The following is a 71,109-nucleotide window of genomic DNA, read 5'->3' as shown; positions in this document are numbered from 1 at the left end:
ATTTGTGGTCAGAATAGTGATCCTAACAAAATAAAAGCTGCACCTGAGACATGGGAATGGCTCCATGTAGCTGGGCTGAGGCACCTAGAGGATACATCTCTGTCTAGACAGACCAGTTTCTCCAGCTTTCTGGCAGCGTGGGAAATAAAAGGTTTTGCAGTGTGCCACCTACAGTCACTCTCCTTAGTATTGAGTAAACAAAGAGCTGCTTCAGTTCCAGCACTAGCTCTTCTGCCTGCCAGCCTTGTTATGGAGTTTCTGCTCTTCAGAATCTATGTCAGTGCTTGTCATTTGATCTGTCCAGCTTCTCATCTTTGCTGGAGAACCTGAGTCACAGACACCCATAGACTCAGAGACAAGTTAGGACTATTAGGATTTAGAATGTTATGGGAAACCAACTTCAGTGGGGAAGCTGGGAATATTGCTTAGTGGTAGACTGTTTGCTTTATGCATCCCCAATCCCACAAAAATGAACTTTCGAGGGGTTGTGTGTATGTGAGTGCATGCGCACATGCCTATGTGGGAGAGACGAGAACCTCGGATATTTTTCACAGATACTGTATACTTTTTTTTGAGACAGAGTCTGTCACTAGCCTGGAGCTCCCCATGTAGGCTTGGCGGTCTAGCAGGAGAGCCCTATGGATCTCCATCTGTCTCAGCCTCCCCAGTGATAGGATTTTAAGTGTGCATCACTACTACTTCTATGCCTGGCTTAATAAATTTTAAGGAAACCTTCCTATGACTATTCCTTTTTAAAGTTTTTAGCCAGGTATAGTGGTTCATGCCTTTAGTCTCAGCACTCAGGAGGCAGAAGTAGACCACAGCTAGCTTGGTCTACGTAGTAAGACTCTATCTCATGTAACATAGGTTAGCCTCAAATTCTCTGTGTAGCTGAGGATAACCTTGTATTTCTGATCTTACTGCCACTTCCTGAGTGCTGGGATGACAAATGTACCACCCAGTTTTACTCAGGGCTTGTATGTGTGCTAGACAAGCACTCTGCCCTGAGTATCTTTTGAACCTCTGGCCTTAATGCAAATGTACACATGCACATGTAACCATACAGTCATGTACATATACATAAAAAAGCTTTTCTTTTTAAACTATGTATGCCACAGCTTGTATGTGGAGATCAGAGGAAAATTTGGGGGAATTGGTTCTCTCAACCATGTGGATTTGGGGGATAGAACTCAGGTCACTAGGCTTAATGGCAAGCATCTTTATCTGATGGGCCCCTTTGCTAGCCCTGAAAAAGTTTTAATAGAATAATTTATCATCTAAGAGACTTTAGTTAAAACCTTCATAGAGTTACTCAAGGACTTGGTCATTTTCCCGGGAATGACCTTGAATATATAATAGACCATTGTCATATCCTTGCTACCTGATGGATGGTGCTGAGTCTTTGAGCCTATACAGCTCACATACTTAGAGTCAGCCACATGCACTACACTTAGCCTTTTTCTTATGTTCCCAGACAGGACTGCAATACCAGCCTGGTACGGGCCTGCTGGAATGAGCTCTTCACTCTTGGCCTGGCCCAGTGCGCCCAGGTCATGAGTCTCTCCACCATCCTGGCAGCCATTGTCAACCACCTGCAGAACAGCATCCAGGAAGGTAGGTCCTAGAGATATGGGAGTAGAGTGTATTGATGCAATTTGTGCCTTGATGACAAAGTCCAGCCTGTGTCAGAGTTGACCTAGCTGTTCTTGGTAAATGGACAACTCTCTAGTCAGAGCTGCAGTGGCAATTTAATATTTGATAGTCAAGTGGAATAGCAGCTTTGGCAGTAGAAAATTCATTATGGCCCTGCAGAGGCTAGACTGTATGAATTGATTATTGTGATCCACTGTGTGGTGCTGGGAACTGAAACCAAGTCTTTCATCTGGAAATGCAGTTCTTGACCAGCTTGAAATGACTTGGTTCTCTTTAGAAAGTGAACATAACCTCCATTTGTCTTTGTGGCTCCTTAAAAGATTGGTCTTGTTCTTAGCAGTTTTCCTCAGGGGCTCTGTGGTATTTGTTTCTAGATAAGCTTTCTGGTGACCGGATAAAGCAAGTCATGGAGCACATCTGGAAGCTGCAGGAGTTCTGTAACAGCATGGCGAAACTGGATATAGACGGCTATGAGTACGCATACCTTAAAGCTATAGTTCTCTTTAGTCCCGGTAAGATATGCGGAGGGGACTTGTGACACTTTGCCCCGTGTCTACTGATGTTTCTGCACACAGCCATGTTGTCATCAGTTGTGTAGGAGAACCCTTCCGTATTTTACATAACAGTGTGTTCATAATGAGTGCTTTGCTATCTAGCTAACATCAATACAACATTTATTGCACCCTTGCCTCTTAGCCCTGAAGAAATGTGCCTGGGGATTCATGTTCTGAATAGATTCAATCTGTACCCTAACCAAGCCATTGGCCAAATAAGACCACAGTCCAGTGGCCCTTTTTATTTGGGCTCTGTCAGTTTCCAGGTTCTTTGAGCATATATAATCCAGGCAGATTGAAACTCAGCTTTACTATCTCTGTGGATACTAATAGCTACTAAAAGGCCCAACTCTAGCAGCTGAAGAGGCAGAATTATTCCTGGTGGAAAGCAGAAAATGCTGGACTGGCCTCACATTCTTCATCTCTATAGCTTTTCTCATAGCCTCTGGAGGTCAGTTGGGCTGATCCTTGACCTCAACAGCAAGGGCTGATAGGTTCCACCTAGGAGTCACACCCTCTCCTGGGTATCTTAGCCTTGGAAAAATACAGAGACAAAGCCAGTGTTCTGACAACTTCCCAATTCACTGAGCCAGGCTTCAGAGCTCATTTGCTTATATTTGATAAGTTTATGAAGTTAAGAATAAAAAGAGATTAAAATGTCTATGACACTTTCTAAATACAAAGAGAAACTTGGGGTTACTTTTCTGTTTAGATCATCCAGGTTTGACAGGCACAAGCCAGATTGAGAAATTTCAGGAGAAGGCACAGATGGAGCTACAGGACTATGTGCAGAAAACCTACTCAGAAGACACATACAGGTGAGGCACAGGGCCCTGCCCAACACAGAAGGGGCAGGGCAGAGGGGTGTGGGGGTGTGGCTGGGTCAGATTCTAGCAACCTGGCAGAGCTTCCATTTGACCACTGACATCTCCAGGTATAGAGGTAAGAATGTGCAATTATAAGGGAACTATAAGGGAATGCTAGGCAGGAAGTTTGAGACTACTGGTGATAGCCAGAAAGGGAGTGCTTTTCTGGAACGAACTCCTTGAGGCTCAGTTCTCACACTTGACAGAGGTACTCAGCACCCATGGGGAGAGGCAGCAATAGAGTTCTTGACAAAAATGAAATCTGGCTCCGATAAAAAGGAGTGAGTTACATAAGGTAGTTTGCCCTTAGATAAAACTGATGGGGAAAAAGTCCTTTTATATGGATGAGAATTAATTAGCAGTATTTTAACAATAAGGTGTGTGTATTGGCCTAATACAGATTTAGACAGTATTATAGTTGAACTGCCAAAAAAAAAGCATGGCAAGCTTTTCCAGGTCAAATTTTGTAACTCTCCCTTTCCTCCCAAAGTAAACAAAAGCAACAGTCCAGAAAGACATTCATTCAGCCTGCTTTTCCCAGACTTGTATCCTCTGTGTGGAATTCCACTGTCACCAGGACTTCCTCTTCTTGCTCAGTGCTTCTCAAAGGAAATGCTGTTGTACCAGTGGCTCTGGTGGATTTTCTGTGTAAAGTCAAAACAGTTTTGTAGACATCTCCTTTGCCCACATGCAAGTCCCCCAAACCAACTTCTACTGGGACCACTGAAGACTGGAGTACATAGAGAATAAGATTGTCTGCTTATGCACCCATACCCACAATTCCAGTCTGGTCCTGTGTGCAAGGAGGTTGTTCTTTTAGGAGGCGACAGTGCTCCCATAGTTCTTGTGATCAGTAGATGGTTCAGGAGACTTTAGGAAGAGCTCCTCACTCTAAAACCAAAATTCTGCAACATTAGAAAGCAGGTGTACCATTCCTGGCCCAGTCAGAGACCAGGGAAAGAGGACAGAGATGAAGACACTATGGGATTCAGGGCCAAAAATGAGGAAAGCTTTCCTATAGAAATCAGAAACCCACTTAGGTATTTCCTCAGGGGAGGACTTTAGTATATATAGCAGATCTTGTTGTAATTTTTTTTTTTTTTTGCAGACTTTCTAGGAGTGAGTGTGTGTGTGTGTGTGTGTGTGTGTGTGTGTGTGTGTGTTTGTAACACATAAATGTGTGGGCACATGTAACTAGATGCCTCTTTGGAGGTCAGAGAAGTATTCTCCCTTCATTCTGGGCTTGAACACATGGTCAGGTTCTTTGGCATACTCCTTTACCTACTGAGCCATCTCACAGCCCCTGCAAACTCACTTTTCAGGCTTTCCCATTTTTTGGCCTTTTTTCATATTGTTTCCCCTGAAGTACCCTGGCTTGCTGCCTCATTTAGCTTCTGATGCCCAGCTCCAGGAAGACCAGCCTGATTTCCTGGGACCACTTGATATGTTTATAGCTCCTTAGATCTTATGTGGTGTCTTTAAACCTTTGCCCTCAGGATTGAAGCATAGAGACTGAAAGTGGCTGAATGGATGGGTAGTACCTCAGGAATATGCTTATAGAAAGTATATATCTTAAGAAAAAAATTTATGACAGGGTCTCACTGTGCAGCCTTGGCTGACCTGGAACTTACTATGTAGACCAGGCTGGCCTCACACTCACAGAGATCCACCTGCCTCTGCCTCCCAAGTGCTGGGATTAAAGGCATCTACCACCATGCATGGGACCTACTTCCTTTTTGTGTATCTATGTTGGTGCACACATTCTGTGGGGCATGTGTTAGAAGTAAAAGGATAACTTACAGGTCTGGGAATCAAATTCAGATCAAAATCAAGGTTGGCAGCCTGTACCTTTACCCACTGAGCCATCTTGCTAGCTCTCTACTCCCTTTTTAAGTACAAGGGGCTAGTGCAGTGGTTCTCAACCTTCCTAATGTTGTGACCTTTTAATATAGTTCATGTTGTGGTGACCCCCAGCCATAGAGGCAGAGAGGCAGGCGGATCTCTGGGAGTTCAAAGCCAGCCTGGTCTACAGAGCTAGTTCCAGAACATCCAAGGCTACACAAAGAAACCCTGTCTTGAAAAGCAAAATAAAACAAAATTCGTTGCTGTTTCATAACTGTAGTTTTGCTCTTATGAATTGTAATTATCTGTGTTTTTTGATGGTCTTAGGCAACCCCTGTGAAAGGGTTGTTCAACCCCCACCCCCAAGGAGTCTCAACCCACAGGTTGAGAACCACTGGGCTGGAAAGATGGCTCAACAGAGCACTTACTGTTCTTCCCAGAACCCACATGGTGGCTTATACCTGTCTGTAACTCAGTATCCAAGGATCAAACATCCTCTTCTGACCTCTGCAGGCACCTGGCATTCATGTGATACACAAACACATATGCAGGTAAAATATTCATGCACATAAATCTAAAAAAAATTTTTTTAATAAACAACTTAGGCACTATAGTAAACTTGGAACATTCTAGAAAGCAAGAGGAAAAGAATTACTTGATCAACCAAGGATACCTACTATTAATATGTTCATATTTACTTTCAAAACGTGTTTAGTTTATATGTAATTGGGATCATAAATTCCAGAAGGGTTTTAACCTTTTTTCACTTGGCTACTGACATACTTTGCCTACCTTCCCATGGCTAACATGCCATGAGTTGTTGACCATAAGCATGTGGTAAGCATCCTTCTAAATGCTTCCTTTACATACACATGTGCATGCAACACACAGCTGTGCTCCTTCTAAATATGCACTGAGCAATATGGATCTCTTTGCTTACCAATAACTATAGATTGTTAGGTCTCACTGTATAGCACAAGCTAGCCTTCCTCCAACTTTGACCTCTCTTGCCTCAGCTTCCTGAGTGCTATGGTTGCAGATAGACATCACCACCTTTAATGGGTTTGTAGTTCATTATAGGAATATTCCATATGTTAACCTATTGTCTATTGGTGAATTCCACTTTGTGTACAGGTGGGAAGAGTAGCTTTAAACAGCACAAGAACTTCATACTGACTGTTAAACTCGTCTCGCACTTATGTCGTGTCTGGGCATGCATGTGTGCACTAACTTGTAGGGGTGGTTTTCCTTCCACCATATGGAAACTCAGATTGTCAGGCACTGCAGCCAGTGCCTTTATCCACTGAGCCATCTCACCAATCCTGTACATACATTTTTGTACTTTTTTCTTCTTCATGTTAGACTTTTTTTGTTTTTTTTTTTTTTCTTTTTAAATCTCAACAACAAAAGAGGCAGGTCAATGTAGGTCTGTTTGGTTTAGTTCTGTGTGGTTCCAAAAGGACCTCTAGGAGCTGTCCTGGGCTGGGACACAGGCAGCCAGACACCCCATTTCTCTAATGCCTACTCTTCTCTTCCAGATTGGCCAGGATCCTTGTCCGCCTGCCAGCACTCAGGCTCATGAGCTCCAACATAACAGAAGAACTTTTTTTTACTGGTCTCATTGGCAATGTTTCAATAGACAGCATAATTCCCTACATCCTCAAGATGGAGACAGCAGAATATAATGGCCAGATCACCGGAGCCAGTCTATAGTGCACAGCTGGCAGCTGCCAACAGTGGGATGCCTCCTAGGACTGTGCAGGTGCAAGGGAAGGGAAATAGCAGTGTCTTGGTGTGTGCAGGTGTCTCCAGTGTGTTAGCCACTTCCTCCTGTTCATCCCAGACAATAACAACTAAAGACAGTAGAACGCTTCCCTGCCCTAGGAAATGTTTTAATGCCTTTTGGTGAAGCAGATTTTGGAACAATCTTTTAATTCAATTTGTATTTAGAATTTCTCAAAGGGCAAAAAACAATGCTGAAGTTTTATAATGTCAGAGACTAGTATTAAAAGAACCTAAGAACAGTATGTAAATACATTTAAAGAGGAAAAAAAAAAAAAGAGTCCTTGGAATTAATAGCTACTAATTACCAAGGTAATGTTAGCACTTTCTAAGCACTTCTTATCAGCTCTGCAATGTTAACATCTTGCCCATGGACAGGGCAAATGGAAAACTGTGTGTCTCTTTTGTCAAAATGCTAATGATTTCTGTGAAAACTCACTGGGATACAGGAGACAATCGTTCACATTTAAAAGAGAGCATCACTTCTGTCTTTGTGCAGTGGTGGTGCTAAGCTAAATTCCTGTGAGGGAAATGTGGATTACTGGCATTGTATATAGGTGACACAACTGGCATTGACCCACTAAGAGCTGCTGTGCCAGCCAGAGATGTGTATCTGCAGACTCTTCCAGAACCTGGGCTTTACTGATTTTCAGAATTCGATTGCAGCTTGTCAGAGTTCATGTGATGAGAGTAGTTCTCCAGGAGAGTAGTTCTCCAGTGTATGCCCAGCTCCCTCTACCTTTGACCAGAAAGTGCAAGGTGGATGATCTGCACCCTTTGACAACACTTCATGAGTATGGGGGCAGTAAGGATTCTATTGCTAGCGTGCCTGGAAAGGAGCCAGGATCTGTGATCATTAAGAACCTTCAGCTGAATGGTGGCTGTGTACCCTTGCTGCCTGGTGAGGGAGTGAGCCTTAGATAGCTGCACAAAAGGCATCAAGATAAATTCTTTCTGATCTTAAAAGTATTAGTGGTTTTCGGTGTACTGGGACCCCATGCTATTCAGTTCCCCCAGGTGTGTACTAGTCCACCAAAGCTCTCCAGGATGTTTGAAATAATAGAAGCAAACCACCCTCTCTTTCAAAAGAGGATCTAAAAGCAATCTTCAGACAGGGCACATAGTGCAGGCCTGTAACCTTAGCACTTGAGAGGCTGAGGTGGGAGAATTGTAGATTCAGGGCCAACCTGAGCAACTTAATGAGTAAACTCCTTTTGAGTTTTAAAGGGGTCTAGGGGGGTGGGGTGGGGTGGTGACTTAGTGGTAGAGCACTTGCCTAGCATGCACTAGGTCCTGGGTTCCATCCCCAGTACCCAAATCAAAAAGAAAAAGCAAAAATAGTTATAATGACCATAATTTCCAACAAGAGTGCAGAATTCAGTTCCAAGGAAGTTAGACCTGACCAAAAGCTCTGCATTCCCATGGTTATAAGTCTGCAGCAGCTGGAAAAAAGTGGAAGGTTGGGACAGGTGCTTGGTATTTACTTTTTGATTAGCAGAAATTAAGAAAATTACCTCCTATAAGGTTAAGTTCGTACCTGTTAGTGGACAGGTACAGCTATGGGGCTCAAGGCTAGACAGGCTGTTTTCTTTTGAGGAGTTAAGGACACTTTATTCACTGTTAGTGGGACTTAAGTGCAGATAGTATCTCTAGCTTCTAAATTCTCTGCTAGATTTTGAAGCCAGTGTTGGAAATAGTAAGGATGGCCAGTATAAAATGATGGAAAGGACTTAATTTTGCCAGCCCAAAGTTTTCTTTTTATGTGTATATTTAAAATTAAGACAAAATGACTGAGCATGAGTACAGTATAGTAGGTCTATTTCATCTCTTTAGAAGGGTTCCTACAGTACATCTGTACATCTTATGGTTGCTGGCTTTGCTTCTCTTAGGATTTTACAGTGTGAACATGCCAGTCATTTCTAGGTCACTCAGACAGGGCCTGGGCATCTCCCATCAGGCTATTTAGACCATTGTTGGATAAGAAGTGCCAACCCTGGATGGCACTGGATGGGGCAAGGAAAGATTTTGCTTGGAAAAAAGTTGGTAATTCTAACCTGCCTGGTCCTTTGTAAATCCTGTCATTGGTAATGGCCAATTTACAGGGCCACTTTGGGCGAGACTTCTTCACTGGTTGTCCAGATCTTTGTGGCCTTACCTTTAACGCTTGTATCCACACAATGTCCTCATCAATTTGAAATCATTTGAAACTTTGAGTGCTTCTCCATTCCATCTTGTCAGTTAGATGTAGGAAGGTCAGCCCAGTCGTTTCTTAAGAGAGCCCAATCCACAGTCAGTGTCAGGGCTCCAGTTTTCAAGGTTATCTACCCGAACAAGTCTGTGATAACTCCAAGGCTAATGAAACAGGACAGGCCTGTCTAGCTACTCCTCTCTCAGGTAGGTAGATAGACACACACTGACGTGGCTACTCTCAAGTAACATCAAGATAGTTTCAGGTTGAAATTTGGGATAAAATAGGCCAGTAGATGTAGACAAAAACCAAATTCCCTAAGCAAGTCACCCAAGTTACTCCTCAAGGTGTTCAATACAGTGTGTCACCATCCTTCCAGTTTGCAGTGTGTGTTGAAGGGGCTCATTTACTACCTTGTCTCTTCCTGAGGCTGCAGTGGGGGTTGTGCTGTCTGGGTTTCTGTATTGAAGTTCAGATGGAGTCACTTATGCCCTTGGGATGACTCTGTAGTTTGTCAGTGTCAGTATTAGATGTGGGCAGTATTCTGAGGTAGTCACTACATCAACCAGGGTGGCCAGTGTGCTCCCAAGTGGAGCAGCATGTATACTACACACACTTGTTTCTTGAAGGGTAGCCCTGCTCATGCACTTCCCCTCATTAACATCCCTGACAGAGGGATCTATCTTCTGGGACCTGGTGTCAGGTGGGGTCTGGAAGCCTGTTGCTGCTTTCCAGTGGCTGTGTGTGCAGTGGGGCTGTTGGTACTGCTGAAAAGCACCATCCAACTGCTGCTTTTCTCCAGGGGGAGGATCTTGGGAACATCCCACACTGGCAGAACAGGTGCCCCACCTCTTTATTTGCCTAACTTCCAGTCTCTAGATTATGTGGCTCTTTGCAAAAGTCTTAACTCTGATGTCAATTTCTAAAGCCAACTCTAAAATGAGATGGGGTTGGCCTAGGTGTTTTGTACAAGGTTCTGGACTTCCTCATTGAGTGCCTCCCATCAGTGTGCACTTTCTGTGCACAACCTGTCCCTTCAGCCGCACTGTGCATGTTCAGAGTTAAAGGCCTAGATGACTGAATGAATGTACATGTGTTCATATTATCTTTGTACAGTGTATATAATGTGTGTATATAGATGTACATTATGTATACAGACATGTAGCCACGTATCCAAACTTCTATGTTGTCAAGAGTTGATGCTAGCGTTGCTAATGTGAATGGATGTGGATATTGCAAGGTTCCCTTGACAGGGATGTACTGGTGAATTTCTTACCAACTTCATTTTTCTGGGACAAGGAGCTGCTGGAAAGGGCCAGGTATCATTCACTCCTGCACAAGGAAGCCTCAAGCCAGAAAGGTCCTGACAGGAGGGCAATTCTCTAGGTTTAGAACGGCTCAGAAGCTAGCGGAAGAGATGTTAGCCTAATATCCAAGACTAAGTGGTAACCATAAACCTGCTTTTCACAAATCAGTTTAGCCTAACTGAAAAGAACTTAGTACCTGCGAGAGGCACTTCGTATTCAAGGGGCTGAAGCAGTCTCCCTTGTTTACACTGTGCTCTGTCAGCAAGACTTGGGTACTGTCTGGTGGTAAAGATAACCAGCCTACTACCAAACATTCTTTAAAAACAATGGCTGAGTTGTGGCATATAAACCACAAATAGTAAACTGTCCTTTTAACTTTTAAGAAGCAAGTAGGGGGTTATCTTGACTTAACTACATTCTATAAAAGTTTTAGTTAATAGTAAGAAAGCTGAGGCTGGCATATTTTCCTCATCCACCACGTCTATTCTGATGAAATTTGTCTCCTATGATTGGGATTTTAGGCTGAGATGGGACTTGGGAGCCAGGGCCCAGCCTGGTAGAGCTGCTAGTGGCCATAGTGTGCAAGCGCCTGGCTTGGAGGAAGCCAAGTGCAAAGATCTTGCCTGACCCACGGATGTTGTTGCTCTTTGTGTTTGAAGAAGTAATTGTTAAGACTGTAGTCCTCAGTGCCTTTGGTGAGACATGGGTCATTTGGCTTCAGCTTCCCACTTGTATCCCTGGCCTCACCCCTCGTGGTTGTTCAATCTTGCCTGTGTCATTGCCTGTTGTGACAATCACACTATTCAAAGTGGCTTTCCAAGGAAAACACAGGGAAGCTTGGCGGTCTCCAAATGAATCCTTCCATTTTCTTTGGGGGCTATTGTCTTGGCAGCAACCTAAGTGAGTTTAAAAGTGGCTTAGGAAGGAGAACACCAGACATTTCTAATGCTCAGCAATACGCACTTTCAGTTAATTTTCAATAATTTTGGTATTTACACATGGAACGAAGGGGAAATTCTCAACATTATGTCACTGTTAAGTTTTAGTGTTTGGGTGACATTTGGTGTAGAGTGCACATTACACACGGCCTTTCTTCGGGAAAGTGCCATCGTCAGCTGTCATCCCAACAGCCCGCGCATTCACGGATGCCGACGCACACACAGCTCAAGTGCTGGAATATTTTCTAGTCTGTTTTCCCAATTAACTTGTAAATCAGTGTTCTACTAGTTTTGTAACTGAAAAGCTGCACATTTTTCATAGTACCAACTAGTTTGTACCTGTAGTTTGGATTTCTCTGTTAAGATACAGTGCATTATCTGCCTCCCCCTCCTCCCCTTTTTAAAGGAAAGTCTAGTGTGGAATTTTCTTGGGACTGGTTGTATAACTTCTGCCCTTCACACTATAGAAAACACCATGGATGCCATTACCTTTTGATTCCAGGTTTAAAACCTGCGGAGAGCTGCCATTTTGTACAGCTTTTCTCCCTGTGTAAATGAGCTATGTGATGGCATTTAAAACCCGCATGTTCTTTTTAAATTGAATTTTCTATCTAATCAATGTCTTCAGTCCTGAAGGAGAATCTGCATCGTCGTCTGTGTAGAGAGTTGCTGTGCATGGTTATGAGCGCCTTTTACTAAATGCTGTTCAATGTGGCTTTGTTGTTGTGGCTTAATACTACCTACATGAGGTTTATACTATTAAAGTAAATTAAAGACTAGGATGTGTACTGCTCATCATTTTTTTCCCACAAAATAGTAATGTGTGGCCTGAGCCCATTCTCTGCCTTCCATCAACACCTTAACCTTGGCCAAGGTGACCTCCATCAGTTGGAATGAAGTTTGGTTGAAAAACTCAGACTCAATTCTCCATGGCCATCCAGCATGAAGTTAAGGACCCTACATAGACATTTCCAGACCATGGTGGGTCTTTACATATAGGTATGCAGTCAGGTGTCAGACCCCCATACTAGGTATTTGCTGTGGAGTAAAAAAATATGTCCTCAGATTCAATAGTTGAATGAACTGCTCTTAGGTCTTCTGGCCTTTATAGTTGAGGGTTCAGAGGTCACATCAGATCCTGACAGAGCTCACAGCTGACAGTGACACCTTAATATGAAAACTATCACTTCAGACGACCATCATGTCAACTCAAGTCCTTGTGTGGTCAGTTAAGTTTCATGTGTGTAAAAACCTGTCATTCCTGTATAGGGAAAAAAAAAACAGATTTAAAGAGATGATTTTTTTTTCCCAGTGCCATTTGTTTCCTCACAGAAGTCCGAGCCATCAGTAACTGTGGTTCTGTAGAAGTTAGCAGCTGCCCATATGTTCCTGTACCCTTGCCACAACTTTGGCAGGTGCCAGGGTCAGGACTAAAATCAAGCATTCCTGTCCCTTATACATTAGAGCCACAAGCACCTGTTCACTGCAGCCCCTTCAAGCCACCTGAACACACAGGTCTGCTGCAAAATCACAAACCAGAGCAGAAGGCAGAAAGGCACGATTCTGTAAATCTAAGCATGCCAGCTTCAGAAGCTGAGCTGAGGTGAGGACCCAAAGAGTGGGAGTGACCTGGGTCTGAGTAGAGAAGGGCAATGGCCCTGCTCTGTTGTGTCTAAAGGGCCTTGGGCAGTTTTAAACAGCCACTGCTTTGCTATGCCCCATAAATTCATACCTATATGTCTAAATGCCAAGGGGTCTGTGGTAAACATTAAAATGACCTTGGAAGGCTCTGTTGCCCACTGAAGGATGGAGCTGGCATAGCCAAAATGGCAATGACAGCTAGGGAAAATAAGTAGGAAGGCACTTTGTAAGAAGTCTCACACATACTTTTTTAATCTAGTAAGCAAGGGTTGAGAATCAAGTCAGCTGGGCTCCATAAGTTACCACCTAGGTGGTATCTTCACTCTCAAGGCCAGAAAGATCCCTGCTACAGCCAACAGAGCACCACTGGCACCCCTCCACCCACAGATGTGGACTCCTTAGGAAGCAAGGATTACTGGGCCTTGTACTGTTAAGTCCAAAAGAACCTACATGGAAGAACACTCGCTCTGCCAGCTCCAGGCTAACCGGATAAAGTAGCCCTCAAGAGCTTCCAGAGTGGGGACTGGAGGAAGAGACTAAATGTAAGAATCAGGGGACAGTCATAGGACTATTACTGACAAACTGCCTTGTACCCTCAGCCCAAAGCTTTTTGCTACATATGGTTTTTGTGACAGCAGGATCAGGCTTACCATGTACAGGAAGACTAAATCTTTTATTGACATCTGTTCAGCAGCTGACAACTCTGGCCTTCTCCCCATGTCCTTTAAATGGGTGTGCAAACAGGCTTTTCCATTTCAGAGAGTTCCGTCAGTCCATCCCAAATGACCTTGCTCAGACCTAAGTGCTGGCTTTCAGAGCAGCTTTGTACTTCCCTGTCATCTCCTTGGGTAAGGGCACCAGGCCAGGGCAGGGCACCTGACCTTCCACTTCACACATGCACTCCCGCAAGCAGTACTTCCGGGGGCCAAAGTTGGCTGGATGAGATTGACGCTGCTTCTCCAGTTCCTCTTCCCTGAGGGTCTCCCTGCCAAGGAACACACAGTAGCAAAGCATGACCAAACAGGCAGCCTCTTCCATGTGAGAGGAAAGGCACTGGGAAGCATTCCACTGGAGCATCCCACAGGGGCAGGGCAAAGGAGCCTGAGTCTTCAGAAACTTTCTTGGTTTCACTTTCTTCCTGTCCTTCCTCATTCAAAGAGCAGGATCTTAGCTTCCTTTTAGCTGCATACATGTCAGGTCAGGGACTACCTTTGTCCACTATCACAGCAAGGGAGTGAACAAAAGATTCAGTGACTTCAGCTTGCATCTGCTAAGCAGAAAGACCTGGCCTGAATTGATCCTGCCACCCAAGGTGTTGTAGTAACTGGGACTAGAGAACCTTTTCTCTCCACACCCTCCCTGTACATCCCCTTCACCCTCACAGTGTTGGGGCTGAGGTTTGCTCCTGTCAGGTCAACCCAGTAACTCACTCTTTCTTGCCCAAAATTTTCTTTATGTGCTCCATGATCTCCTTATTACTCTTGGCCTCCACGTCTACCAGCACTTGCTCCCCAGAATCTGTAAACAAGAGGCACAGGAGAGGAGAGTTGACTCAGGCATACTTCTCAGTCTCAACAGGCTGGCACTGCCAAGTGTGACAAACTGGTAGCCTTATCAGGTAGGACAATTAGCAAATCAAGACCAGCTTGATCTCCAATTTGCTTTTTGCAGTAGAATTCAATTTTTTTAATTTAAATTATGTATGTATGTGCATCTGCACATGAAAGTACAGGTGCCAGGAGTCCAGAAGAGAGGGTCAGACTCCCAAGAGCTGGAGTTATAGGCAACTGTGAGTCAACTGACTCGGGTCCTCTGGAAGAGCACCTTAATTGCTCTTAATTGTAAGTGCTCTTACTTGCTGAGCCATCACCCCAGTCCAGTAACTTTTGCATAACTGATGATACCCTCCTGCTTTCCATTTTTAAAAACATGAACAGAAAAATGCCTCTATAGATCACTGCAGTTGCCCCTCCCTACACAGTGCAATTTTTGTTTCCAGACAGGGTTTCTCTGTGTAGCCCTGGCTGTCCTAAAACTTTATGAAAACCAGGCTAGCCTTTAACTCAGACATCTGCCTATCTCTACAATGCCGTTTTTGTGGATGCTTAATAAAATGAGTCTACAATTCATATGAAAATGAAAACTACAAGTCTGAAATGAAAGGAAATGGGAAAGCTGGGGGTACAGCTCAAAGTAGATAAGGGGGTGTCTGCTTCCCAAGTTCTATAGCTAAAGGTACTGTAACCAAGACAGAGACATGCCCAACAGCATGCCACTTTCCCTGCTATCCTCAAATCTTTTTCAAGGTCTCAGTGCTTTAACCTCACGCAGAGCTCATCAATAGCTGACTGGATGAGACTGACATCAGGGAAAATACACTGCAACAAATCAACAGAAGCTGGGGTCCTCCAGCTGGAAGTCCCAGCACTAAGGAAGCTGAAGCAGGAGCTTGATGTCAGCTTGGCAATATAACAAGACCCTGTCTCTGAAAGGGTGGGATGTGGCTGCATGGTAGAGCACATGCTTAGCACTTAAAAGACCCTGGGTTCTACCCTAAGATGATTATCAAAAGCAATGTATGCAAAAGGTAATTGCAAAAGAAAATGTACCAGGCTCCTCCCAGCCTTCCTTGCATTGGGTTACGGTTCCTAGGGACGGAGATATAGCCCTGTGGTATAGTTAGCCTTTCCCACAGGGCACATGGCAGGCAAAGGGACTACCAGCACAAGCAGATGGCCTTGCTATGTTATGGGCAGAGTTTTGAGGGCAACTCCACATCCTAGTACAGCTCCTAGCCAGGGATGGGTTTTTTCTCCCACTGACACTACCATCCAGAAATGGAAAAGAAATTTTCCCAAGAGATTCTTGTCCACATGAGATTCAGAAGCAAAGCAGGAAGGCTTATAGTAGACATATCTAACCCCAGCATTTGAAAGGCTCAGTCACAAGTTTGAGGCCAGTCTGGGCTACATAATCCTATCTCAAACAAAAAGTCCTAACCTACTGCCCCTGTAGAAAGGGACATATCCTGGCTCTCATTATAGACCCATCCTGTCATGCAGTGGCTTCATCCCTTATCCAGGACTGGCTGTGACTCCAAGCTGCAACACTTGCCCAGAAAGCACACGAAGGCCCTAAGAACACAAAATCCTCTGGCTGATTGTCTTCCTTCACCACAGGACTAGTCAACCTTCTTGCTGGTTTCCTGTGTATGCTGTCTTCCCCCATACACACAACACCTTCACACACATGGCAAAGGTTTTTGCCCATGGACTCTGACTACCCAGCATCTGGCTCCAAGCTGCCCCTCAGCAACACTCCTTATGTACAGCATATACAGATGCATAATGGTCCTTGTTCCTGTGGTACTTTCTACTCATTATCCAAGAACCTGGAATGGGCTGCTAGTACCCGGCATCAGGACAAGCAAGCAGGCCCCCACAAGACACCTGGTAGGACCAGAAAGGAGACTGTGGTCAGCACTGAGGGGTACTAAGGTGCCTGAGGGCCAAATCGAGGCTTAAAGAATATTTGGTTTTGAAGTTCTGCAGTGTAGTGCACTCTACCATTGGAGCTAAGGACATACATCCCCAGCCAAGGATATCTGCTTTCATTCTTTTGTTTTTGTTTTGTTTTTTAAAGACAGGGTTTCTCTGTGTAGCTTTGCGCCTTTCCTGGAACTCGCTTTGGAGACCAGGCTGGCCTTGAACTCACAGAGAGATAAGCTGGAGAGAGACAGGTGAGGGAGCTGGGTCCAGATCTCAGCAGCTATTGGGTACCTGGAAAGGGAAGCCAAAGGCCATAGTGCTATTTAGATAGCTCAACTGTTACCTTCACAGAGGACTGGAAAAGGGCAGGTGATCTTCTATGCCTCACTCACCTAGATAGAACCGCAGGAAGGGCGATGGTGTCATGTTCTTAAACAGCATGATCTGCACCCAAGGGTTCTTATACTGGATCTGAGGGATGTTGAAAAACACAAATTTCCTGCAAAAGGCAAGAAATGAACCCATGTAATAAATAGCCTTCTAGAAATGAACCCATGTGCATCTCCATGTCTGGTGTCAGAGCACTCCAGATCTCCAACTCCTTTCAGCTTTGTTGACACTTAGTTCTCTTAGGCTGGTTCCACTCCCTGCCAGCAGCCTTCTACATCTTGGGGTCTACAATGCAACCCAGGCTTCACATTCACAGCTTCGTACAACGGGCTCTCAGGAACTCCATGTAGGAACTGCCCTGCATTTGGCCTGGCTTCCACAGTTTTCTTTAACCTTCCATAACTCCTTCCTGATTCCTGCTTGACTAAATCCAGAACTACATGGGCAAAGCTGTCAAGTTCTTGTTGCCTGGGCTGAAGCCTGGCCCCTCTAAGATTGCATTTGCATAAGCCTTGACTGGTTGGTGGGTTCCTTTTTTTACACCCCTTTGGTTTTCCGAGACAGGGTTTCTCTGTGTGGTCCTGGCTATCTTAGAACTCACTCTGTAGACCAGGCTGGCCTTGAACTCAGAAACCCACCTGCCTCTGCCTCCTGAGTGCTGAGATTAAAGGTGTGCACCACCACCACCCAGCTTGGTTAGTGGTTCCTAAACAGAGAAATCCATCAGGCTTATTCTTTTCACAGGAACTGTTGCAGGATTAGCAGAGTAGTGTCTTGCCCTGAGGTCACCACTCCCTTAATTCCATTTAGCATTGGGCTTTTCTTTAAACTTTTTATTTTCTTGAACACAGGATGTGGCTCCATCATTATATATCCTGGTGCTCTTCTCCTCAAAGTGTACATTTTATATTTTTCTTTGCCTTACTTGTTCTTTTTCATTGTAGATCTGCATAACCACTTGATACAGTCAATACTATGTCTTGAAATCTCCTCTGCCAACACCATCAATCCAAATCTCAAGTTAGCCTCTGGAAGATTTTTTGGACAAGGACAAAAAGCAGCCACATTCTTTGCCAAAATATCACAATGCTCTCTAGGCCAACTGCTATTTCCCCTCTGAATCCTCTTGAGCTGGGCCCCCACAGTTCATAGTGCCCTCCTCACCACTTTCTTTCATGTTTCTGCTATGGTGGCTCATTGAGCATCACTTCAAAGTGTTCAAATGCATTTCTAGTCCAGAGTCCCAAAGTCTTTCATATTCTTCCAACAAACGCCATGGTCAGGCCTACCATGGCAAAACCCTAGTTCTTGGTACCAACTTCTATCTTAGTTACTGTTCTATTGATCTGAAGAGACACCATAACTCTGCCTCTGCCTCCTGAGTATTTAAAAGAAAGCATTTAATTGGGGGCTTGTTTACAGTTCAGACGGTTGGTCCATTATCATCGTAGCAGGGAGCACAGTGGCATGTTGACAGGCATAGTGCTGAAGAAGGAGCTGAGAGCTTACATCTGGTCTGCAAGTTACAAGCAAAAGGGCATTGAGCCTGGCATGGGCTTTTGAAACCTCAAAGCCCAACCTCAGCAACACACTTCCTCCAACAAGGTCATTCCTACTTCAACCAGGCCACACCTCTTAATCCCAATCCTTCTCAAGCAGTGCCACTCTTTGGTGACGAAGCATTCACATATGAGCCTAGGTGGGGTACTCTCACTCACACCACCACACATGAACCTATGTGAACCTAGGTAAGTGTCTTTCCCTGAAATTGTGTATATGCCTTTTCCATGGAGAAAGGCCAGGACTTGTCACAGACTGTAAGAGGGACTTGCCTCCAGAAAAGTGAGGAGAAACAGAGGGTTGGTATGTCCCCAACACTTGCACTTCCGTAAGCATCAGGACTCATGATTAGTCACTAAGGAAAGCAAACCAATGCTTCCTGCAGAGCATTCACAGAACTCCCCAGCACCAAGCCCAGAGTCCTGTGCACACAGGGCTGTCTGCATCTCCATGTGTCCAGTGATCACATTACTGAGGAGGCTCCTTAGAGAGAGCACTGTGTAGAAGGAATGTTATGAGTATTACAGGAGTGTAATGAAAGAAAACTTTGAATGGTAGAAGGCTGAAATGAGATAACTTTGTATTCACTAAAAATATTTACATGGCAAAAAACCACCAAAAAAAAAAACCGAATTCAACATCTATTGAATGGGTGTGGTGACACACCTATAATCCCAGTAGCACTCCAGTGCCTGAGGCAGGAGGATTGAGTCCAAGGCCAGCCTGGGCTACACAGGGCTCAAACAAAAAGCATTAACATTTTCCAAACCATTAAAAAAAATCTGTTAAACATTAAATAAAATAGCATTGTACCTATCATCAATAAAACTGACATAACTCTGGGCTAGAGGAGAGGTGTGTGTGAACTGCCTTAACCTGTCTGGCAGTCAGTTTATGACTAGAAGCTTTAAAGCATCCTGACTCTAACTTCATTCCCCTTGTAGATACCTCTGCATTGGAATGAACAAAACAGAACAGAAGGACAGAAGGCGAAGATGCTGATGTTGAGGCTACAGAATTCAGATCAGCATGGTGCAACAGGAAAGAGCAGACTAAAGATTCCATCCCAGAACTGCAAAAGAACAATAAAGCGTTATATATGCTATCCACAACACAGAGTAAAATCTAGGCCACCACTGGCTCTGCATACTGAGTCCCCACCACCCTTAGCTTGCCTACTATAAGGACTACCTTTCTGTCTGGCTTCTGGATTCAAAAGGCTGACAGGAAGTGATAGGTAAAGACAGCTACTTTTTTTCCTGGCATGACCAGCCTGAAAGCCCCCGGGACAGACCCCTTGTTTCCTCAGGCTCCAACAGACATTCCTTCCCTCACCTGCCCAGCCTATGCTAGGTGTATGCTTTCCCTCAAGGTGGCTTTTCTCCATTTCTGTCCACACTTAATGAAGGCTCCTCAAATGCCCTCACTCAAAGGCATCCCTGATGTCTGCTGTCTCTCCCACACCCACAGACAAGGCTCTGGATCCATGGAACAGAAGCTTGGCCTGAGACACACTGTCTGGCTATATATCCTGGTTTGCTACTTCTAGTCGCAAGGCCCAGGGCATGGAACAACTCTGCCTCAGTGTATGACCAAGAACCTCTTGGTCATCATCAGGTTCCTACACCACCAATCCAGATTGAAACATCTAAAAATGATGTCAGGGATGAAATGGACTCAACAGAAAGTCCACCTTAAACCACTTAAGACACTATCACAACTGGGACAGAATCTGCAATTAAATCAAATGACAAAAATGAAATGATTAATTGCCAGTAAAAACAAAAGGACTTGTTAAACCAGAAAATTAATCATAGTATTCTCTTTCCCTCAAAGTCACAGTAACATGAATATTCTTAGTGTTTAAATTATCAGAGAATTCATATTCTCTCTGAACTTCAGAAGTAACCTTCTAGGGAGGACAGGCTGAAAAGGATGCAGATGTGGGTGTGAGCAGTGGCAATGGCCATGAGAACCACACTCCTCTTCCAGCAGGGCAATTCTGCAAGCAATGTCTAACCTACAAAGTGAAAGGGTATGCTAGGGGATGGCTTCATCAGTAAAGTGCTTGCTGCACAAGCAGGAAGACCAGAGTTTGAATCCCAGAACCCACTTAGAAACAAACAAAAAATGCTAGGGGGCTATAGAGATGGCTCAGTGGTTAAGAGCACCCGTTGCTCTTTCAGAGGACCTGGGTTCACATGGTAGTTCACAACTGTCTGTAACTCCAGTTCTAGGAATCTGACTCCCTCTTCTGACTTCTGTGGGCACCAGGAATGCATGTGATACATATACATACATGGAGGTAAAACACACAAAGTTTTTTAAAAGCCAGTGAGGTGTGGTGGTATACCTTTAAACTCAGTAGTCAGGAAGCAGAGAGAGGCAAGAAGATGCCTCCTAAGTTAGAAGCTAGCCTGGTCTATGTAGGAGTTCCAAGCCAGCTAAGGACACACAGTGAGATTCTGTCTCAACTAAAACTTAAAGAAGATTTTAATTGGGACTGGAGAAATGACCTAGCAGTTAAGAGTGCTTACTGTTCTTCCAGAGAACCTGAGTTTAGTTCCTAATACTCATCTATATCAGGTACCTCAAAACTGCCTATAACTCCAGGTCTAGGAGATCCAACACCCTCTGGCCTCTGCAGGCCAGCCACCTGCACAAAAACTACACACACACACACACACACACACACACACACACACGGTGGGAATAAACACAGAGAGACATATAACACAGAAAGAGAAAGATAAGAATAAATAGAAAGGAAGGAAGGAAGGAAGGAAGGAAGGAAGGAAGGAAGGAAGATCAGGTATGGTGGTACTTGCAATCTCAGCACTAGGATGGATGGAGACAAGAAACTCTCCAGGGCTTGTTGATCAGCCTAGCTGAATCCATGAGGCCCAGGGAAGAAATCCTATTTCAAAAAGAGAAAAAAAAAACAAGTTTGCCAGCTCCTTAGAAACACGACCTTTGATTGAATGCTAGTGTATGTATGTGCACACACACACACACACACACACACACACACACACACACACACACACACACACGAAGCTCTGAGTAAGTAATTACATGAACCTCAAAACTTGAAAAGCTCCAAGTCCTGCTTCTGGAGAGGAAATACAGACTTGAAGACTCCCAAAGCACACTATTCAAAAGCTCAAGGCAGAACGTACTCTCAGCAGGCCTCTGCTCCTTCCTGTCCCAAAGCAGTGATGTCCCAACGTCACAGAACCTTGTGCAAACAAACCAGAGCATAGCCAAATACTAGAACCAAGCTGGCACCAAGAATCTTAGAATAGTCCTTATTGAGAACCAGTGACCAAGGTCAATACCTACTGCACTCTGCCAGGTACTTTATTATCTCCCGCCATCCACTCCCACCCCCGAGACACTGACTTTGTGTTGTTACAACTAAGAAAAATGCGGTCAGAAGTTGAGCGAACTACCTACCACAAGGTCACATAACTAGTTAAGGGAGAGGCCTCAGCTGTTCTTGCTCTGGACTTCTACCACACAGGCCTGTCACTCAAATGATCACGCTCTGCATCCTGAGAGCTTCGTCTTAAAAGTATGAATCCCTGACAAGAAAGCAGAGCTCGAGCTCTCTGGTCCACCGGCACCCAGCCTTCCAGGCCCTCACCCCAACAGTTCCCAGGCCAGCAGATCCTAGCTCTTGGGGGTTACTTGACCAGAGAAACTGGCTAGGAGGCAGCTTCTGGCTCCCTTGAGGTCAAGACCGGACCACTCTCCGACCAGGAATTACTCTTTTCTCTCATTCTGATACGTCCCACAAACCCATTCCTGGTTTCTCCCGCACTGTTGGAACTCCCAGTACTGAAGCTGGCGTTTGGAGTGCTCGATAAATGTTCAGTGAGTACTGAAGGGCCCAGGGCATTGATCGAGGATGCTAACGGGTCAACGAAACCTTTCAATTAGCAGTCCTAAGCTGCAGCGAGCCATGGGGTGCACAGGCGCGGAAACTTACCACTCCCCTCCCAACGCGAAAGTTTCCCGCGCCACACAGCGGCTCGTGTTCTACGAGCTGCCAGCCCTGGAGCCGTAACCCAATGGTGTGGAGCTCGGGTTCCTACCCGGATCTGTCGGGATGGCCTCCACCGCGTCAACTTCTCACGGAACCCCGCGGGGTGTGACCCACACTGACCTGGCGCCTTCGCCTAGCTCCCCCTGCGTGTTGTAGTTCACGGTCATGACCTTCACCGACTCCTTGAATACCACATCCCCGCGGCCCAGGTACTGCAGCGTGCGGCGGATAGGGAAGCGGCCCTTCATCGGCATAGTGGCGACAGCAGCGTCTCCTGCCGCGGACCCGCGCGTCGGAGACGCGCGGAATCTCGGGAAGCACCTCCCGGCGGGCAGTGCAGTCGCGGGGCAGCCTGGGACTTGTAGTCTCAGCCCGGAGTCGCAACCGCTCTGGCGCTGGACATCAATTGGTCGTTTTGCCCTTCTAGAAACCAAGGGTCCTCTCCCCAGATCTCCAGTTCTGAAATGACGATCTCGACTAAGAAGTCGCTATTGAGTCAATAGAAAATTGATTTGCAAAGGAGGAAAAAACGTGGCTTGCTCTGGAGCGTCTGGTCGACTCTGAAGAACTCTGCTCAGCGGAAGGGTTTTTTTTTTTTTTTTTCATTTGCTGGTAAGGAGTCTTTGCAGATACTGCGCTTTAGGACGGTGAATCAACAACCAATATGTCACTGCGCTGTAATTTTTTTAAGATTTATTTTTATCTTAGCGTCTTGCCTGTGTGTTTTGTATGTGTTCTTACCTCTGCGCACATTACCCAACTGTTCTGGGGGTGTCCCGTGCACACATATGGAGGCTGGGGGAAGACAGGTGTCCAGTTATATTTCTGCCTGTTTCCTTGAGACAAGGCCTTTTGCTGATGCTGGAGCTAGGTTGCTAGGTTGGTGACCAGAAGCTCCAGCAACTGGGATTGTAACCCACACTTCTGGGGTTACAAGCATAAATGACCTCACCTAGATATTTACATGGGTGCTAGGACCCAAACTCAGACCCTCATGTTTGTGTAACAAGCATTGTTACCCACTGAGTCATCTCTCTGGCTCCTGTTTTTGTTGTTGTTTTAGATTTATTTACTTTAAGTGTTTTGCCTGCGTGTGTAGGTGCATCACTAATAAGCTTCAGCCAGGACTACATAGTGAGGTCCTGTCTGAAAAGAGGGGAAAGGTAAACTTTTAGAGCATACTGCAAGAGTGAAGCAGGCACAAAGAACCACCTGCCATCCAATTGTTCTTACATGCCGTTCGCTTGTATTAGCCTGTTGCACAACTTGCAGTTCAATTTCCTGTCTGCTAATTCCAATATAAATCTGGTTGTTTTGCTTGCTCACCTTTTAGGATGCTTGTAGCCATTTGTGAGACATGGCTATGTGGGGAATGGAAACTAAGATCTTAAGTCTCTAGTGCGAAGACTGCTGTAGCTAGTGTCCAGAGCGTGGAATTCCTGGCTGCTCCTCTGCAGACTCTTGCTGCTATGATCCTCTTACTAACCATCCTGGATCCCTTGGGGGAATATGAGGAACAGATGGGTGTGTTCTATTATTTTAGGATTAATTCTCAGGCCATGGCCTTCACACATTTCTTAATTCCCCACTTCTCCCTCAGATAAAGAAGGCTGCATGGGACTGTGGTGGGAGCATTATGTTTGCCCCAAATCAATAAGTTTGGTGAAATTTCTCTATTTGCAGAAGCCATTGCTAGGATGCTCTCGTTACAAAGAACTTTTCCTTCCTCTGCCATAGCTATAAAGCTTTCTCAGTGCTTCACCATTAGAACCAACAGGAGCAGCCTTTTCAGGAAGCAAGGCCTCACTGCCTGGTGGACAGTCGGCCTCCAGGACTTGACAAGGCTATCTGCCGGGCTTGGTCATGCAGACCTGTGATTCTGAGGCAGAGGATCATAAGTTCAAGGCCTGCATGGGCTACAAAGTGAATTCAAAGCCAGCTCAGGGAACATAGTAAGACCCTGCCTGAAAAATAAAGAGCTAGGAATATAGCCCAGCAGTAGAGCACATGCCTGGTATGTGCAAGGCCCTCTCTTCAATCACAGCCCTGCAACAACAAATCAAACTACTGCTGGTACTGCAACCAGTCATGGCTTCTGCTGCATCCATCGTCTCTTGGCTGACCCTGGACTCACCACTCCAGATGTTGGGGAAATTAAGCCCTGCAAATCAGTCCTCTTATGGTTCCAAGGAAGGTTGCTGGTTTTCATTCTGTCCAGCTGTTGCTTCTAAGAAGAGCGCAACTTCCAAAGACATTCCGCTAAGATCAGAAGTACTAACCTAAAATTCTGACGTGATTAAAATTCTGCTGGGCTCCTGAGGAAGCTGCAGGTCTTGATGTGCAGTCAGATGACACTGCAGCCACAGGAGACCCAGTGTCCCACACAAACAGCTTCGGGTCCTGAATCAGACAGGCTCTTTAGTGCTTACTTTGCAACAAGGACCTGAGTTTGATCCTCAGAACCCACAAATGTGCTGAGCATGGTGATATGCATTTGTAATCCCAGGACTGGGAGGGGAAGATGAGGACCCCAGGACATGCTGACCAGCCAGTCTAGCCTAATCAGAGAACTTTAGGATAAGAAACTCTGCCTAAAAGGTGGATAGCTTTCCTAAGACTAAGACCCAAGGCTGGCCTCTGTGTACACAAGTAAACATTTGCGCGTGCACATGCATACACACTACAAAAGGAGGATGGAGGGATGTTTTAAGCACACGCGCGCGCACGCGCGCACACACACACATACACACACACACACAGCCACAAATATGTTATTTTTTTAATAAAAGACTCACATACATGTTATTTTACTTTTTTAATAAAAGCCTCTGATACAAGGCCCCAGTGTAGTGCATGCGCATCAATGACTGTCAAGGTAACAGTCACCATGATTACCAACACACCGTGCTCTAGTCTGACCTAGTACAAAGATCAACTCCTCGAACTGAATGGAATGGCCTATGGCTTATGCTGCCTGGCTCATGAGGACTTACGACATTTCAGCATCTGACAACATAATGAGCGGTAAGTGTGGTGAGTGAGTGAGGCTCTAGGTCTTAGTGTGTTAGAAGCGGACAAAGCCAGAAGCCCTTCCACAGATGAACATGGCCTCCACCTAGGAGATCTGCCAACTCTCTATCAAGGACGTGCTCCTTCACTGATCAGGTGAAGCACCTCTGGAATCATGAAGTGTTCACACGAGGTACACTGTGTACTTACACTCATAAGCCAACTCCCTCTGCAAACCAACCTTGACCTACATAAATTCTAGGAAGTGATACAAAGGGTAGACAAGTCTCCCCTGTCATGTCTGACTTACAGAGTATGGCCAAAGAGGAATTCAATGAGAAAGTCAGTGAAACCTCTAGAATCTGAGTTTACTTGGTTTAATAGTCAATGAATTGAGATTTAAAAAATAGTTGTTAAAAGCATTTGTTCTCTCCATGCTCTCAGTCACAGACTGCTACCTGAAGGTGAGTTCAGGAAAGGAGTACATTTAGTCACCAGCTAATTAAGAAACCCTGTCTCGGTTGGGGATTTAGCTCAATGGTAGTGCGCTTGCCTAGCAAGTGCAAGGCCCTGGGTTCGATCCTCAGCTATGGGGGGGAAAAAAAAAAAAGAAACCCTGTCTCATAAGAAAAGCAATGTCTACAGCCATACTGCCCTGAATACCTGATCTAGGTCAGGAAAAGTGGTAGTGGGACCCAGTGTTCAGCTTCATCCTGTGTAGACAGCTGCCTCCTCTTCGGTCAGACAAAAGGCAGTCCAAGCAGGGAGGATATGCTGGTATGCCTGGAACCCTAGGGCAACAGAATCTAGAGCCTGGGCCTTAGGAAGAGAAGATGCCTGCCCCAGGAAACATGGATGCCAGGTTGCCCACCTCCCAGAACAGCCCATGGCACCAAGAGAGCTGGCCACTGACTGGCACTGGTAATACACTCATTGGTCAGTAAACATCTGCTGACATTACCCTCCCTCTCCAACTCTTCCCACAGCCCCAAGCAGGACTACCTACCCAGACAAAGCCCCAACAAGTACTAATGAACAGCTGCCCAAACAGATCTTTGCACCCAGATGCCATTCTTACCACCAAGATGGATCTTACTCAGAATGTGACAAAAGAATTTCAGCTCATACACCAATAACCAACAGAAGCCATGGCTAAGGGGTAAAGTGACTAGTGGTCAGTTATTGCCCATTAACTAAAGAGCATCATTGCAGAGATTACACAGAGCTGAGCACACCAGGATCTTACAATGTCATCTGTCAACCCATCTATCTGTTCCTGTAAACCAATGTTTAGCACTATGCTACATCCCTTTCTGTCCCTATCAGAGTTCAAGTACTTCAGGACTGCGGAATGATCTGAGGCTATGCATCAAATATTCCTGTTTCTTAGTACTCAAAGTAGTGAGAAACATCTCACCAGTTTCCCAGGTCAGGATGAACCACAGTGAAGAAGGCTGACTGGAGAGCCTTGGAAGTTATTAGAACTTATCTCCCGACTCAGAAGTGTTCTATCTCCTGTCAAAACTTCACAGAAGCTTCCTGGTCAGATTCCCAAACCACACACAGGCCCTTCATGTGACCTGGAGAGTAGTCATTCTGCCAAAGCCCTGGAAGGCTTCCAGGGACAGACAACTGCCCAGGTAGAGACTTTTCCAAACCACAACAACCACCAAAAAGCTGGTCACTCCTATCTTGTAATCAAGCTCACTCCAACTCCCCTGCACTTGGAAACTACTTCCTTTAACTGAGAAGGGACAACACTGGCAACATCCCCACGATCCAAAAAGAGGCACTGGTCCTCCTGGGTCCAGACTTCCCTTCATAGCAGCATCTCCCTAAGTGTCCAGGAGACAGCCCAAGCACGGGAGGTGGTGAAGGGGAGCAGCCAAATCGGGACAGACTTCTGCCAGAGCCCTTACAGGAAGGGGCCCGTCAAGGGCTGATCTATAATACTGCATCATGACCAAGAACAGTTAGCAGGAAACGGACCAAGAGGTGCCCAGGAGCCATTTCTGCCTTGGCCCAACAGAGTTGCACTGAACTGTATCTCAGAAATGAAATGGTAAAGTCCCCCGAAAAGGGAACATTTTGTTAAAAAAAATAATAATACAGAAAAACCAGCAAATGAATGCCGATTTGTTTTCTTGTTCAACTGTAGTGGAAATGCCTCCAAGAGCACAGCAAGAGACTACTGTTCCCACCCCTCAGCCTTGTGCATCCAGATGCCGACCCATCTCCTCCTTCCCCTTGGTACCCAGTTGCCCAAGACTCTGCCTGGTTCCTCCACACTGCCATCAGTTAGGGCCCCCCTTCTGCTTAGCCAGGGTACACTTCAGCTCCCGAAGATTCTCTGTCAGCACTTCAACCTCGTCCATTCGACCACACTGCTTGGCATCAAAGATGTAAGCCTTGATGTTGTCAATCTGCTGCAGGAGCAGCTCCTCCTCAATGTGCTCCTCAGTCTCTGTGCCACTGTCACTGTCCACCTCGAAGGGGTTGGTGCAGGGGCGCTCCTCAAAAGGGTTTCCAGGGGCAGGTGGGCTGGCAGGCCTGGGATGGTCCTCCTCCTCAAAGGGGTTGGGGGCAGGTGGGCTGGTAGGCCTGGGATGGTCCTCCTCCTCGAAGGGGTTGGGGGCTGCACTGTTTGAGTCAGTGACGGGCTTCCCTACCCCTAGCTCTGCCACCCCCTCTTCCTCGGCATCTTCCTCAAAAGGATTATATTCTCTGGTGACAGCAGCTGAAGGGCCCAGGAAAGCCTCTGCAGTAGCAGGGCTGGCAGCACCCTCTGTAGGGCTGGCAAGATCTTCTTCATCAAATGGGTTGAGAGAGGTCTTATCACTCTGTTGTGATACGGTGCTCTGGAGTAGTTCCTGACCAAGGGCTGGGGGTCCAGACCACAAGTGACTGGGTGCTAGAGCTGAGCAAGGTGAAAGGGTATCTGGGGCAGTGCTGCCAAGAACTGGGGAGGAATCCTGATCCAAGGCATAGGCAAGATCACTGTGAGGCCCTCGGTTGGGCTCCAACTGGAAGGATATGACTTCGCGGAGGTCTAGCGCTCGAGTCCGTGTGTGTGTGGATGCCGCCAAGAACTGCTCCTGTTCTCGCTCCAGCTCCCGTCTGCGGAGCATCTGCAGCTGCTCCCGCTGCAGCTCCTCCTCCTCAGCCTGCCTCCGGGACAGCTCAATGGCCTTCTCCGTCTGTTGCTGGTCATACTCATCCTGCAGCTGCCGCAGGTTCTCCTGCAGTGTGCGCACCTCATCCTTGCGGCCTGCGGCCTTGGCCTGCCTGATGAAGGATGTAATGTTGTAGATCTGCTGGAGAAGAGGGTCAGGGTCTTCACTCTGTCCCTGACCTTCTGACAGTGGGAGCCAGCCCTCAGCTTTTCTCAAGGGGGCAGAGATGCCTCGGAGAGACCTCACTTCCCCATTGGCTGCAGGAGATGCCAAACCACTTTGCCTTTCCTCCAGCTTCCGCCGGGACTCCAGAGCAGCCTGCAGAGACAGCAACACACCACCAGCGTCACCATGGTCACCAAGCCAGTAGTCCTCCCTGTCTGCCACCCTCCATGGTGCCCACAACACTAGGATAATTCGACTGCTGAAACAAGGTAGTCACAAAAGGACAGGCTTAGATTTTCAAAAATAAAACGTAAGTTGAGAAGATTTCCTCTAGCTTAGTTTCACTGGCTGTACACTTTTCTTAAACTTTCAAAGACTGCCACTCTTATCTACGTTAGGTTAGCATTTCAGATGATGCTAAAATACACTTTGTTTTCTGTTTTCACTTTGTTTTTCTGTGGTGCTGGGGATAGAACCCAGGGCTTCAAGCATGCTATGCAAGCATTCTATCACCAAACTGTGAAACAGCACCCTCACTATGTAGCCCTGGCTGGTCTGGAACTCAGAATCCTCTTGTCTCGGCCTCTTGAGGGCTGGGATCCAGGCATGTACCACCACACCTGCTGTTTTCTGTTGAACAGTGTACAGTCCAAGGTCTTCTGGAACTTGCCTGCAAGCCTACCAGAGGGAGAATTGCCAACCCTTGTGGTGGTCTAGGCAGAAGAGCATCAGCAGGAAAAACAACTATTTTTCTAAGGCCATAACAGAAGCCAGCTTGAGAAGGAGACTCAGCAGTAGAGGGGTGGGATATGACAGCAGGGAAGCAACAGCTACTGGACACCTGGGCGCCATGCACCTGTCTCTCCATGGTCCTCTTCTGTTCCAAGTCCTGCTTCCTTTTCTTTTTCAGTTCTTCAAACTGTTCTTTGGTTGGCAGTGACATTAACCCCAGTAACTTTTCCTATAGGAGAGTAACAGACAATTTTACACTTAAGTGGTTTTTTTTGGGTTGGGGCGGGCTGGACCTTAAGCCTTATACACTTAGGCTTAAGCTAAGGCACTCCATCCATTGACAGGAAGGACATTCATGCTAACTGGTAGTCACCTTTCAGATGGAGCTGCCTTTTCCTTATGAGACGGTTGCACCAGATCTCCAGGTGTCCTGCAGGACTGTGGCAGCTTTTCCCCAGGCTGTGCTCCGACCCCATCTTCCCACACCCACCTAGACTCCAGCATTGGCTGCCACCATCGGGCTTATTTACCACCCTCAAATTGCTCCTAGTACTTCATACTCTCTACCACGCCACATCCTTTAGTAATTTGTTATTGATCTCTTGCTATGTAACTGTATCCTACCAATGGAAATATTCCCTCCTGGAGGCTTAAAGTCATGAAACTCCCAGAAGCAGATGACAGACTCAGAAAACCCATGAAACTTCCAGGACTCCTGGCCTTCCTCAGACCATCTGAGCAGGAAACAACTGCCAGGCAGAGGAGTCTCCACAGAGCTACTTCACCCAAGTCATCCAGGGAGTCCAACAATGCAGGGGACATTGGAGGTAGGAAAATGCAACTCAGATCTAGTCACCTAGCTTGAGTCTGCTCTTGAACCATTAGCCAATGGCCCAGAAAGAGTCCCTTACCACTAACAGCAAAAACTTGACTCCACCAACTCCCCAACTAAAATAAATTGGTTCAATAGAGGAGAGCAGACAGAGCCAAAGTAGCATTCCGTGGGCAATAAAGCATAGCAGATTCAGTGATCAAAACAATAGAGACTTGCAGGTATGTTTGGAAGGCTTCATCTTCCTTGTCTACTTGAATGGGTTTAGAATTGAAACACACTTCTGTGTGTGTCCATAAGGTCTTTCCATTTTGAGGCGGGAAGACCCACTCTGGTGTGGGTGGCACTGTTCTATGAGCTGGGCTCCCAGACTGAATAAAAAGGAGAGCTAGCTGAGCACCAGCATTCATCTGTCTCTCTTTCCTGATTCAGACACGTGATCTGTTGCCTCAAGCTCCTGCCGCCATGACAGATTCAAACTGTCATCCAAATAAAGTCATCCTTAAGTTTAAAGTATTTTATCACAGCAATGAGGAAACTAATGCAATGAACTAATTAAAAATAGTACATATAAAAATGTAAATTGAGAAAAAGAATTGAGAGAAAATATACCTGAATGAAGAACAATTGTATTGGGGACATAGGATTAAAAGCTATTTTAAACACAAGATTGGGGCTGCAGAGATGGCTCAGGAGTGAAGAGGACCTGAATTCAGTTCCCAGATCTAACATCAGGCAGCTCACAACTGCCTGTAACTCCAGATCCAGGGCATCCAATGCCCTCCCTGGACTCTGCAGCACTTGCACATACACATGCATCAACCTACATGTAGATACACATACACACAATCTAAAAGAAAATCTAAAAAAACAAAACAACAGACAGACCTACACACACACATACACACACACACACACACACACACACACACACACACACACACACACACACATTAAAAAAATACATACAAACATAAATACATAAATAGAATAAATGGCATGAAGCAGGAGGGAGACTAGTTGGGACAAAGTTGTCAGCAGGAATGGAGGGGGATGAGAGTGAATAATGAGGGTGATATGACCACAATAACTGTACGTATGTATGAAGCTGTCAAAATGTTTAATAATTTTTAAAAAGTATCTTTACTTTTACCTAGGTTTCAGCTTTTTCTCCAAATGTAGCATTCATAATTTTAAGAAATAACAAATGTACCAACAGAAAACAAGCAAGCTACACACTTATGTCACCCTAGCATGGCTTTACCTGCACAAATAGTGTAGCTGAATATCTGATCATTCTCTGTAGCCGCAAAGTGTTTGGATGTGGTGAAGGGTCCTGGTTCAAGCCCAAGGTTAAGATCTTCTTACTATATTGGAACAAAGGCACCAATGTAATGGGTGCTGCCAGCCTCGAAAGCACAGTGAAGTCTCTAGAGCTGCCAGGCTCTGGTACCAGGAGGATGCGGAACACGGAAAAAACTGAACTGTCCCTGGTAGCAAGGCCCATTCTTTACCCTCTGGCTTCTCTAACACTGCACAGATGAATGTGTGGTCGCAGAAGCAGCAACGTAGGAATGCCTGATCTCACAGGTGAACACAGGGTGTGGCAACTAACAACCCACACTTTTATGTCTTTCTGTCACTGCCTTAAAATACTCAAGAGTGCAGCCACACAAAGAACCTCGGTTCCTGAGCCCCTCTCCTATGAAATGGAGGTGCTAACCCTGTCCTATTCCATGAGGATAGGCACATGGGTAGTACAGCAGCTCTTATTTATTACTAATGAACATCAGAAATCTTTTTCTCTGATCCCCTGCATGCTGGGGATGGAACCCAGGACATTGTAGATGCTAGAAGAGTACTCTATTACTGACTTATACTCCGCCCCTAAGCACAGAAGTCACAGAGCTGTAGTAGATAGCAAAGCAGGCACCTTCCCTCCTCCTGTTCTGTCACTAGGAATCTAGATTAGCCCAAAACCGCTGCCCACCACTCGCTGTTTCATCAAAACACCATCTTCTTCCCATTAACCAGCAGCAGAAACATGACCTAGCAAACTCACCTTAAAGCATCTATTAGCTCGTACACTTTCTGCACTTCCACTCGAAGGTCATTGGCATGCTCCAGACTGTAGGTTGTCTCCCCAGCACTAAGGAGAAACCATAAATGTTTGACCTGAGTTTCATGGTGCTAACTGGAGAGCAGTGCTTTACATCCTCAGACACAGATGGTTAACCCTAAGGCTTTTAGACTCATGGAGTCAATGCATCAATTCCCTGGGTTGCAGTAATCAAGCAGAAGCCATTTCGCTATGCAGACACCTCAGGGACAGACCACTGACCAGGCCTCTGATGATCACCTCTTTAATTTTTTTTTTAAGATTAATTTTACTATTTTTAGATATGTGTATGGGTTTGAGTATATATGCCTGTAGGAGCCAGAAATGTCAAATCCCCCAGAGCTGGAGTTACAGGAGGTTGTGAGGTTATGAGCTACATAACATAGGTGTTGGGAACCTAACTCTGGTGCTCTGGAAGAGCACTCAGTAACTGCTGAGCATCACTCCAGCCCCCAAAGACCAGCTCTTAGGCTCATCAACAAAACAAATGCAGCTGAGCTCTCTCTGACTCACTTTTCCTGAGTAGTTGCCCACTTTATCTTATAGGAGGTATAAAGGGATTCAGTCAATGAGCCAATGAAACTCCATGAAAGCTAGATGTCACTTGGCTTTTCACACTCAGCTACTGCTTAAAAAGAGGGGTAACTATGCAGTGAACAGGGGTCTCCTGAGCTATGTCAACTGCCCTGTACTGACGCTCACAAACAACCGCTCCATACAGGGTCGGACTGCCCAGGGTAGTGAGGGGATATCAGAAAAGACCAGAAGCAGCTTAACTCAGAACAGCAGTGTCAACTCTTAGTGCTGTAATTATTCATTTGCAAGCTTGTCACCCAAACTTGCCAGACTGCTGAAACCCAGTGCCATAATTATGGCTTTTCTTTCCCATATTCTTGGTGATGAACTTTTGGATCTGAGAACAGCTCTCAGCAGCTGTCCCCCTGGAACCAGCCTCACCACCAGCTACGCAGCTCTTTGTGGGAAGCAGCTACAACTTAAGTAAGCATTACCAAATTTACCATGTATAAAACAATTCTGACTGGAAAAAAAAAAAATGGGAGTGTTCTATCATCAGGGGATTCAATACAGTGGCTTCATCGTCTTTTCACCATAAAATTTGCAAAAACAGGAGACTAGAAATAAGAAAGCTGGCTTTGTCAGCCAGGCAGTGGTGGCACATGCCTTTAATCCTAGTACTCAGAAGGCAGGGGCAGGCAGATCTCTGTGAGTTCAAGGCCAGCCTGGGTTACTGGACAAGTTCCAGGACAGCCAGGGCTACATAGAGATACTCTGGATTTTTTTTTTCTTTTTACGTGGAACCTTGCTATGCTGAATACCTCAGCTCCAAGAACCATGTTTCAGACTCCTAACTAGGACTAAGGCTCTGTCTTGGTGGCTCACAGAAAATCAAAAAGCTGAGGCCTGAAATCACTTCCTCACATCAATTTTATTCTGTCAGAGCACTGTCACAGCTGGAGTTAGCCGTTCAATACTTGCCTCTTGAGGATGGTCCATAAGGTAGGCACCATCGTCTCTGTCCACTGCCTCAGTCACAAGAACAGAGGGAGAACAATGTGTGGCACAAAACTGGTAGTGCTCATGAAGCACCTGCTCAGTGAATGAATGCAGTGACATAAAACCCAGGAAAGACGGTCCCTGGAGGAGCACTGAAAGTTCACCATTTGGAAATGTACTCAGCAATGGCTATGCCCAGGGAAAATCCCAGAATGTAGAAAGGCAGCACTAGCCATGGATGCATGAACCTACACTCATGCATGAGAGCACACACACACAGCATACACAAGATGCACCCCACACACTAAATAAATATGTAAGGAACAGGTGGCCACAAGTGTTATCCAGACTGTGGAGAAACAAAATTGTAAAATGCCAGGACAAAGATATATTCACAAAGTTCTTTGGAACATAATTTTGCATCCTCAAAAAGTTAAATGCAGAGTTTTTATGATTAAAACCCACCAAAGTTATACTCCTATGCAAATACACACAGGTTCATACATACACACATACAATTATGAAAGGTATAGTATTCCTGGCCAGGCATGTTGGCATATGTCTGTAGTCCCAGTACTTGGAGGTAAAGAAGGGAAAAATCAAAAGGTCAAAGCCAGCTTCAACTACAGAGTGAGTTTAAGACCAGCCTGGACAACATAAGAACTTATCTCAAAAACAAACAGAAATAAAAAACTGTTATCGGGTTGGAGAGATGGCTCAGCGGTTAAGAGCACTGGCTGTTCTTCCAGAGGTCCTGAGTTCAATTCCCAGCAACCACATGGTGGCTCACAACCATCTGTAATGAGATCTGGTGCCCTCTTCTGGCCTGCAGGGATACATGCAGGCAGAACACTGTATACATGATAAATAAATCTTTAAAAAAGGGGGGAGGGACCAAAAAACTGTGTTATCCACAATAGTTTAAAGTGTGTGGGAGGGGACCCAAATAAACATCAATTGACAAATGAATAAGCAAACTTCATAAATAAATCTACACATTCTAATACAAGGACAATAATGTAGTGCATTCTACAATATGGATGAATGTTGAAAACATTGATGTACGTAGAAGCAGCCAGACACAAAAGGTCATATAATTCCATTTATAATGGAATATCACACTGGCAAATCCAGGCAGACCAGTGATTGCTAGGAAGAGGGCAAGTTGCTCACAGGTGTGAGGACACTCGCCAGAGTGTCCAGTGACAGCTGCACAACCTTGTGGCTATACTACCTAACATCACTGAACTGTACACTGAAAGGTATAAGATAGGCTGCATTTGCCCAGTGCCGCTGCATGCCCATCTGTGCTCAAAATACCTATTATAAGCCTGACATTACAATGCACTGTTAAGAGGCACCTTGGCAAGCTGGGCATGAGATGGGCTGCCCTTCCTCACCTGTTACCAAGTACTGCACATTAGAGCAGTGGCACTTATGATCTGAGGCTCCTCCCAAATCTGCTTTATCGGAATGGCCCTGACACATGAACATGGCCATTCCAAAAATCATGTGACAAAAACATGTGTCCACCAATGTACAAATGTAAAAAGTCAGAGTTAAGATTCTATTTTCAACTTTACAACTTTAAGTGCTCCCAGAGGTAAGAGGCTGGGGGTTGGGAGCTTAAGAGGCGGTATGGAGGGCTGGAGAGATGGCTCAGGGGTCAAGAGTACTGGCTGTTTTTCCAGAGGTCCTGAATTCAATTCCCAGCAACTACATGGTAGGTAGCTCACAACCATCTGTAATGAGATCTGGTGCCCTCTTCTGGCCTGCAGGCATACATGCAGGCAGAACACTGTATATATAATAACTAAATAAATCTTTAAAAAACAAACAAACAACAACAACAACAACAAAACGGGGTTGGGGATTTAGCTCAGTGGTAGAGTGCTTGCCTAGCAAGCGCAAGGCCCTGGGTTCGGTCCTCAGCTCTGAAAAAAAAAACCAAAAAACCAAAGAGGTGGTCTGGCACCAAATACATACTAATGAATCCATTAACATTAATCTCCTAAAATCCAGGGAAGATTCTATTTTTTTGGCAGGAGTGTACCCAGTGTTAGAGCATGTGCTAAGCATATACAAGGCCAGGTTCCATTCTTAGCACCAAAAGAGGGAAAAAAAAAAAAAGTAGAAAGATTTCTATCTCCATTTTCATCTAGTGAAGAATTGGCCTCACCAGCCAGATCATAGGCACCAATGAGTCAGAAAAACAGAGAGGAGTGGCTTACTTTAAAGATGCTGCCATCCTGATGTATTCAGGAGCTTTCTGGTCAACTTTCTCCATGCAAAGTCGTAGTTTCTAGGAACAAAAGAGAAGAAGTGAGTGCTACACTGAAGACAGGAACTCTGACATAGAAGCCAAGCTACACTAGAGACATAAATAAAAGGCCCCCTTTAAAACACTGTCTTGTTTTGTTTTGTTATTGTTAGTTTTCTTATGGATAGACTTGTTTTCTAAACAGAAAATCTCACAGGAAAGAAAGAACAGAGGTAGACCTTTTGACCAGATGTTTTTGAGAGGCAGCCTTCCAGAGCACATGTGTCTAGACGGGGAAGAGGAATCAGCCACTGTGTTCTCTGTCAGGTGATGCCAGCTACCAGCACACGGCACTGCCAGGGCTCTCCTCAAAACAGTCAGTAAATATGACCCGCAGATGGCCGTCCAGTGCACACTGAGAACATTCTTACTTTTTTTTTGAGCTGAGGACAGAACCCAGGGTCTTGTGCTTGCTAGGCAAGCGCTCTACCACTGAGCTAAATCCCCAACCCCGAGAACATTCTTTCTTGACTCGGAGTTTTGCTCAAGTAACTTCCTCTGCCCAGGATGATCCCCGCTCCCAGTGTCCTTTACTTCCCCACCTGTCTCCCAAACTAGTTCTCCTCAGCCCACAGGTGTCACCTGGTCATTGGGAGGCTGGCCTAACCTCATTCCCAGATTTTTTTCTTTTTTCTCTTTTTAAATGTGTTTATTTTTGTTTGTTTTAAATAGCGTCTTTCTATGCAACCCTGGCTGGCCTGGAACTTGCTATGTAAACCAGGTTGTCATCAAACTAACAAATCCACTTGCTTCTGCCTCCCAAATGCTGGGGCTAAAAGGGTATACTGCCATATCCAGTCCAGATGTCCTTTACATACTCTATATCCTCTTGCATACGACTGATTTTAGATGTGTACTGGAGTTGAAACCTACAGCAAGAGGTCTGCCACATTCCCTTTCCTCACACTCAGTGTGCCTCCACTTAGGTGCTCCCGGGGTCCCTGGAGGCAATGAAGACTAAGGCATCTGAGACTCAGAAGAGACTCTCAGCTGATAGGCAGAAAAAATACAAGCCCTAAAACACTTAACAGCTCAAACTGATAAAGACCAAACTCCCAAGTGGGATTCCCAGGACCCTTGCAGCCCACAGTTGACTACATCTTCAGCTTCTGTCTTTCCACAGAACCTGGTCATGCACAGGACAACCTTACTCTTTCTTCCCCACTTGTCTTGGGCCTCCTTCCTTTCGAGTGGGTGAGGGAAGATAGAAAAATGAGTTTGCTACCACACACCCAGGATGACAGACTCTGACTCACCCAGGGCCCTAGCTAGGAAATCATACCATGGCCCTTGGGTGGGAACTAAAAGTGATTTAAGGGAACAACTTCCCAGAGCACTCTCTAGAACCTGCAGACAGGTGTACAGCAAACAGCCGAATCTGCCTGGTGTGCGTCACCTCGTAGAGCTTCACGATGTCAGGTGTGTGCTCCTTCTCGTCCATCTGCTGCTCTCTCTTGAGCAGCTTGTCCTTGCAGTGTGTGCAGCAGCGAATGCGGTCATCATCCTTCTCGTCCAGGACTGAGCTGACACTGCTCATGCTACTGATGCTGCCCCGGCGGGAGCCATGGACACTGTTAGGTGACTGGCTGGGGCTGGTATGGGTGCTCAGGGAGTCCTTGCTGGCACTGGTGAGCTTATCTACAAACCATAACAGACAGGCAGCAGTGACCCCTCAGCGCCACTTATCCCACCACCTGCAACTGCAGCACTCAGACCACAGATGTGATTTGGGAAATAAGAGCAGGCTTCACTTCTGGACAAGAAGGACCTACTCCTCTGCCACAGGGTTTAGACTCTGGTGTGAAAAGAATGCTGTTGCCAAGCAGATCAGGTCCAAACAGCCTGTTGTGACCTGTCTTTGGGGCTTGCAATACTAATCCTAACCTGGCTATGCCATACTCACTTCCTCTGCTTGCCCCATTTCTCCACACAACCCACATTCTCCAGAGACTTTCCTCTATATACCTCCTACCAGTCCCTAACACCTGGTGCTCACCCCTTTCAAGCTTAGCTCAGATACATACCCTTTAGGAAGCAAAGACCTGCCCTTCATATCATTTCCCATGACCCATTTGGAGCCACACTCCTTTGTCTCCCTGTCTAACAGCTGTATGTATGTACAGAGCTGTGAATCAGCAACTATTGAGTAGAAACTGTCTTATACTCACAGCTCTAACACAGCCATCAAGGCCACCTGCTAGCATCTGCCCAGGTAAAAAGCCCAAGAGCAGAAAGGTGAGTGGCGTCCTGAAAGGAGGTAGGTCCCAGGGAGAAAAAGTATCAAGGTGAAGGAAGCAGACACAAGAACTAGGCAGACAAAAAGTGACTTTGCCCCATGTTGTCCACAAGCCTCATAGCCAAGTGTGTACAAATAATAGAACTCTTTGGTGTGGCTAACCTATGCTCTGGAACCCAGAGCCTTGACCATGCTAGGCCAGTGCTCTTTCACTGAGCTGCACCTCAACCCTCCTTTAGCAGTGTCTAAGCAGCTGATGCACAAAGGACTGGAGCATCAGGTCCACTTGTACTTTTACAGCCTTGTTATTCTAGGTCTTACCCACGCCCTGTACACATTTCCCATAGCAACTCTCCCTCCTCAGCTACTCAGCTCAGCTCCCTGGGGACTGAGCACCAGGACCCCTTGATGTTCTTTACTCGGCCTAGAATGCTAACAACCCATTCTCTTTCAAGGTACTTCTCTGACATCACATGTGGACCCCATGCCTCCATGCTTCCTTTCACTGGAGCCTCCATGGCACTTAGCATTTCCCATACACCATTAGTCTTTCTGTATGACACTGAGATGCTTGAAAAGTATATCATAAGGAGAGGAAAAGAACCACTGCTCATGTTTCAAATCCTCTGACCCAAAACCTCACCTACAGTTCTAGGCAAAGCTGACACAGAACTGCTCAGCTTCTCCTTGATGAAGCAATTGTGTGTGAGTCTCTAGCTCCCCTGCTAGATTTCCTTGGAGAAACAAGCAATGCCTTACAGACTAGAAATGTTCAAATAACCACTTGTGAGCCAATCAAGCCTCCACCCTGTTTGTGTATAGCTCTTAAACTAAGCATGTTTTTTACTTTTTGTTTTGAGACAGGATCATCTCACTCTGTAGCCCAGGCTTAATCTTACAGTAGTTTTCCAGCCTCAGCTTCCCATGTGCTGAGGTTACAGGAGCCACTACATCTAGCTTTACCTTCGCTTGTTTGGTTTTGAGACCAAGCCTCAATATGTAGTCCAGGCTGACATTAACCATGCTGGGACCCTCTGATTCTGCCTCCCAAATGTGCACACACCCAGATGGTTTTTAAGAAGTTGCTCCTTTTTTTTTTTTTTTTTTAAACTAAGAAGAAAGGAAAGAAACCATGTATGTCCACAAAGCCTGATAGTTTTTATCTGATTCCGTATTTAATAAACAAACAAACAAACAAATAAATAATTCAGGGCTGGGTGGTGGTGCATGCCTTTAATCCCAGCACTTGGGAGGCAGAGGCAGGTGGATCTCTGAGTTAGAGGCCAGCCTGGTCTACAGATCAAGTTCTGGGGTAGCCAGAGCTACACAGAGAAACCTGGTCTTGCAGCGGGGAAAGAAAAGAAAAAACAATAAACAAACTATTAAAAAAGAAAAAAGAAAAAAAAAAAAATCTCTGGACTGGAGAGATGTATCATAGGTTAAAAAGTGCTTGCTGCTCTTGCAGAGGACCCAGGTTCAGTTCCCAGAACCCAGTAGTGGTTTACAACCATCTGTAACTCTAGTTCCAGGGGCTCCAACATCCTTTTCTGGAAAAAAAAAAAAAAAAAGCACACCAGCTATACAGGCCACTATATCCTTGGGCCCTAGCATAGTGTCTAGGCTGTAGTGGGCTTCATGAACTCAAAAAATAGATGAAGGAAGATTCTGTGGACCATTTATTAAACAAGTGGTCCCAAGGGCCTAGGCACACTCACTAGTCCCAAAAGAGATCGGGGCCCAGGGCCCACAGCCACATCACCTACTTGCCAAGGGCAGGCCAATGAGCTCCATACATTTCTTGCACATGATAGACCCACAGAGGCGGCAGTGGTGACGGCGATTCCGGATGCTGAACTTATTCCCACAGTCTGGACAGAAAGGGACATCCTGGTCATTGACCCAAGGCACCACGGACTTTTCTATTGCTTTGGAAGGAAAAAAGAAAAAAGCAGTTCAGCATTCTGAAGTTGTTCTCAGGGAGAAAGCCAAAATGAGATGACTGTGAGCAAAGGTCTGGACTTACCTCTAATCTTTGAAGTCTCAGTATTTGTTCTGTCAAATGCAGTGAGCTAAACAGAAAAACACAAAGCCAAATAGAGTTAACTAGTTAAGGGACATGCTCCACACTCCTGCCACTCACACTCAGCAGGCAATACACATTTGCATTTTCAAGCCTCACTGGTCAGCTCCAACCCCAGTTATCCAATTTCACAAGGTACATGTTAGTTTTGATCCAAAAGAAACCTCCATACCTACAGGAACTTTCCTGGTCTGGGACTTGGTTGGTGGAAGAGTGCTTGCTGAAGCACCACCAAAGTGAAAAGGACTGTACCTACCAATGCTACCAATGCCCCACAATCCAGATATGCATAGCAAGCACATCAGGGTCAGAGCACAGCACAATCATGGTAGTGCCACAGACACAATCTAGCACTACAGGACAAGAAAGGTTACCCAAGATGCCCCCACAACACATACTAGCTAGCCCTAGCCCTGACTGAGTACTCACAGAGCTAGACACTGCTTGGTTGCTATCAAATGACATTACACACTGAGTGACTGCTCGGAACAACCCCAGAACAAAGTTTTAAAGCACTAAGTGGAGATGAAGGGCAGAAAGGGGGAGTTGGGCACACAGCAAGTCTATCTGTGAGCCATTCACTTTAGGAAGAGCAGCCCAGGCCAAGCCTGTCCTCTGTAGCTCTCTAGGTATGAGAGATACATCACTCACATAACACACTACAGAAACGGAGGTTCCTACAAAATCTGTACTTGCAAAATGAAACTACAAAATTTACCTTCTCCAACCTGATTATTAATTTGTTGACTTCAACAACATAGTGGTCGATTCTTGCAGCACGATGTTTTTTGAAGTCAGAAAGATGGCTTCTTACAGCACCTAAGAGGGAAGAGAAGATAAATGAATTTTTACAGATCCTTAATGGACTGGAAAGCTAGTAAAAAATTCAAGATTTTAGTGCCTTACCAAAATTTTAAAGGTCACAAAGCATAGCAGATGAGGTCTATTACAGCTAGCCTGAACTTAAATTTCAATTCTGCTAGATACTAAGTAACCTTAGACAAGTTATTTAACTACTTTGTGACTTACTACAATGTAGCTTCTTAACAAAACAAAAATAATCCCTTCTCAAAAGCCAGGCAATGATGGCTCTCACCTTTAATCCCAGCACTTGGGAGGCAGAAGCTGGTGGATCTGAGTTCAAGCCCATCCTGGTCTACAGCGTGAGTTCTAGGGCAGCCAGGGCTACATAGAGAAATTATCTTGAGTAACCAAATAATAATAGTCCCTTCTCAAAATGGGGAGGAGTGGGAGAGAGTAAGGAGTTATATATATGCCTTTAGTACAGTTAAATAGATGCCTTCCTCAGTCTAGCATCTAAGACCCAGCAGAAATGGTCCCAATACAAATGTTAGCAGGTAGTATCTGACCTCAGTGTATCTGCTCCCAATGCTGCCCTCTGACCCTGCCAGTACTCAGTGCTCTTCCCAGTGACCACTCTAGCAATTGGAACTGTGGCAATTAGGAAACAAGCCATCACAAAGTATTACAATTCACTTGTCTGAAATTTCTCCTTTATGCTTCTATTAGCTTTAATATAATTCACAATTGCTGATATATTTCTCAAATATGGAAGTAGACCTCTGAATCCTAACCAGAGTAACTCCATTTTGCAGTAAGCTGCTGTGTGCCTGACTGCAACAAAACAGGTCATCCTTCCTATGGCCAGACACTACTTGCTGAGATCAGCAGAATCCCTAACCAGAGCAGGGACACCCATAGACATAAACATGGTACCTCATCTGTCTAGTTTTATCTGTACCTTATGTGGTCCGAGCCTATAGCCACCACTACTGCTTCAACGCTAGACAGTTCTCTGGATCCAGCTTTGCATTAACTCTGCTGTAGACTTAGAGACATACAAAACAGGAACTTAGGGCTGGAAAGAGGGTTCAGCAGTTAAAAACACATAGTGCTCTTGCAGGATCCAAGTTCAGTTCTCAGCACCCATATCAGATAGCTCACAACCACCTATAACTTCAGCTCCAGGTAATACGATATCCTCTTCTGGACCCCAAAGACAACTGTATACATATATGAACATACTCACACACAGACAAACAAAATTTAAAAAGAAACATATTTTAAAAATTAAAAATAAAACTAGCTTGGTGGGCAGGGAGTTGGGGTTTTTCAGTGTTGCAGCTGCCTATGAGTCACCCATGTTCCTGTAAATAACCCTAATAAACTCATTTATCTCACCAAACTGGACTGGTGGGAACTTTCTTTGTTCTGTCTGCATCCTCCTTATTTGAAGTGAACAGGTGCTTCCTTTACTGGTCCCCAGAAAGTCATATAACAATAGCATTATTTGTAAAGCCATTTTCTCCTGCAGTGATAAAAATGTTTGTATATATTCACAGGGAGATCACTGACCATAGAAGGATATTGCACAGCTGAAGTGTGTGTAATAGAGGAAATGGCAGTTACATTTTATTTGATTCATTATCAAATGAATCATATGGCTAGTGGCTACTGAACTAAACAGCACAGTTCTAGGATTTAATGCCACCTCCCCCAGTGGCAATCAGTGACCCTGGTAAACACCCCTTCCTTTCTTAGGGCCTTAGTTTTCTCATGTATTTTTTTAAAGATCTACTTTTATTACTTTTATTTAAATGTGCATGTGTATGTCTGTGTGTGCATGCTGTGTATGTGTGGATATTATAGTGGTCAGAGCAGGCTATCTCACAAGGGTTTTGAATATGGAAGTAAAGTAAACCACTATGCAAGAAACATTACTTATCCACTTTATGGACAGAAAGTACTTACTGGGCTGAGTATTTACTGGCCCAGTGTCAAGAGCACAGACTCAGCATGGATGAGGCACATAGATGCGCAATAAGCACTGAATGAAAGGATAAATAGATTTTTTTTAATTCCAGCAAACAAATTAGTGATTGTTATCAATCCAATTCACAGCTATAGAATATGTAAGATGAGACACTTTAGCTCAGCAAATGTGGCACATTTTTGTTAACAGCTTTACTGATATGTAATTTCTGTACATATAATTCAATATTGAAAGCACAGTAATCCTGCATGCCATTAATCCCAGAATTTGAGAGGCAGAGGCAGAAGCAGGCAGATCTCTCTGAGTTAGTTCAAGGCTACCCTGTTCTACAAAGGGAGTTCCATGACAGTTAAGGCTACATAGAGAGTACCAGTCTCAATTTAAAAACACAAAAATTAAAAGTCATTCTAAGCATATTAATTCAATGGTTTGGATTTTGTTGTGGGGGGTTGTTTGGTATATTCACAAGATTGAATAGTCATAAAAAGAAATTTTAGACCATTTTTATCAATTTGAAAGTAGGTTCTATCCCCAGCACTTCAAGTTTAAAGTAACTAAGCAGATGAAGTCATAATTATGTACATCAGAAAAGTAAGGAGTTCAGTGCCTATCACTTGTCAGCTAACTTGTAAGGAGACAGATCTGCCAGCAGGGTCGGTGACTAGGCTGACAGCAGACAGACCCAGAATGACACTCTCTTGTTGCAGTTTCATAGCTGTTTAATCCTCATCAGGAACAGTGACACTTGAAAGAGACAACACATACAAACGCACTTAACACACTGCCTAACTTAAAAGAGATCTCAGCTCATTCCCTTCTATTTCTTTCCCTGTGAGGACATAAGGCCAACACAATGCTTAACCCTTAGGGTTTACTGAAGCTTTCTCAATCAGCTCTAAAACAATGCAAGTAGGAAGATGGCTTGTGGGGAAGAAGGGGTTCATTGGGAGAGGGGAGGGGAGCAGAGAGGATGGTAGAAAGGGGATATGATGATTATCTCCTGCTTGTCAACATGTCTGTATCTGAATCAACTAAAATCCAAGCTGCTGGGGCCTCCTGTGAGGGATTTTCTTTATTAGGTTATTTGAAACAAGATCTGTCCGAAATCTGGTGGCAGCCCACTTGAAAGACTGGAAGAAGGAAACTTTGCTTTTAAGTCTGCTTGCCCTCCTTCTCGCTGGCAAGTTCATCTAGCCTGTTGCTGCAGTCGGTAGTAAATCCAAATTCTTCAGGATTCCAACACAGACTGAAGACCATCAGCTCTCCAGGGATCCTCTAGGATACAGTACCAGATTGTGACTACAGAGACTAACAACTACCAGATTCCCAGCCTTTCAGTCTTGAGACAGCCACTGAATTGCTGGGACCATATTCTATTGGTTCTGTTTCTTTTGAGAACTTGACTATTACAGGGAAAATATAAACGAATTGTGTATGTGTGTGATTGTGAGATTGTAAAATAAAATTTTAAAACTGAAAAACAAAATTACCTAAAACAGGGTGGTTATCCCATAAGCACTGAATGAATGAATGAATGAATGAAGTTTCTTACCAAGCTCCTGGGGTTCCCACATGTAAGGATCAACCCCTCCATAGCTGAATGATTCATATCCCTGGGTCCCTGGGTCCACTCGATCATCCCCTTCACGTTTCAACAACTTGTTCTTTGCTTTCCTAGCCTTCTGAACTAGACCTTGAAGAAATGAAAAACACCACAAATGAGCCCAGGATTATATAAAAATAATCATCTTTATTTTAAAATGCACTAGAACATTTGGATCCCCAAAGAAATGCAGCAGTGAGGGAAACGCCAATTACCTTATTACCCCACAGAAGTCACCACCAGCAGAATGCTGTTCATGTTTCCAACATACAGGCTAAGTTAGCACTTACTCCCAAGTTTAATAGTCCATCTAAACAAAAGGAGCCAAATCAAACACAATGAGGGAACCAGGATAGTGGATTTTTGTTTGTCTCATATCTTGGAACTTGCTACATAGAACACTTTTGCCTTGAACTAGCAGAGAGAGATCCACCTAGCTCTGTCACCCAAGTGCTGGGATTAAAGATGTGTGCTATGGGGCTGGAGATTTAGCTCAGTGGTAGAGCACTTGCCTAGCAAGCGCAAGGCCCTGGGTTCGATCCTCAGCTCCAAAAAAAAAAAAAAAAGGTGTTCTACAAGTCCGGTGGTGGTGGCGCTTTAATCCCAGCACTCAGGAGGCAGAGCCAGGTGGATCTCTGTGAGTTTGAGGCCAGTCTGGGCTATAGAGCGAGATCTAGGGCAGGCACCAAAAGTACCCTGTCTCAGGGAAAAAAAAAAAAAAAAAAAAAAGTGCGTGCTACTAGCCTAGCACTCCTCTTCATTTTGCAAACAAGACTGCACTACTTTGAATGATAAAAGAACTTGCCTGGCAGCCTTCTTAGGGGCCCAGTTAACTAATCCATACATCTTTGAAAACAAACCAGAAGCTACAATCAATTTTCAACCACCTTTTCCTCTGCCTACTGTAAAAGGGCTTAACCTTAACTGGACCAGGGCCAGGTTCAAACCTACATACCACTTTTCAAAAATGGTGAATTGATCTTGTCTGTTTAAAACCGCCCCCAAGAGGCCAGTGAGATAGTTCAACAAGTAAAAAGCACTTGCTACCAAACCTGAAGAGCTGTATTTGATCCCCAGGACCCACATGGTGGGAGAGAACTTATTCCCTTAAGTTGTCCTCTGACCTCTATGTACATGCCATCACACATTCCCTGGACCAAAACAAAAATAAATGAATGGTGGTGGCACACACCTGTAATCCCAGCACTCGGGAGGCAGAGGCAGGCAGATCTTTGTGAGTTCGAGGCCAGCCTGGTCTACAGAGAGAGATCCAGGAAAGGCGCAAAGCTACACAGAGAAAGCCTGTCTCAAAATAATAATAATAATAATAAAAATAAAAATAAAAAACAAAAATTTAAAAATTAAAAAAACTGCCTTTGAAATATTTTATGTGCAATATTTTAGTGTTCCCTTTCTTATTGTTTACAAATATACCTATGGGCTTGACAGTACACAGCTTTGGTCCCAGCACTAAGAAGGCAGAGGCAGGCAGATCTCTGTGGGTTCAAGGCCATCCTGGTCTACATAGTGAGTTCCAAGCTAGCCAGAGCTACACAGAGAGACCTTATTTTAAAATAAATTAAATAAACATCATAAAATTTTGAAGGATCAATAGGACCAAGTGGAGAGGTGAAATGCTTTTAAAGGGGCTTGGCGCACACCTTTAATCCCAGCACTTGGGAGGCAGAGGCAGGTGGATCTCTGTGAGTTTGAGGCTAGCCTGGTCTACAGAGTGAGTTCCAGGAAAGGTGCAAAGCTACACAGAGAAACCCTGTCTCGAAAAACTAAAAAAAAAAAAAAAAAACAACCATGTCAATCTTTCCTGTTTTCTCTCTCACTTCCTCTTGAGCTTTTGGAAGGCCAGCTTTGACTTCGCAGCTAGCTCCATTCCCACCTCTGCCCCTCCAGCACTAGGAGGACTAAAGCACGAAGACCTGCAACCTAAGAATCTACCTGACCAGGGCATGGTGAGACATACCTGTAATCCAAGAACCTCTAAGTGGAGGCAGGTGGGTCAGTATAAGGACATCCACCACTATGTTAGAGGCTAGCCTGGGTACTGTAAGAAACTTCATTTAAAAACAGAACAAAACAAAAATGGGGCCTTCCAGATGGCTCAGCAGGTAGTGCTTACAGCCTGAATGCCTGAGTTCAATCTCCAGGATCCACATAGGATGAGGAGAGAACCAATTATTATAAGTTGTCCTCTGATTTCCACACACTGCCATAGTATGTATGTGTCCACATAAATAAATATATACACTAAATAAATAAATGTAATAAAAATGTTTATATCAAAAACATTTAAAAAAAGGAATTTCATCTTAACAAAATGACTACTAGTCATTAAAAGAATGTTGATTTTTTTGAGGTAGAAATAGAAGAAATAAAAACAAGAGGGTATTTTTCCTTCTGTGTGGAAGCCAGGGCCTGGCAAGTGCTGTATGAGCCATACCCTATTCTGCAGAAGGCCCATCCTGGAGGACCTTTATAAGCTTCTTTCCATGACACATTTTCATGCTATGTATATTTCCTAGATTCACATCTCTAACATTCTTTAAACAGTCTGAACATTTTCCTCTATTAGAAAAGTTCCTGTAAGGGACTGCAGAGATGGCTCAGAAGTTAAGAGCATTTGCTGCCCTTCAGAGGACCTGGGTTCAATTCCCAGTATCTACATGGGGGCTTGCAACTGTCCATAACTCCAGTTCCAGGAGATCCAGTGTTCTTTTCTAGCTTCCATGAGCACCAGGCATACAAGCAGTACATAGACATACACACAGGTAAAACATCCATATCCATAAAATAAAAATAATAAAAATTTAAAAAGTAAAAGGTTACCATGGAAGTCTGAGGACACCTCTAACTTTTCTACAGTCTGGCCTATCTAGTCCTCTGAGTAGCATGGTGTATGACTGAGGTCAGCAATGCCAAGATAGGAAGCTCTTTGAAACCTTTTGGTTGTCCACAGGAAGCTTAGATAATCTGGCTTAGGGATTTCTCCCACCCCTCATTTTTCCTGGAAGTTGCAAAGTATGCTGTGATCAGAATAGAAGAGTCTTTCACCATCAGAGATGCCTTGCAGAAAAAGCTACATACGATTTGTGGCAGAAGATCTGGGATCCAGGACTATTTCTGCCAATTGCTGTGTGGCTTTGGAAACATTACTGGTCAACTCTGAGCCACACTAACCTATAAAATTACACCACCCATCTTCCAGCAGGATTGGCAACACATATGACAGGAACTGCTAACATTACAAAGAACCGCCCTTTCCTGGACTCCCTTTAGTTGTTTCTAGTTCTGCTTCAGCATCTAGAGTCAGCAGTTTCCTGGACAATCACAGCCCTGAGGACTCTGAAAATGTCTGACTTCATCATGCTCTTGTATGGAGGTTGTAACAAATGTTATGTTGGATATTCCCAGCATTTATTTGTTGGTGTTTTTTGAGATAGTATTTCTCTGTGTATCCTTGGCTGTCCTGAAACTCACTGTGTAGACCAGGCTGGCCTTGAACTCACAAAGATCCACTGGCCTCTACTTCTGGATTACTGGGACTAAAGGCATTCACCACCACCACCTGACTCATTTTCATTTTTTTAATGAACTGAAAAATGGAGTATGGAAGTCCAGGCACAAATATTTGATTATAAGGAGCATGTGAGTCTCATGTCTGAAGAACAGAGTCCACTAGAAACCCCATCTAGTGGTTCAGCCCTTCTTTCCACCCCGTACAGATTGTAAATCAAGTGTCCACACTCTGACTCCTGTGATCTCTAGAAATGCTGCCACATGGGAGACTAGAAAAGTGAGCTCCAGAGGGGCAGAGACTTATTTGGAGGTTAGAACAATAGGTACAGTCAAAATTATCTTTTTTAAAAAGATTTATTTATTTATTATGTATACAGAAGAGGGCACCAGATCTCATTGCAGATGGTTGTGAGCCATCATGTGGTTGCTGGGAATTGAACTCAGGACCTCTGGAAGAGCAGTCAGTGCTCTTAACCTCTGACCCATCTCTCCAGCCCCAGTCAAAATTATCTTTGAAGATTTCTCTGTATAACTGGAAGCTTAAAAAAAAAAAAAAAATGCTGGGCAGTAGTGGCACACGCCTTTAATCCCAGCACTCAGGAGGCAAAAGCAGGCAGATCTCTGAGTTTAAGGCCAGCCTGGTCTACAGAGTGAGTTCCCGGACGGCCATGGCTACACAGAGAAATACTGTCTCATTTCAACTGTTAAATTCCTTTTCCTGAGCTGCAGAAGGCAGGGTCTAGCCAAGGAAGAGGGATGTAGAAAGGCTTAAATTAGTAACAGGCAAATGATGTGTATTGGGCCTCTACTTTTTGCTGTTATTGTTTTGTTTTGTTTGGAGACAGGGTTTCTCTGTGTAGTTTGTGCCTTTCCTGGAACTTGCTTTGGAGACCAGGCTGGCCTCAAACTCAGAGATCCGCCTGCCTCTGCCTCCTAAATGCTGGGATTAAAGGCGTGAGCCACCACCGCCTGGCCTGGGCCTCCACTTTTATAGCAAAGGATAAGCATTCCTGTCCAAACCATCCCAGGCTGAGGAGGGTAATCCGGTAAGAGACAAGAGATTAACAGTGGCTATATTTATTAGCTTAAAGCCAGGCTTACTCCATTTGGGTGACTTTGGGTAGTTATCCAATCTCTCTTAATCTGGTAACCTAGCCAACAAAATGAAACTCATGGTAGCATAGCTGTCAAGTGTATTAAATAAGATAAATAAGGGCCTGGCCTGGTGGCACACACCTTTAACCCCAGCACTCAGGAGGCAGAAGCAGAGAGATCTACATACTGAGTTCCAGGGCAGCCAGGACTACATAGAGAGACTGTCTTTTTAAAAAAGTAAATAAATATACAAAGAGAAACAACATTGCAGAGAATAAAAAGAGTACTAGATATCTGCTTGGTACTATCATTATCAGCATAACCCAGTGGGAACATGAAAGTCTATAAATCTATTCCATTAAGTAAGGTTTCTTTAATGAAATGAGCAAAACCCTCGCCTCTTACTTTTAATTTGTCCTTTGACATCACGATCTTCTGAGTGTTCTTCTTCATAATGTGACTGAAGTTGATAGAAAGACTGAAGGTCCTTCAGGCACAAAGGGCACAGGAAGCCTTCCCTCACTTCCCCTGGGTCATCAAGAGAAGCCATAGTTGTACTTCTCTCAAACCCAGGAAGGCAGGACCCTCATGCCAAGTCAGCTTGATTCCTCCCAAGGGAGCAGGATTCTGGCAGTGTTAGCTTAAGCAGGCAGTCAATGGATAATCCGGAAGTGACATTGTGGCCTTGGATGAGATTTCCTCTCTTCAGCAAGAGGAATCTAAGAAAAACACAAGTCAATTAGGCAAATTAGTAGCAAACAAAAGATTTCTTTGTTCTTCCCACAGTTCAACAAAGGTACAAGTTTGTAACAACAAGGTTAATGTTTGGTACAAGTTTGTGAAAACAAACTGTTTCTCAAATTCTTAAAGGAAGACAAAACCCAAGATATGAGAACAGCGCAGGATACTGGTAAATCACACGGAAGGGGTAAGTAGAGTCCTACAAAGAAGCAAACAAGATCCCAAGGCACTTCCTTTAAGTTCATTTTAAATGGTCCAACCTCCTTATTTGAAGGGCTTTTTTTCTTAGTACTAAGGCTATAACCTAGAACTAGCACATGGTAGGTAAACCTCCACCACTAAGTACACTCAGCTCTTTTCATTGTTCTGATTGTAAGGCAAGGTTTTGCTAAATTTGCCTGGGTTGATCTTGCACTCACTTTGTAGTCCAGGTAAGCCCTTAACTTGCTACCCTCTTGCTCTAGACTTCTGGAATTACCAGCATGGCCAACATCATCATTTCCATGCCTTTTTAGTCACTGAGGGAAACATGTAACATACTTATCAATGAACAATACTTTTACTCAGCCGAATATATTGAGCTCTTGACACTTGTTAGGCATGGGTACTAGAAAAACCAGAAGCAAAGTGTAGTAGAATTGTTAGAAGTTCTTATTAATAAAAACAAACCTGAGGCCAATTATTGGGGTGAATGCTGGAAGATCAGAGACACAGAACAAGCCAGTTTCCTCACCTTGCCAGTTCCTCAGCTGGTCTTGTTTCCTCACACTACAAGCTTCTGTGTCCTCATCCCAATGGCTCTCAGCTGAACTGCTACTCCAAAGCCTAAAACCCTAACCAGCCAAATGCTTAGCTAACTTAGTTCCTGGTCCTTATGCCTTATATACCTTTCTGCTTTCTGTTATCACTCCCTGGGATTAAAGGTTCACTTTCTGGGATTAAAGGTGTGTGTCACCTTGCCTAGCTGTTTCTAAAGTGGCCTTGAACTCAGAGATCCAGCTGGCTCTGCCTCCCAAGTTCGGGGATTAAAGGCGTGCACCACCACCGCCCAACTTCTGCTATGGCTTACTCTTCCCATTTTCTAGTCACCATTTGTGGCTCTGTATCTAGTGGCTGTCTGTTCTCTGACCCCAGATAAGTTTATTACCTGCACAATATTTTGGGGAACACCACAGCTAAGTGTAGTTGCTCATGACTATAATACCAGCACACTGGAGGGAGAGACAAGAGGCCAGCCTAGGCTACACCGTGAGATGCTGTTTCAAGAAACCAAAACAAGAACTGGCAAGATGGGTAAAGTGTACACCAGTCAATGGGTAAAGTATATGCCTCAAAGTTTGATTGCCAGACTCCCAAAAATGTAAAAAGAGAAAAGAGACTCCCAAAGGCTATCCTCTAACATTTATACATATACTACACCTAAGCACACACATCATACGCCACAAAATAATAATTTAAAAAAGAAAAGTTAGTGTTCTTTTTAAAAATCAAAAGGTAAAAAATAAAAAATAAAATAAAAAAGTAAACTAACAAAATAAAACTTTCAACCTTCCCTTAATAATATTAAGAAACCTAGTAGAGGAAAAAAAAAAAGTCAAGAGCCAGAGAGATGGCTCAGTATAAAGGCGCTTGCCACCAACTCTGAGTTTGATCACCAGATGCTAAATAAAAGTGGAAGGAGAGAATTGATTTCTGAAAGTTGTCCTCTAATTTCCATACACTCAGTGACATATGCTTGCCCCCTTACACAAAATAAATGGTTTTTTGTTGTTGTTGTTGTTGTTTTTAGTTAAGAGGAGGAGGAAAGAGGAAGAAGATGATTCAGTGCAGAGTGGTGATGTGTGCATGCAGTTCCAGAAATTTGAAAGGCTAAGGCAGAAGGATCCTCACTTGAACCTAGCAATTCAAAACCAGCCTGACCAACAAAAAACCTAATACTTAAACATTTCAGGGCTTACTAAGTTACATTTTCTGTTTTATTGGACCATGGCAAAGTCACTGTTAATGTGACCTTGACAGACTCCTTGCCACAGAGAACAAAGACAAAATTATTTTACAGAAGCTAAGAAACCTGTCTCCAAGACCTTGGGGCCACAAATCACAGCACAGAGTGGGAGAGTTTGTGTAGCTAGACTTGCCGGGTGCTTCGGAAGGACTGCAGAGGGCACTGAGGAGGGCACCCTCCTGTCCTCAAAGCTGAAGGGTGGCAGCAACTCAGAAAATAAGGAAATGGGACACCAGGGGCCTGGTGATTCCCTTAAGAATTAGATTAAGAAATTAAGAAATCTGACCAGCATAATAGCGCACGCCTTTAATCCCAGCACTCAGGGAGGCAGAAGTAGCAGAGAGATGCCTGTAAGTGAGATGCCAGCCTGGTTTACATGGCAAGGTCCAAGCCAGACATGGCTACCTAGTGAGACCCTGTCTAGAAAATAAGTGAATAAATAAATCAATCTGATGACTCCACACATACAGAGTCCGCCCAGAAAGGCATGAGGCATCACTGAAACAGCGTCAGGTCCGACCTGTTCTCGCCCCAAGCAGTGGCTGACGGGGATCCTCTGAGGGTGACAGCTTCCTCCTCCTCCTGCCCTGCACTCATCCCTAACAAGAAGTCAAACAGAAGCCGCCCCCGTCCACCCTGGCCACACACTGCAGCTCAAATCCCACCCTGAAGAAACGCCCCTTACTTAAGGCAGGCTCCGGCTAAGATGCCTTCACAACAGCTGCCTCGGGTTCCGTGGGCTGCATACCTGTGAAATGACTAAATAATACAAGACCACAGCCAGCGAGAGGAGCCTGTGATTTTCGCCATCACCATCAGAGCTCAGCGGTCTCTCTCTCTCTCTCTCTCTCTCTCTCTCTCTCTCTCACACACACACACACACACACACACACACACACACACGAGAACGGCATTAATAGGGCTCCATGTGTGAACAAAGTGGGAGACTCTAACATAAAGTCGCTTAATTATGCGCCACCACAATCCACCGAAACCGATGCCGCAACCAGAAGCCCAGTCGTGCAAACCCTCGCATCCCGACTGGCGTGAAGAACCCAGCCAGGGGCACCGCAGAGGTCCCCACGGCTACATGCAACCGCAGGACTGCGACTCTGTGGGCGCCACGCAACACAGTAGGGGCAGAGACGCGCCGCCGAGGCCCGCAGAGCCTCCCATCTCCCCACCGCCTCGTCGCCTCAAACCACACGTCACACCCACCTCAGCCACCGCCGCGTTCTCGGTGGCGGCTCCGAGCTGGCCGGCACCGTCCCTCACGCCCTGAGGCTTCCAAAACGCGGCCGGCAGTCTATTCTCGACCTCCGGCCGCGACTCTGGGCCTCCAAGATTCCTCAGAGACTTGCAGCAGCCATCGCTATCGGCGGCTCGGCGCTCGGCAGGCGCGCCTGGGGGGAAACCGGAAGGCAGACTGACACTCGGCGGTCGAGCGCCGAGTCTTCGAGCGCTCAGAGCGGACCGAGACAGTGTGGCCTGAAATTGGAAGGCAGAGGATTCCGCGCAGGCGCGGTCTCAATGAGGGGGGCCCGGGAGGAGGAGGCGGAGCTTTGTGACTGCGAAATTCTCTCAGGTTCTAGCAACACAGAACACGTTTGGGAAGCCTACTCGCCCTTCACCCACCCTATAGGTGGAGAGACCGAAGCTTAGACTCTTAAATAATGTGCCTGCAACGTTAACTTTATTCAGAGCCCATTAAAAAGTCCCTGAGGATTTTTGAGGATGCATCAGTGGTTAATAGTACTGGCTGCTCTTCCAAAGAACTCGGGTTTGAGCAACTGTTTGTCTGCTACCTACTGTCTGTAATTCCAGTTCCAGAATATCCGATGTCCTCTTCAGGCCTCCATGGACACTGCACGCATGAGGCGCGCAGACATACATGCAGGCAAAACGCACACAAATTTTTGTTTAAAAAAAAAAAAATGTTTCTAAAGTTTCTGAGTGTGAGGGACTGTAAGTATGTTCAGCACACTGAAGAGACAGAAAGGCATGGAATAGAGCCACAGGAAAGTAGAGAGGTTGAAAAGAAGTGTCAGGGACTGGGAGTTGACTCGATTGGTCCTGGTTGGGTTTCAATTTCCACCATATGTCCATACCTGTAACCCCAATACTCTAGGGATGGAGGCCAGAGGATCAGAAGTTTAAGATAATTTTCAACTATATAGCAAGTTCAAGGCCAGACGGGGATACATGAAACCCCACCTCAAAAAGCAAAAACAAAAACAAAAAGGGTATGGAGTTGTCTAGAGCTCTGCAAAATAAGTGGCATTTACAAAAAACAGTGTGGCAGACCAGTCGCCTCTGCACCTAGCTGCACCGTGAAACCACCACAGGGTAGAGACAGACTTATCTGTCACTGAGGTCTGTTTGCTTTATAGCCAGCACACCATCTAGACTTTTCAGTAACCTGGGCTTCAGAAGCAGGGGCTTCAGGGAAGATCCAGGGCTTTGGAACCAGAAGGTGGCCTCCATCCCTCATGCCGCCATCCCAGCCGAACCACAGCCCCTGGCTGTGGCTCTTGACCCATTTGATTCTGGGAATTACTGTCTGAAGGTGATCTGTGGTCACAACCTCTACCTCCTTGTGCAGATAAAGTGAAGTGACTCTCTCAGCGGGTCTATGGCCTAAGCTGATCACTGTTACCCGCGCTCCCCCCCCCCCAGCTCAACACTTATGCAGTGGGGCTCCCAACTTGGAGACTGCATTGAATATGAAGGGGGCAACTGCTGGGAAAAGGGCAAGAACTAGGATTACACAGACCCGAGTTCCCACTGCAAGAAAACCTTACTTTCAAACTCTCAGTGTGTCCCTTTCCTTCTGTCCTTCCGTTCTCCCACATGCATGTGTAAAATGGGCTCCAAAACAGACAGTCCCTTTTTATTTCCAAAGTGGTGACTATTTTTGTGTGTTTGGTTGGGGCTTCATTGTTTGCCAGGGCTGGAGTTGGAACCCAGGGTCTCACACAGGCTAGATAAATGCTATAGCACTGAGCCACATCTCAAACCTGCTTTCTCTATAACTTTGAATCTGCCAAGATGGTGACTTACCATCAAGCCAGAGGCGAGCCTAGCTTTACCTGTCACAAACCTCTGCCTTGGCACTTTCAGAGTTCTCCTTTCCCCACACTGCATCCCAGAATGAGGCAGAATCTGATAGGCAGGACTATTTGAGGCCAGGGAATGACCTTCTAATTCAGCCATGATTTATCCTGTCATCATTTACAAAACCAACATCACACTCACACCTCATTTGCTCCAAAAGTATGTAGATCAGTATGTAAGTCAGTGGGTTGGCCACAACCATTCTCAAGTACTAGGAATGGATCTTTGCATACATTAGGCAGGTAATGAGCTGCACCCCCAGCCTTCTACTGATATTTTAAGAATGATAGTGACATTCTGAGCATGGTAGAAAACACCTGCAATCTGAGTTCTTGAGAGGCAACAGGAACGAGGATCAGGAATTTAAGAACAGCCCTGTTACATAGTGAGATCAAGGCCAGCCTGGGCTACTTGAGTTCCTGTCTCCAAAAAACAAAATCAGGGGCTGGAGAGATGGATCAGTGATTAAAAACACTTGTTGCAGCCCAGCAGTGGTGGTGCATGCCTTTAATCCTATAATTTAATAATATAATTTAATCTTTTGATCCTCAGGGGGCAGAGGCAGGCAGATCTCTGTGATTTGGAAGCCACCCTGGTCTATAGAGCAAGTTCCAGGACAGCCATGACTACACAGAGAAATCCTGTCTCAAAAAACCAAAAACTAAAACTAAAACCAAACAACAACAACAACAAAACCTTGTTGCCTTTCCAGAGGGTGCCAGTTAGGGTTCCAGCACCCACACTGTGAGTTCTAACTCTAACTCCAGTTCCATGAGATGCAATGCCCTCTTCTGACATCCATGAGCACCAGAAATGCATGTGGTTCAGAGACATACATGCAGGCAAAGCACACATACACATAAAAAATAAAAAAATTTAAAAAAATGGTAGTGGTCTAGACCAGGATGGGTGCATTAGAGTTTATAAACAATTTGTTCCTTATTTGATCTTTGGGCAATTCTTTTACTGCTTCTGTCTTTTTCAATTTCAAGAGGACCTTTATATTTTTTATTATTAAATAATTAAATTTGTTTATTTTACTTCCCAAATCCAGTTTTCCCCCTCCTCTCCTCCCATTCCCTCCCTCACTTCCTACCAATACTATTTCCTTTTTAATTATAATAATGACTAATATTTACTGAGTGAGTTGTACATTACAGGCTGCTCTATGGGCTTTAAGCATCTTAACTCATTTAGTCTTTGTGCACTCTTATAAGGTACCATGCTATGAAGAAGCTGCAAATGGAGAGGTTAGATGCTTTGCCCAAGACTCATTGCTGGTGAGTGCAGAACACTGTCATCTTGCTTTGAGGCCTTCACAATGCTCACATCCCTTCATCCGTGAAGGCCTGACTTCTGATACTTCCCATATTAGTCAGCATCTTGTGGGCATCAACCACAGGCCAGGCATAGACAGGGTATTAAGAAGACGAGCGCTGAAGAGGAAACTTACATCAGAGGAAACTAAGCACATCCCATAACTTCCCAAAGGGCCATCTGCACCTACCACCAGGCCCAGGCCTCTGCCTAATGCTATGGTTCTGAGAGTTGAGGTTGGCACATCCTGCTGATGACACAAGGAAACACGAATGATGACAGAAATCTCTTGCCCTGGTCTACAGGACAGGCTGATGGGGTGTTGGACTAGCTTGTGTCCAAGGGAAGTAAAGGGTGGCTGCACAAGATGGCTCAGGAAATAAGCAGAGAGGGGCTTTTTCACCCAGATGAAAATTGAGTAGGCAAGGAGAAGCCTCTGGCACAGGGGGCTAGGACCCTCAATCCAGGTGTCCTCAAAAGTATTGCAGAGCTCAGCTCAGAGTGTCTAAACCCTCAGTCATCGGTAGCAGCAAGTCTTACACTTCTCAGTCCAAGGGATTGGGACCTTGAGCTCTCAGTGCAAGATGCAGAAATCAGAAGTGGCAAGGATGAGCCAGAGGTGGTGGCACAAGCCTGTTAGTCTAGCAATTGGGATGCGGAAGAAAGAAGATCTCAAGTTCAAGTGCAGCCTCAGTTCTACAGATTGAGCTCAGCTCCAACTACACCAGACCCTGTCTTAAACCAACCAGACCACCAAACAACCAGCAAGGGCAGGGGCTGGGAAATAGCTAAGCCAATAAAGTGCTTGGCTCTCAAGCATGAGGACCTGAGTTTGGATCCCTGGCACCTACATTAAAGTCAGCTGTGGCAGGGCATGCCTACAATAAAGTGTGTGTGGAGACAGTTCTTGCTCCTCCTTCTCCCTACTGGAAAGGAAGAGACAGGTAGATCTCTGGGGTTTAATGGTGAGCTTCCAGTTCAGTGAGAGACTAAAAAAACATGCACGCGCGCGCGCACAAACACACAAACACACATACACACACACACACACACACACACACACACACACACACACACATGTTGTTAGCCTGGCAGGACTTCTGGTTCGGCTGATACAACCAAATATAGTTTTAACTAAGTCTCTATTGTTCTATTTACCAATAAAGACTCAGGAGTCAGATGTTGGGGTGAAAACCTGCTAGCTCAGAGAGACTGAGAACCAACCAGCTGACCTTCCTTTATAGCCAGAGACCCAGCAAGAGAGTGTCTCTCCAACTATCCCCAACAAAAAAAAAGCCCTCCTAACTCCAAGTCCCTCCCTACTCCTTCCGGTGTGACTCTCTATCCATATTCCTGGCTTCTCCTTCTTCTCTATGGCTAATTCCTGTCAACTAGTTGCTGGCTCCATATCCTGATCCAAGGTTGATTTTATTAACACAGTATCAGGTTTCACACACACACACAACTGCATACATAAACACAGACACATCCACATAAGTAATTTTTTTTATAGCAAGGGTATTTAGCACATAACCAGTTGCCAGATAAATGTTAGTTAAAGGGTGCACACTGAGTCTCTGGCTTGAAACATCATTTGTGATAGTATTGCTCCTGGGTCTGAGAGGCCCAGGCCAGAGTGAGGCCTACTCTTCACAGAGGATATGGCTTGTTTCTTCCATGTTTACTTTTCAAATGTACTGAAAGTGGAAATAAATGCTTAAAAGATAAGTGAGAAAGGTTAAAAAGTGAGCAAAAAGATAAACATGGGACAGGCCCCCTCAAGCAGCCTCCTCATCCAGACTTCCGTCCCCCGGTGCACCCATTTGATTGGCTGAGACTCAGTTTCACTGTCTCTCTCTGGTCCACTCAGCAAGCCAAGTTGTGGGGAGGCATCCATCTCCCAGGCTTACAAGCTTTCTGGGCAGGTAGGTCAGTTTATCCCAATCCAAATGCAGGACTGGGTTCAGGATAATCAGAGGAGTGTGAAGAGCCATGCCAGCCACCAGAGGGTGTCATACAGCCACTTCAGACACACTCAAATGGCCAAGGTTTCAAAAGCTGAGCAGATTTGGCTAGTCCATATTTTCAGTCAGCAGTCTGTGTCCAGCAAAGGAAAGCCAGGCCCTGTCCCCAAGTAGCTGTACTGCTGGCCTGAAATTAGCCTTTCTCTTGTGATGACCACACTGAGCAGCCAATACATGACGTGCCACAGCAGGACACACCATCCTGTTCTGTACAGGCCCAGGGCCTTCAACTGAACCTAGACATCTCTTTCTGTCTAGAAACTAGCCCAAGCCTGCTAGGCCTGCAGCTGGTAGAGTCTGTGGGCACCTCTGCCCACCCAGATGCTTTGAGTGGAAACCTTGGACATCTTGATTCCTCTGCTCATGCCTACTTCCAATCCATCAGCAGGTCCTGCCACTGAATAGATCTGGATGATGTCTAGTCTCACAGCAAGACAGTCACTCCACCATCTCTCATGGGACAGCTGCAGCAGCCTGCCTGCTGCCCTTCCTCACTGGCCTCATCCTTTGCTACCTCAGTCAGACACAACCCTCCTCTGTTCAGCAGCCCCAAAGGACCTGACAGGCTCTAGAGAAGCCAGCAGCCTTTGCTGATCTCAGCAGACTCTTGCAGGCTTAGGGCCCCAGCTGGAACAAATGGTTTATTTCCTACTCTTTCTTGCCTGTTCCAGAAGATAGTCTCAGGCTTATTCACAAAAAGACAGCAGGCAGGAGCAAATGAGGTTCCTTAGACAGTATCATTTCTGCTGGCCAAAGAAACTCACAAGACCAGCCTAGATTCAAACCGAGAAATTCAGACTGACCTCTTTCTGAGAACCACAAAGGGTGGTGTGTCAGTCATCACCAGCTGTTGAAGCTCAGGGACTTAAAATACTGCTTTCCAGAAGATGGGGCCTTCCGAGTCTGGCTCCTTGGCTTGTGGGTAGCAGCCTCCTCCATCTGTTCACATGGTTGTTTTTCTATGTATATTGCTGTCAAGACTTCCTCTAGTAAGAATTAGGACACACTCATAACTTTAATTACCTCTTTTTTTGTTTTTGATTTTTCCTTCAAAAATATTATTATTAATATTATTAGTTTATTAGTTTTTTGTTTGTTTTTTTGAGACAGGGTTTCTCTGTGTAGTTTTGGTGCCTGTCCTGGATCTCACAGTATAGACCAGGCTGGCCTCGAACTCACAGAGACCCGCCTGGCTCTGCCTCCTGAGTGCTGGGATTGAAGGCGTGTGCCACCACCACCTGGCCTCAAAAATATTATTAATGAATTGTTTGATAATTTCATACAATGTTTTTAGTTTCTTTCTTTTTTTCTTTTCTTTTCTATTTAAGACGGTGTCTCAATGTGTAGCCCTGGCTAGCCTGAAGCTCACTAAGTAGACCAGGCTGACCTCAAATTCATGGAGATCAGCCTGCCGCTGCCTCCTGTCTCTGCTGGGGTTAAAAACATATGCCACCATGCCCAGCTTCATACAATGTGTTTTGGTCATGTTCACCCTACTTACTCCCCTAACTCTTTCTAGATATGCCATCATCTCCTCCCCTACAGCTTCAGGTCTTCTTTCTCTTTGTTGCTTTTTTTAAAAAATCCATTCAGTCCAATATGTGCTGCCTACAAGCTCCTGGGTGGGGACCATGCACTGGAACATAGTCGACCTATCAGTGGCCAAACCCTTAAGAAAAACTGACTCTGCTTCCCCAGGAGCCATCAACTCTTCATAGCTCCTCAGTTAGGATGGGGGCTTATGAATCCCTTCCTTCTCCATGAGCCTTGGTCATCCTGTCCAGACAGACCCTCTACCAACCAGTCTCTCTCCCTCCTTGGTGGGTCCCCAGCTCCAGGATGGACCCCAGCTGATGTGAGGAATGGAGTGGGACCCATATCCCTCTTGTGAGGGAACAGAAACAGGGATCACCCAGGCCTCTGTCCTTTGTTCTGAAAGCCTTGGGTTGTTCCTAGTAAGTAGGGCACTTGAGCTGGGAGCCTCCCATTGGACACCACTCTGAGCCTATTCCAGACACATTTCTGCCAGGCTACATTTTGTTTCCTTTGCTTGGTGTTTTGGTTGGGTTTGGCTTGTTACACTACTGGAGCTAAGACCCGGGGCCTTGCAATGCCAGCCAGTACTCTAGCACTGAGCTGCACCCAGCCGACACTGTTCCTCATTTCTGTTCTCCACCTCCCTGTCTTTGCAGAAGCCCTTCTCTGCCTCCGAACCCCTCCCTATCCTCCTACCCACTCCTCACCTAACTAGACCCATTTCCAGTGTCCATTCTCCCCGACCCTTCCCAGAGGTAGTACTTGATGTGTTGTGATTTCCCAAGGGCATTGTGTATTTCCTAGACAAATCTGGCCAGGAAACTAGAAACTTCTGCAAGAAAAGAGCCTTGCCACTCCAGTGCCATTCCAGCTATGAATGTTTGAGGGAGTTATTGGACCTGGTATATCTTCCTCACCTTTAATATGGCACTGTGAGGACCCAAGTGAGGACTGAACTATGTAGGCAGGGCCACGGTGCCTGATGCACAGTGAGCTATTCTTATCTCTGCACACCTCTCAGCCTGCATTTTGTTGTTTTGTGCTTGCACAGGGGCTGGCCCTGGGAATTATTTGCTGAACTTGACAAGTTATGAATGACCCTTGCTTGTCATTAGTGGAACTCTGGATGGGGACGGGTGAGACTTCAGCCTTGAAAAAAAATAATAGAAAGAGTGCCGAGTGCATTAAACACTTTAATTAAAGCCTCCTCCACGCCTCTATGCTGTCTGGCCACTGCCTCCCGCCTGTTTCTATTTGAGACCCCATGACACTTCTGATGACCAGAACTAGGGGCAGCCCGCCTCTGCCTGAGTCCTGCACCCATGTGCTAGACCTAGTGGCTTCCCACATGTTTTCTGACCGCTTATTTTAAATACTTTCCTCTTGTTGAGTGTTAATGTGCATCGTGGAGCACAGTTTATGTAAGTTGACTGGCCTTCCCCACCCTCAGCTCAGAGTCCCAGCCTCGTTTTCCCCCAGAGAGAAAGCTGCGGCTACTCCCAGTGCCAGCAGAGGGCGCTCAGAGCGGCCGGGAGCCCTCAGTGGTGCTGGTGCAGTGCCAAGAGAGCTCTGATGTGGGTGTCAACCGCTTGGATTGATTGTTCTGGAAGGTAGACAGTTGGACCTGGGAGGTTGTGAACTCCCTTATGTAGCTTCCCTGAGCAGCCACCATCAGAGCCAGCTGCCACTGAGAGAATCCCTCAGTCCCTTTCCACCTTTCACATGCCTCAGAGGTCCCAGGCTTAGAGTCTTGCAAGATCTACAAGTTACCTGTTACTCCCTTGAAAACAATTAAAACTTTTTTTAACCCCAACCGGGCGGTGGTGGCGCATGCCTTTAATCCTGGGAGGCAGAGCCAGGTGGATCACTGTGAGTTCGAGGCCAGCCTGGGTTATAGAGCGAGTTCCAGGACAGGCACTAAAGCTACACAGAAAAACCCTGTCTCGAAAAACCAAAAATAAATACAAACAAACAAACAAATAAATACATAAATAACCTCATTCTAGGTGTGATATCCTAGGTTAGATGTATATGTATTCATTTTGCTGCTATAACAAATTGCTGGCTTTAAAACTACATAAATCTATTTGCTTATAGTTGCGGACACCAGAAGTTGCCTTGTATGGGTGCTGGGAATCATCTGAGTCCTCTGGAAGAGCAGCCTGTGCAGTTTTAACTGCTGAGCCATTTCTTCAGTCCTGGCTGGTTGTTCTGAGACAGAGTCTCACAAAGTAGCCCAGGCTAGCTTCAAACCCTTGATCTTCCTGCCTTGGCTGGGATTAACAGGCATGTGCCACCATACCCTGATCTTAGAATTTAACTAGCTAGGTGTCCTGTATTTTTCTCTGTCAACTTTGGTGCCCTTGGTGCAGGGTCTTCCCAGTTCTCCTCATGGGTATTCCTCCCAGTCAGTCACAGCTAGCCCCACACTGGTGTCTGCTTTTCAGAGGCAGCCCTGCTCACATGCAGTGAGAGGCATGGTCATACAGCAAGATCCAGTCTCGGTGCCTAGGATCAGGGAAGGACATGTCTGTGGTCAGCACACAGACACAGTAGACATCACCAGCTGGAACCCAGTCCACCAACTCCCTACGCTTAGTAGGTGGCTCAGCCATTTTGCTTGAAAGTCTACAAACTATTTCTAGGACTGAGAAGGTAGACGTTGCCATGGAGAGGCCCAGGATGAAAATAGTATATGAGTGAGACTCACTTTTCACAATGTAGTCTTGCTAGCCTTTCATATTGTGCCTCACAAGTGTTTTACCTACCACAAAACAAAGAACTTTTAGAGCTAAATTCACTGCCTATTTTTATCTCTTAGAGGCCCAAAGATCACGAGGGTCACATAAGAGGCCTCTGTCTGAGAGTCGCTTGCTTGAAGGATGCCTTGAACCAATGTGAAACAGTCCTTTGGTGAAGATGTCTCCAGCCGCCTCTCTGTGGTGCTTCTGGTCAGTCAATGGTCTTCTTAGGGAACTGAACTGTGGGTGTTCAGGTAGGGGGATGTCTCCCATCCCTTTATATTTCCCTTCAAACAGAATGTCAGGGGGTTGGAATCAAGTGAGCACAAGGAAGGATAGGTAGAAATTTCTATTTTAAAATCATATTTACTTAAAATTATATTTATTTGGGACTGGAGAGATGGCTCAGGAGTTAAGCACACTTGCTTCTCCCTTCCCCAGGACCTGAGTTAGGTTCTCAGCATCTATATCAGGTTGCTCACTACCGTCTATAACTCCAGCTCCAGGGGAGCCAGTGCTGCTTACTTTCTCGGGTACCTGCACTATGTGCATATACCCAAATGCAGTCACACACAACACAGTAATATGAATGTAATTGGCCCCCATAATCTCATAGGGAGTGGCAATATTAGGAGGTCCGGCATTGTTGGAGTATGTCCTTGTTGGAGGAAGTGTGTCACTATGGGGACGGACTTTGACAGTTCCTATGTGCAGGATACCACCCAGTGTCTCCGTCAATTTACTGTTGTCTGCAATGATGTAAGGCTCTCAGCTACCTCTCCAGCACAACGTCTGCCTGCACACTGCCATGTCCCACCATGATGATAATGGACTAAACTTCTGAACTGTAAGCCGACACCTCAATTAAATGTTTTTCTTTATAAGAGTTGCTGTGGTCATGGTGTCTCTTCACAGCAACAGAAAACCTAACTAAGACACACACCTACACATAACTCAAAATAAAAATGTTTAGAAAATTTGAGATAAAGTCTCACTGTACAGCTGAATGAGCTGGTTTTGAACTCATGGATGAGTCTCCTGCCCCAGCTTCCCTAGAAGCCGGAGTACAGGTGAGCCACACTCTCTGCTTGCCCTCAGTTTTCTCAGTCCATGATTTCATGCTTCTGGGGATGGGTACCTCATTTTCTCAGGACAACCTTTCTAACTACAGCCCTGCTCTGCCAGAAATGTTTTAAATAAGGTGGTAGGGCTTCTAAGAAACTGTAAAGCCGGGGTTGGGGATTTAGCTCAGTGGTAGAGCACTTGCCTAGCAAGCACAAGACCCTGGGTTCGATCCTCAGCTACAAAAAAGAGAAAGAAACTGTAAAGCCCACAGAGGGTCCTGAGTCTCAGGGGAAGGGACCTATATTACGAGTCCTAGGCACTCAGTTGCTGGCTTATAGCAACTGGTGGAAACCTAGTCTTGGAATTACAGTGGAGAGGGGTGAATATAGCTGCCAAACACCACAACCCTATTTATTAGTACCATGAAGAAACCAATGCGCTGAGAGGTAAAGAGACTTACCAAGGCTCTTATGTGGATGTGAGACTTTAAATCAAAGGAGTCAGACTCTAAGATGTACACAGTCTAGTCACCGTTCTTGAATGAATGCTTTCTTTGGACATCTTTGGAGTAAAAGCTGCTTCAAGGCTTCTTTTGAATTAGATAGAATGTATGTAAGAAAGGTCACTTTTAAAAAGATTAAGGTGGGGGCTGGAGAGGGCACAGTGGTTAAGAGCATTGGCTGCAAACACTGGGCAGAGCTCCGAAGAGTCTAGTTGAAGAGAGGCAGGAGGGATTATATGAGCGGGGCGGTCAAGATCATGAGGGGGAAATCCAGAGACAGCTGACTCAAGCTAGTGGGAGCTCATAGACTCTAGACTGACAGCTAGGGAGCCTGCATGGGACCGACTTAGGCCTTCTGCTTGTGGGTGACAGTTATGTAGCTTGGTCTGTTAGTGGGGCCCCTAGCCAGGACCTGTCCCTGGCATATGAGCTGGCTTTTTGGAACCTATTCCCTGTGGTGGGATGCCTCGATCAACCTTGATGCAGGGGGGAGGAGCTTGGTCCTGCCTCAACTTATATGCCATGCTTTGTAGACACCCATGGGAGGTCTGCCCCTTTCTGAATGGAGATGGACCAAGAGTGGACAAGGAAGTGGGTAGAAGGGAGGGGGGGGAGGGGAGGGGACAGGAAGAGAGGAGGGAGGGGAAACTGTGGTTGGTATATAAAATTTAAAGAAATGTAATTTAAAAAATAGGAAAGGAAAAAAAAAAAAAAAGAGCACTGACTGCCCTTCCAGAGGACCCAGATTCAATTCCCAGCACCTACATGGCAGCTCAAGACTGTAACTCCAGTTCCAGGGTTTCCGACACCCTTGCACACTCGGCTAGGGCAGTTACAGAGAAACCATGTCTCAGGGGGTGGGGGTGGGATGGGGTGGGAATGGGTTGAGGGTAGGGGTGTGGGGATGTGGGGGGTGGAGATTAAGGCATAATAAAGCAATAAATCCACAGGAGTCTGTTTAAGAAGTATTAGGGAAATTTATTAAGGTAAATTGAGGAAATACATACACAAATACAGAACGGAGCAGACAGCTGAAATCGTTCTCTGATGTGACCCATCTCCCTCTCCTTTTAAGAGGTCGAATGTGGCCGGAAGCACCGCCTCCTTCAGGCCCTATAGCCCAAGGTCATAGTTGAGGCAAATACCTCTACAGTATAAAACCACCTAGTGTTGGAAATGGTGTGGGAGAAATGAACTGGCTCATATTTCATGAGTTATTGGTAAGAGTAAATCAAATACAACCTGTAATAGAGCAGTGGACAGTATTTACAAAATTTAGGGATGGGAGCATAATTCAATGGAAGAGCACTTGCTTAGCAAGCATGAGACCCTGTGTCTCCTCCCTGACGTGTGCTTGTGCACACAAACACTAAGTGCTATGTTAGTCAGCTTTCAATTACTGCATCCACATACCCGAGACACAACTTAAAAAGAGAAAAGGTTTGTTTCAGCATATAGTTTTGGAGGTTTCAATCCATGGCCCAGGTCAGCATAATACACCATTGGTGTGTATGGAGGTGGAGGCCTGTTTACCTCTTATCTAGGGATTGGAAAAGAGAGAAAGGAAAGACCAGTGTCTCACAATCCCCTTCGAGGGCATGCACCCAAAGAGCTAAAGTATCCTATGGACTCTATCACCTCCTGATAGGACCATTACCTGGGGACCAAGTAACCCTTCAACACATGGATCTCTGGGGAACACTCCAGATTCACACTATAGCACTGCCCCTACACCTGGCCCCAGTGGTTCCTCTTCTAAGTGTTTCATCCCAGAAAACTTTCCTATCTCCACCAGGCATCATCACCAGGATGCACTGAGAACAACCAGAGCATCCATGCACAGGAGGATGTGTGGATGAATTGTGCTGTATCCAGATGGCCTCTGACAGTGAAGAAAAAGGACAAGGACATGCTATGGACCCAAGGGAAGTGGCAAGGTATAGAGGGGAATTTACAAGTCTTGAGGATGGGGTTTGGCTTAGTGGTTAAAAGCACTAGATGTTCTTCTAGGGGACCCAGGTTCAATCCCCAACACTCACATGGTAGCTCTCAATAGTCTCTAATTCCAGTTCCAGGGAATCCAACACCCTCTTCTGGCCTCCTTGGGTACCAAGTAGGCACATGGTTTGTAAACAGACATACATGCAGGCAAAATATCCATAAACATTTACTAAATAAATAAATGAGATAAGAGACTCCCACAAGCTCTTAGGCCAGTGAATCCGGCTTATGCAGTGACAAAGAGACCCGGGGTCAAACAAGGATGAAAGACTAGGACTAGCATCCTAAAGTTGTCCTCTGACCTCCACACTCACTCCTCCAGTAATCAATTAATTTAATAGAAAGTCTTGGAACATTATATGCAAAAGAAGGCAGCCTGTGTGAGAGATAATAGAGACAGGCGTGCAGGCCATACTCCCCTGAGTTTGCCCAAATGTGGTCAGAGGTCTGGAGGATGTTGCCTGAGTCTGTTGCCTTGCCTATTCTAGAATAGTTCAGAGGTCTGGGAGAGTTGTAAGAAAAGCAGCTACAGCCATGTCCCTGCTGGAGGTGGCCTGGCCAGTCTGCCCCACTGGCCACTAGACTGTAGTGCTGGGCCAGCACAGGCCGAGTGGTTTCTCATGAGCTAACTGCCTTTTCAACCAGCGATAACCAGGGATCCTGATGCTTTGCCATCTGGAGACCCCGACCCAGGGAGGCTGCTCTTCCAGGGAAGAGCAGAGGATAGGCTGCGAGCAAGCCTTCCTTGAGTGAGGCCTGTAGCAGGCCACCGATATTTTGAGACAGCCCTTAACCCAGAGCCTACTGAGGCCCTCCATTCTAGCTGGCTTGCCCCCCGGGTCTGTGGCCTCGCCCCTTCCAACCCACTGTCAAACCCCCTTCCATACTCGAAACTGCACTGTCTGAAGACCTGAGAGCCATGGCACACACCAGCACTGCCAGAAACACAAGACAACCTATCTCTGGAGCAGACACAACCAAAGGGAGGGCCAGAGGACAAATCCCTTCCTCTTCTGCTCCACTCCAGCCAAGCTGCCTGGGATCCCTCCAGCATGTTGCACTTGTCAGGGGTGAGCAGGGATGACCATGGGGCGGTGATCACAGGGTACCCCCCCCCATATGACTTCACAGCTCCCTCCACCTCTAGAGGTCACCTCTCACATTGCTACCAGACAGATGCCAGCCAGCCCTGTCCAAATTGTCAGGTTCAAAGGGAGGCTAGGCAGGAGTCTAGTTTTGGCTTCAGGCAGCTATATATATGTTAGGAATTTTTTTAAGAATGAGTCAACATTAATTTATTACTGAGTAAACTTAAGGTATTAAATAGTGATAGGGAGGGAGAGGGAGAAGGGGAGGGGCCCTTTGGTAAGATGCTTCCTTAGCCCTTAAGGGGTTGGGAAGAAAGAGAGAAGCAGCTACAGGCCCCTCATTGGTCTGGCCACCTCTCCTCTAACAGCATCCCTGGCCCGGTGGTGGGAATAGGCCTTTCTTACGGGTTTCCTTTGTCCCCCAGCTCCTGTCTATTCCCTGCTCTAGCTTCCCCCAGCCCCATCCCTCTGCTGCAGGTGCTTTAGCCTCTTATGAAAGCTCCACCAAGAACTCTCCCTGATCCTGCCCCTCTTGCCCCTCCCAGACCTGGGAGCTGCTTCCAGCCATAGCCACTCTCAGAAGGTGGCAGAAGTTAGCCAGCCCTCAGCTGGACAGTGTTGGATCACAGACACAGCCGTGGAAGACTAATCAAACCTACAGGTGTGTGTTCGGGGTAAGGTGGAGAACCCTGTGCCCACCAAAGGTGCTAAAAGTTCACAATGAAGTCACAGGTCTCTTGTGTCTGCAGAAGTAGAAAAACTTTTAAAAATTCAAGCCACGCATAGCATAGTGGTGCATTTAATTCCAGCACTTGGGAGGCAGAAGCAGGTGGGTCTCTTGTGAGTTCAAAGCCAGCCTGGTATACATAGTGAGTTCCAGGACAGTCAGGACTGCATAGTGAGACATTGTCTCCAACTACAAAATAATTCAAAGACCTACCCTTCCCCTCTTTTTTCACCCCCTGGGGGAGTTTCTGGGTTTTTTTTTTGTTGTTGTTGTTTTGTTTTGTTTCAGCTGCTCCTGCACTAACAGCAATTCCTCATGAAAGCTTTACAAGATGGGGTACACCTACCCCCAACAAATCTTCAAAATGAATGTTCACTTTCAATTATCAATTTTGATTTTAATTAATATTATTTATTCATTCACATACTAGTGTGTGTGTGTGTGTGTGTGTGTGTGTGTGTGTGTGTAGACTTGGGGTTTTGTTTTTCAGAAGGGTCTCACTGTAGCCCAGGCTGACCCCAAACTCATGTTCTTCCTCTCTCATCCTCCTGAGTGCTACGATTACAAGCAGGCACCCCCATGCCCAGTTTCTAAATCCATATGTATTAAGTGCCTATTGTGTGCTTAGTCTGTCCAGAGCTAAAATGAATGCCTGTGTCACAGGCTAGTTTGAAGCCAGTGGCAGCAAGAAACAGACTAGGCACCAAGAGGAACTTCTGAGTGTGACAGGCAAGAGGAGTCCAGCAGCGGAGAGAAAGTGTTCTCTTCCCACCAGAGGAGAAGATGGCACAGAGAACATCTGGTCCCCGGAGGTGCTTACTACATTTTGAGCTACAGCCCAATGGGAGCAAGGAAAGGGAGAAGATGTATTTTTCCAGCTCAAGTTTGGTGTGCTTAGCAAGAGCCCCATAAAATTTACAGCCTGCCGACAAGCAGTGGTTTGATTCTGAGACCCAGCAGGCTCCTGCTCCGACAGACTTGGGACCAGGAGCTGCTGCTGAGAAATAAATGAGGCAGGTGCCCAAGCGGCTTCTTTGCCAATAAAAGGAAACAACAGTCTGAAATTGGTCGTGCAGGAAGTGGGAGAAGAACCTGAGGTGAAGGCGATTCTTCCTTGCCTCAACCCCATTAGCGGAAGGCCCCTGCAGGCGGGGTGGCCAGACCCTGGTGCTGCAAAGAGCTGAGCCCACACTGGCAGATGATTTATTGGGGCCGTGCAAACTCGGAGCTCTAGCTCGGGCTCCACAGGTCTGCACTAGCTCCGTGCTTCTCAACCTCTAGGGCCCTACTTTTCAATGACTTCCCTCTGCCACATGGGGCCTGGGAATAGATAGCTTGTTAGTGTCCACGGATGCTGGCTCACTCTTGGAGACATGCAGCTCTCATCAACCTTTAAGGGTCCTTCTGACCCCAGGTCTCCTCAACTGTGGCTGGAGGGAATACTGAGGAGGCCCTGGTGCCATTGCAGGAAGTCAGGGAGGGCTTCTGGGAAAAGGAGGTTGGATTTTTTTTTTTTTTCTTTTCACTCTTTTGGAGGCCCACCACCCAAGCTCCCAAATAAATATACAAACTTACTCTTATTTATGAATGCCTGGCTTAGCTTGGTTTGTTTCTAGCCAGCTTTTCTAACTTAAATTATCCCATTTCTCTTTAACTACATTTTGCCTCTGGACTGTTTACCTTTCTTTATTCTATATTCTTTCTTACTCTGTGGCTGGCTGGCTGGCTGGCCCCTGGCATCCTCCTCTCTCTCCCTCCCTCTCTCTTCTAGATTTCTCCTTCTATTTATTCTGCTTGTCAGTCCTGCCTATTTCTCTTTCCTGCCTTGCTATTGGCTGCTCAGCTCTTTATTAGACCAATCAAGTGTTTTAGGCAGGCAAAGTTAACACAGCTTTACAGAGTTAAACAAATGCAACATAAAAGAATGCAATACATCTTTGCATCATCAAACAAATATTCCATAGCATAAACAAATGTAACCCATCTTAAACTAATCTTCCCCAACAGGAAGTGCCTGTGATAATTGTGAATCTGGGGTTTTCCAAGTGAAATAGAAAGAGTCCTGTGGGTGAGCGGGGCTGAGACAGGGCAACAGATGGATCTAGGTCACAGAAGACTTTGAACTTGGCCTTCCTGAGGTGCTGAGAGTGCAACTAAGGGATGGTAGGGGTCAGAGTTGACTTTCAGGATGAATCTCTTACCAAGAAAAGTTATATTCATCCCCTGCCCCTTCCCAACACCTCCAACACTCTTCCATGCTGTAGAAAAGACACCAAGCCCAGGCCAGAAGTGGAGCCAGCTGACTGGCATATCACGCATGCAAGGCTTTGGAGCAGTGTATAACCCCAGCTGTCCCTCCTCATTGAGATCACTGTCTGTATCATGCCATGAGAAGGGCCAGAGTGTGAGGGACCCATGAATGACAGAGGTTGGTGCTGTTGGTGTCTTTGGTAAGGGACTGGGGCTGGTCTGGGAGCCCAGAGACAGACAGGGTGGCCGAGTGCTATCCCCAGGGAGAGCCTGTTCCTGAGCTGCTGCTTCTCCTTGATAGCTGTGGTGTTCCCTGAGTCATCCACTTCTCCAGGCTCTGCTCTCAAGGTGGTCAGCATGAGGCCTGTGGACAGCTCAGGGTCAAAAGGACCCAGACCTGGATGTAGCAGTAAAGAAGCTAGAAATAGCTGCATAGGAGCAGGACACTGGCACGTTGACCCTCAGAGCAGCATTGCCTCACACATGCCCCATAGATAGGTCATTGTTGATTACAGCATCCTCAGCCAGCCCAGAGCC

General features: G+C 45.7%; 3 protein-coding genes across 3 annotated transcripts in view; 1 reads left to right on the top strand and 2 right to left on the bottom strand.

Annotated features, from left to right (window-relative positions):
- The window catches only part of Nr2c2 (nuclear receptor subfamily 2 group C member 2), a 24,328-nt gene extending 16,352 nt beyond the window's left edge, over nt 1-7,976 (top strand). The window contains exons 10-13 of the mRNA XM_036181895.1: nt 1,475-1,614; nt 2,028-2,165; nt 2,920-3,025; nt 6,454-7,976. Of these exons, the coding sequence (XP_036037788.1) occupies nt 1,475-1,614; nt 2,028-2,165; nt 2,920-3,025; nt 6,454-6,628 (559 nt within the window). The 3' untranslated portion in view covers nt 6,629-7,976. The remainder of the gene's footprint in view (nt 1-1,474; nt 1,615-2,027; nt 2,166-2,919; nt 3,026-6,453) is intronic.
- A 5,025-nt stretch (nt 7,977-13,001) lies between these two features.
- Mrps25 (mitochondrial ribosomal protein S25) lies at nt 13,002-22,573 on the bottom strand. Its single transcript, XM_036181204.1, has 4 exons — nt 22,378-22,573; nt 16,652-16,758; nt 14,202-14,289; nt 13,002-13,756 (listed from the first exon to the last, which is right to left on the bottom strand). The coding sequence occupies exons 1-4, from the start codon at nt 22,509-22,511 to the stop codon at nt 13,570-13,572; spliced, it is 516 nt and encodes a 171-aa protein (XP_036037097.1). The 5' UTR covers nt 22,512-22,573; the 3' UTR covers nt 13,002-13,569.
- Nucleotides 22,574-25,841: 3,268 nt separating this feature from the next.
- On the bottom strand, nt 25,842-53,622 carry Rbsn (rabenosyn, RAB effector). The gene is made up of 12 exons (XM_036181205.1): nt 53,426-53,622; nt 49,867-50,180; nt 44,785-44,925; nt 41,157-41,257; nt 40,382-40,427; nt 40,122-40,283; nt 37,519-37,760; nt 36,034-36,104; nt 32,231-32,317; nt 31,433-31,535; nt 29,461-29,565; nt 25,842-28,757 (listed from the first exon to the last, which is right to left on the bottom strand). The coding sequence occupies exons 2-12, from the start codon at nt 50,009-50,011 to the stop codon at nt 27,561-27,563; spliced, it is 2,400 nt and encodes a 799-aa protein (XP_036037098.1). The 5' UTR covers nt 50,012-50,180; nt 53,426-53,622; the 3' UTR covers nt 25,842-27,560.
- Nucleotides 53,623-71,109: the final 17,487 nt, after the last annotated feature.

Source organism: Onychomys torridus, chromosome 3, assembly GCF_903995425.1.
Source record: "Onychomys torridus chromosome 3, mOncTor1.1, whole genome shotgun sequence".
Taxonomy (NCBI): domain Eukaryota; kingdom Metazoa; phylum Chordata; class Mammalia; order Rodentia; family Cricetidae; genus Onychomys; species Onychomys torridus.
Note: the sequence above shows the minus strand (reverse complement) of the source record. Positions and strands in the feature narration are given on the sequence as shown.

Coding starts and splice junctions, on each gene's coding strand:
- Rbsn (XM_036181205.1), bottom strand. CDS start 50,011: ATGGCTTCTCTTGATGACCCAGGGGAAGTGAGGGAAGGCTTCCTGTGC. Junction 31,536..32,230: donor GAGCTAATAGATGCTTTAAG/GTGAGTTTGCTA, acceptor GTTCCAATATAG/TAAGAAGATCTTAACCTTGG. Junction 28,758..29,460: donor AGAGGACCATGGAGAGACAG/GTGCATGGCGCC, acceptor CTGTCTCTGCAG/GCTGCTCTGGAGTCCCGGCG.
- Mrps25 (XM_036181204.1), bottom strand. CDS start 22,511: ATGCCGATGAAGGGCCGCTTCCCTATCCGCCGCACGCTGCAGTACCTG. Junction 16,759..22,377: donor GAGCTAGGCGAAGGCGCCAG/GTCAGTGTGGGT, acceptor TGCCTTTTGCAG/GAAATTTGTGTTTTTCAACA. Junction 13,757..14,201: donor AAAATTTTGGGCAAGAAAGA/GTGAGTTACTGG, acceptor GTTCCTTGGCAG/GGAGACCCTCAGGGAAGAGG.